The 72,089-nt window shown below is 33.8% G+C and overlaps 4 protein-coding genes and 3 non-coding genes across 8 annotated transcripts; 4 read left to right on the top strand and 3 right to left on the bottom strand.

Annotated features, from left to right (window-relative positions):
• Window positions 1-7,565: 7,565 nt before the first annotated feature.
• Window positions 7,566-7,638, bottom strand: TRNAF-GAA (transfer RNA phenylalanine (anticodon GAA)). The gene has a single exon. It is a non-coding gene; the product is annotated as a tRNA-Phe (tRNA).
• A 5,224-nt stretch (window positions 7,639-12,862) lies between these two features.
• TRNAG-GCC (transfer RNA glycine (anticodon GCC)) lies at window positions 12,863-12,933 on the bottom strand. Its single transcript has one exon. It is a non-coding gene; the product is annotated as a tRNA-Gly (tRNA).
• A 40-nt stretch (window positions 12,934-12,973) lies between these two features.
• Window positions 12,974-15,739, bottom strand: LOC132045168 (L-type lectin-domain containing receptor kinase VII.1). 2 transcript variants are annotated; one of them, XM_059435719.1, is made up of 2 exons: window positions 13,375-15,739; window positions 12,974-13,247 (listed from the first exon to the last, which is right to left on the bottom strand). In XM_059435719.1, exons 1-2 carry the CDS (start codon window positions 15,435-15,437, stop codon window positions 13,235-13,237), a joined length of 2,076 nt encoding a protein of 691 aa, XP_059291702.1. In that variant the 5' UTR covers window positions 15,438-15,739; the 3' UTR covers window positions 12,974-13,234. The 2 variants fall into 2 exon arrangements, with proteins under 2 accessions (XP_059291702.1, XP_059291694.1); XM_059435711.1 differs by having other exon boundaries at window positions 12,974-15,736.
• Window positions 15,740-32,082: 16,343 nt separating this feature from the next.
• On the top strand, window positions 32,083-38,983 carry LOC132045179 (probable hexosyltransferase MUCI70). Its single transcript, XM_059435726.1, has 9 exons — window positions 32,083-33,093; window positions 33,629-33,868; window positions 33,970-34,180; window positions 34,490-34,599; window positions 34,683-34,882; window positions 36,721-36,824; window positions 37,654-37,841; window positions 37,928-38,127; window positions 38,505-38,983. Exons 1-9 carry the CDS (start codon window positions 32,859-32,861, stop codon window positions 38,739-38,741), a joined length of 1,725 nt encoding a protein of 574 aa, XP_059291709.1. The 5' UTR covers window positions 32,083-32,858; the 3' UTR covers window positions 38,742-38,983.
• Window positions 38,984-40,236: 1,253 nt separating this feature from the next.
• On the top strand, window positions 40,237-44,971 carry LOC132045188 (large ribosomal subunit protein bL21m). The gene is made up of 5 exons (XM_059435733.1): window positions 40,237-40,746; window positions 40,976-41,056; window positions 43,085-43,186; window positions 44,402-44,476; window positions 44,560-44,971. Exons 1-5 carry the CDS (start codon window positions 40,333-40,335, stop codon window positions 44,668-44,670), a joined length of 783 nt encoding a protein of 260 aa, XP_059291716.1. The 5' UTR covers window positions 40,237-40,332; the 3' UTR covers window positions 44,671-44,971.
• Window positions 43,896-43,996, top strand: LOC132048453 (U6 spliceosomal RNA). The gene has a single exon (XR_009412989.1). It is a non-coding gene; the product is annotated as a U6 spliceosomal RNA (small nuclear RNA).
• A 17,262-nt stretch (window positions 44,972-62,233) lies between the features above and the next one.
• On the top strand, window positions 62,234-67,042 carry LOC132045198 (probable ubiquitin-conjugating enzyme E2 24). The gene is made up of 7 exons (XM_059435744.1): window positions 62,234-63,756; window positions 64,180-64,317; window positions 64,494-64,928; window positions 65,030-65,093; window positions 65,665-65,804; window positions 66,041-66,352; window positions 66,562-67,042. Exons 1-7 carry the CDS (start codon window positions 62,308-62,310, stop codon window positions 66,796-66,798), a joined length of 2,775 nt encoding a protein of 924 aa, XP_059291727.1. The 5' UTR covers window positions 62,234-62,307; the 3' UTR covers window positions 66,799-67,042.
• Window positions 67,043-72,089: the final 5,047 nt, after the last annotated feature.

Below are 72,089 nucleotides of genomic sequence, written 5' to 3' on the forward strand. Positions count from 1 at the left end.
ATATATTTTTTTAAGTAATTGTATTATCTTTTCACCTTCTGCTTTTGTGCTACCATAATTTCTTGTTCTTTTTTCATCTTTAATTTAGAGATACATACTCTAGAAAACTAATCCAAATTTATATTTAGTTAGTATCTTGAAGGTAAACTGAATCTCACACGGTATTTTGACAATTAGGCGTATAAAAGGTAAGTCTTTAATAATTGTTTACAGGTATGTCTTCTTCCCTTGTTGATTTTTTTTTTTTTTTTACTTTTTTTCTATTCATTCTGTCCTTTTCATTTTTTATATATTTTGAATAGCATGAAAATCTATATATCTATATAATTGCAGGATATAGGTCCGTTGACGTGGTGCTCTCACAGATCAGAATTGGTATTTATCTATTTTCCTTTATTTTGTTTTTTTGACCTTTTTCTCCCATTTTCCTATTAATTATCAATTGTTCCCTTCAAAATAAAGGTCGAACCATTGCGACTCTTCACCAAACGATACCCACCGTTGCCAGCAGCAATGGTTGTGGTTAACATCTTTTTGCATTGAAAATTCCAGTCACAGTTCCATATTAATTCACTTTTCCTAATAAGACCAACTTTCTCCTCCCCATCAAATCAAAAGGTGTGTCGGAAATTCGAAAATTACTTGACACTTAAGTACCGGAGGGAATCCCAAACCATCTTCACTACGTACGGATGCTTCATTGGTCATTCATTCGAAGCCAGAATAGCTCCTCCATCTACTTAAACATTTTTCACCGACAAGCATTAACGTTCTTACATATATATACAAAACGTTGATGTATATTTTATAGTTAGTTATGTTAATAGTGACAGAAACCGCAAAATTTGTAGCTATAGCGGGAAGCCGGAGATTGATATGAATAAGATGCCGAAGCATAGAGCAAAAGTACATAAAGGTTAGTTACAATATTATATAGAAGTCACAACATTCTAGATCCTTAATAAATTTTCACGTTCATCTCACTCTTTCTTACCCATGTCAGTGTATAACCCCGTTTCGTTATGTCAAATTGGTGTGAAAAATTATCTAGGTTATAAAAAAGAAAATCTTACGAAATTCAAAGTTTAAAAATTTCTTCAGGAATAATCCATTTTTCCCTTTGAGATTAATAATCTTTTCTAATAAACTAAAATATCTAATAATGTTATTTTTTAAATTTACGAAATTTGACGATATGATGTATGATGATTTTCTTAGTTTTGGAATATGAAACATTGTTATGGAGAATAATTGATGAATATTTGATTATCTTTTAGAAATATTTTAAAGTTTTCTTTGATTTTGGAGAAAAATGTTTCATCGATGTTACTTTATTCACTACAATTTTGCTGCGTCATTGTCAGAGTTTACTTACATTAATTAATTATCCATCATTTACCAAAATACCAAGCAACTTTTTAAAAACTCCTTCATTGATTAGGTACTAAGATTTGTGCATTTTTGTTGATTTGTTATCTTTTGGATGTTTAGAAATATCAACAAGCTTTTGTTAATTTTTGTTTGTAATTTGATTTATATGAAAAAAAATACTTTGAAATCTTTTGACAGTTGCTTTTGATTTTTTATTGTGTCATCGTGATCACTTTTTTTCTATTTCGGTTAAAGTTATGGTTTGATTTGCCTTTTTTTAGTTTTTGAAAATTTAAGTCTCGCAAAGTACATTTATGGTAATGTTTTAAACTTGTATGCTCACATTGTTTTATGGGGAAAAGCTTAAAGGTATTCTACTTTTTACACAACTTATTGTTTGGTTATTTTACGATTACAGCATTTGAAAAATATGGTTTCATAAATTAAATTTCTGAAATTCTTAAATTGATATCACTATGTTGTTGAGGAAATGTTGTGATGTCTTTTGTGATATTGTTCCTTCAAATTCTACCAACTGTATATGCCATCTGTTAAGATATTTAATTTTTTGTTGTTTACTAAACAAATTTATTTTTCTAGATACTTGAGGAAATGTTATGATGCCGTTTTGTAATATTCTATATACTATTAAGGATAATTTCGAAAATCTCCTTCCATGTTTTATTTCATAACACTAAACTTTCATGTGATTCATAATATTACGTCTACCGATCTTATTTTGATTTCTTTGTAATAATTTATTTATTTCTAACATTAAAATTTACAATATAACAACTTCACCTTTGCTATTACAGCACCTATAATTAGCTAAAAGAACCCTTTTTTTTTGTTGGCTTAGAGATCAACATGTATACTAGCTAACCCGTCAAATAATACAGTGCAAGAGACAAGGACGGGTCAAGGTTTTACATATCAGATTTTCTTCCTCCATACACCTATGCTTCAAAAGAGAATGATTCAATGATTAATGACAATAGAAGAGAAATCGCTCGGATTGTGCGCGAACATGGCCAAGAGCTTGACGATTAGTGAAGAACAAGAAGGCCTCTTTGACCTTAGAAGGTTAACTAAATTAAATACATCAAGATATTTTGGTTTACCTCTTCTATTACTATTTTACAAAGTGAAAATAAAATAGAAACTTGAGTTTAAATATAGACTTTTAGTATGAAAAATATATAAATGGTTTGTTCATGTTACTAATTATCCGTTCATGCGTTAATAAACTCATGATCTTCTAAAGATATTAGGTAAGGAGAGTTTAGTTGCTTCGTTTGCATAATCTTATTACAAGATTGATAGCTATATTTCTTAATAGCGTTTAAACAAGAAAGAAGATCGAGAATACTTATATTACATAACTTTTCTCTCCATGAAATAAGAGTCAGCTTCCCTTCCCAATAGGAAATTTTATATTTGAATTTGTTTTTTGTTTTTTTTGGCATATGTATTCTTTCCTTATACATTTAATTTTTCATCTTATTAATGTTTGTCTAAGATTAAATACTTCTACTTTTGCATTAAAACCTTTTTCTTATCTTTTTACATCAATTAAGTTACAAAATGAAACGTCTAACCGAGCGAAGCGCGGGCCAATTATATAATTAGGAATTAGTTATATATATCTACCTAAGAGAATGACAAATTCAGTACTGCACGGTTTGTTCTGTACTCTTTAACTATACTTCCAGAAAACAGCTTGATATATCTTTCTTATATTCCTAATTAACTAGTTATCTGTTATAATTAGGAATTAGTTATATATATCTACCTAAGAGAATGACAAAGTCAGTACTGCACGGTTTGTTCTGTACTCTTTAACTATACTTCCAGAAAATAGCTTGATATATCTTTCTTATATTTCTAACGCTAATAAATATTTAATCAGATTATGTAGATTACCGATGTTGTTGGTCACTAGTCACTACCAATGTTTCTAGTCCATTGTATTCTTGAGCAGCTTCACCAGTCATGTCCAAACTGCTACAGCCATTGTCTTATCATGAATATTATCTGCCACCCATGACCCATGTATTGCTTTGATCAAAAAGCAAAACCATATCTCCTATTGAATCATTCTTTATTATCACAGTTAACATGTGTCATTATAATTAAGAGCCATTTTTCAACAACCTAGGAGCCTAGTTGTTTGTGGGAATATGGGGACCTCATATTTTGTTTTTGGGTTCCGAACAAAAAAGATCATTTACTTTGTCATTTATTTTATCTTTAACAGTGATTATCGTACAATTATTTAAAAAGTTGCATGTTTGTACTAAAGCAAGATTCATGTAGATAAGGTGATCCACGTCGAGCTATGGGCAAATACTTACCTGCAACGGGTATTTACACCTAAATAAACAATTAACTTTAAGAATCAACAAATCAAAATGAAAATGCATATCACTTAATCATGATTAAGTATTAAAAAGTGTACGTGCAAGACATATGTTTACATTCATTGATTTTGTGTAAACACTGCATAGGCCTTCCGAAAGAAACGAGCAATATTTCCATGTAATGTCCAACTTTGCCTAGAAAAGAATCTTTGTTATCCTATTTTATTAAAGTTCATGCCACCATCTGCACTATCTGTTGATTTAAAATTAGATCAGTTAATTTTCAGCTGTACCAATTCAGGGGACGCGGCGTAATGACTGGTTTGGTTAAAGTTAAAGGAAATCCATAGATTCTTCATTTGTCTTGATGTACCCTTCTTGAAAGGGTATGTATATTTGGATATTTTATGGAAAAGTTTAACATATACGCTACAGCAAAAATTAGCCAAAAAACACAGTAATACACAATCCTATATTGATTATTGAATACTTTTTTTTGGTATAACCATTCAGGACTGAGTGACCAACTAAAACGGCCGATTCGTGCTGCATAGGGTTAAAAGCACTCTCTATTTTGGAGTTTCTCTATTTTGTGGGTCAAACTCAAGACCTCTCTCGCCGCTTGGGGTCAATTCCCTATGTGGAGTTTCTCCATTCCCAAGCTACGAACCCTAGACCTGAGTGGAGGAATTCTGTCCATTCCATCACACCCCTCGGTAGTCGTCTAGATGCTTAAATAAGAATATGGACATATAAATGAGTTCATGTAAAATGGCGGGATTCGTTTTTTCTGCATGGAAATGATACCATTAAATTGTGAAGCCACCGTTCACTATTTGTCCTTTAGCTCTCGTGCTGTTATCAATAATCTTGAGGTTTCGCTATAATTGTACTAGTATTCGAATATTGTGTTGAGAATTTTAGATATCAACTTCCATCTTCGTTATCTATTAAGATAAAGAACATAGAAAACTATCAAAAGCAAGAATTATTCGTCAGGCAATAGGTCCAAAATATGATAAAATAGTGAAAGAGGATGAGATGCTGTTATTCTTTAATCACGAGGGTTGACTTCTACCTCTAAGTGACAAAGATTATATATAGTCTACTCTAATGGGACTCTGTTAAGAATAAAAAAAATCTGGTTTTGCCACTCATATCAAGAGCCAAGATATGAAGGCCCCACAAACTTCTATTTTTGCTTGTAATTTTATTTAATTTGCCTATAAATAGGCAGCTCTACTTCTCTTCTAAATCATTCAGTTTGCCAATCAAAACACCTTTAATTGGCTCATATAATAAATGAATTTTTCAGGGGCCTTATTGTTGCCTCTCCCTCAAGGGTTTCTCTCCTACATGTTTATAGTATGAATTTAAGGTTAAAAAGTAGAAAGCATGCATGCTGAGAAAGAAGAACTGGCGGGGAGAGCCAACAAGTAAGTATCTTGTTTCACAACAAGAAGAGCTCTTCACAGGGCAGTCTTTTTTCACTCTCCCTCAAAGACTTCTGGCTTAAAATGCCTTACATTTTGGTTTGTGCTACTGCCAGAGGTCTTTTGAGTGAGAGTGGATAAATTCTGCCATGATATATTATTGCAAAATTCTGACTCAACAAAGAAACTGTTCTTCTTCAGGACTGATCTAGAGTGTTGTCTATGGATTCATGTGAACCTAGAGCTTTTCACCGGACCCTGTATATAAGTATTAAGAAATCTACTAAATATCTATAAATATTTGACTGTGGGATACACATCTTTTCTTTTTACCTTCTGATTAACTGATTCTATTTTTTTTCCTATGCAGTTAGGATGGATAAATTCTGCACCATTGGCTCAAAAGTGCCTCTACGGTCACTAGAGATAGACAAATGAGGATCTAATTTTTTACCCTGAATTGTGATATGAAGTCTTAATTGAGTCGAGCAGGAGCAGATAATTTTGTCTGCACTAACTGCCTTTGGCTTGAACTGCATGGATAGTTGTTATTTGAAGGCACCCATCATCATGAACGAGTAGTGGGTGCAGTGATCGGCTGACTTAAAATCGCCTTTTGGAGTCGATACGTAGCTAGTTTCATGTTATATTACTCAACTATTACTGAGAGGTTACAAAAATAGGTGCCATAATACAAAAAAGGTGTTATAAAAATATATTGGAAACTAAATGTTCTGCTGAATTTTGCAGTACTAAAAGCTATGTTAAATTCTTTTCTATATAGATTGTTTAATATAGTTTAAAATATATAATACAGTAGATGTTTATTTTAAGAAGTGAAAGGTGTATATTGATAACTTTAAATATGTGAGTTAAGAAAATGTCGAGCAAGTAGTCATGCTCCATTTTTTTTCCATTTTATTGATTAATTTTGCATACAAATAAAAAGTTTTATCCATGTTGTGTCGATTATATTTATAAAAATATCATTCAATTATTATGACAATATCATTGTCTGTTTATATTGGTGTCTCGGATTCTTCATCGGCCTTTATTTTGCATGCCAACCTAAATTATTCTTCCTCAATGTAAGCTTGTAATTTTCTTCTTTGAATTTAATGTTACACAACACAAACATATTGTAATATTATTTATTCTCATGTCTTTTTGTTGGTCAATTTCTTTAATGGTTATTAATAATTAACTTTGGAAACTAAAATATATCAATTTATGTAATATGACGGAGTTTTAGCTTTTCATGAAGCACTAAAACATTAAACCACACTAAAACATTAAACCAACATCTAACACAAAATTCTCGTGTTATGTTTTGTAATACAATTATAATTCTTACAATTCAACTAATACTCTTATATCAACTACACAGATAAACTACAATAGAAAAAGGTCAAATCAATTCAGTTGATTGTGTACAACTACAAACTATAACAGTGTTGATCGAAGTAGAATACCACTAAAGAAACTTTCCTTTCTCCCCGAGAATGAAGGATATTTTTGCAACTTCTGAATAGAAATTTTCATAAATCTTGTTTTGCAGTGGCAACAAATATCTATCTAATGTGCTCACTATTCATCAGTTTGAGCTTGTAATTTTGCCCTTCAAATTTCACCATCGCTTAATAGTCTAAAATTATCTCTATTATCATTCTAAATGTTTTATATTAATTAGCATGGAAAACATGTGCAATGCACGTGTCCAAATACTAGTTCTTTAATAAATAAATGATGCTTGTTAGTCTTTTTCATCTATAGAAATAAGAAGATTGAAAATAACCCAAATAACGAGACGTAGTATTGCATATTCACTCTTTAGAAACGCCGTGAGGGTGAATATCACTTAACATTTCTTTAAAAATACATGCTGAGCTTTACATCTTCACTTGTCATTAGTCTTCATGTTTTTGTCCTATGTCTCAAAATTATCATATTTTATTATTTTGCTATTTGAAAGTATTTTTTTTTATTAATGAAGGAGTGATGTTAATTTTAATTATAATACTGATAAAGTTTATTGATTATCTTCTTTTAGAGAGGTAAATTGCATAGTATGATAGTAATATATATTAAAAAATTGTGATTTTTAGTGTTTGAAAGTTAAGATGTTAGAGTTGATTTGCATCTCATAATAGTTTTTATATCATTGCATTATTTATTCTTGTAAAATTATGTTAAAGTTTATTTTCTATGAATTTCTTAATCATCTTTTTTATTTTTCTAAATTTATTAATGTTTTTTAATATAATTTGCTAGTACTACGACTCCAGTTCAATTTACATCTCTCTCTCTCTTTATTTATTAAATGGTACTAATTCGTATGGCAAAATATACATTCCAGTTAAAATGTGTGAGTTTGCAGACAGAAAATTTTAAAAAATAAAATTGCGGTGAACGTGGATCGAACACGTGACCTTCAGATCTTCAGTCTGACGCTCTCCCAACTGAGCTATCCCCGCAACATGTGTTACTGTTCCTAGAGAAATGTAATGACCAATGTTTATTCAGTTACATGAATATTTCAAACTGCTTTATATTCGAAGGTAACTCGTCAGAACTCATAACGAGGAAAGACAGCTCCAAAGCATCCAGACGATCACTTAGATTAATGGTCTGTCGCGCTTTAAATTCGTGGTAATTAGTAATACTTGGTGCTCCCAATTTATTATGAAAATTCCCGTTTATCATAAGGTATTTTTTTTTTTTTTTTAAAAACGTGTTTTCATTATGTATTATTCAAATTAAACGCAAGTACATCAGTAATGAGCGACGGAGGGAAAGTATTCCACTCCATCGAACCAGACATAGAAGCAGATGCTCTAGCAAGACAATGAGCAACCTGATTCGCTGATTTCTTAACAGACGACAAAGAGAAAAACGGTAACTCTTTGAGAAGAGTTTTACAATAAAAAACTAAAGCATCAAAATAAGAGTAGTTCGCCAAATCTCCTTCCAGAGCTTGCCTCACAAGTAGATTATCAGTTTCCACAATAAGCCTCGTTGTACTGAATCGCTCCTTTAACCACGTAAGAGCCTCACGCACTCCTATGATCTCGGCCAATAAAGGGCTAGCAACACGGCCGAGGAAAATTGTTTTTCAGCGATGAGTTGACCCAAGTGATCACGTAACACCATGCCTACCCCCGCCAAACCTGTATGGATATCATAAGAGGCATCTGTATTACATTTGATTGTAGAAAGTGGAGGCAATTCCCATTTAGTAGTCATAGTATTCACTGTAGCAGCAGCCGTCTCGTCTCTCAAATTGGAATTTCTCCATTCCTCCAGCTCCTTCTTCGCATGGTACAAAGTAGCAGTAGGCACACTTTGCTTATTATTCCAAAGATAGATTATTTCTCGCTTCCCACAAGCTCCACAAAATCATGACTGCTTCGTCCATTCTTGTTTTATCATTCCTCATTCACTGCTCCTCGAACCACTCCATAACGTTTCCTGTTAAACCATGCCAACCAATATTTGATTGAATAAAACATTGCTTTGCAAAATGACATTCTACCAAGCAATGTTTTACGGTCTCTGGTGCTCACAAACATCGAGGGCATATTGAACTAGCTACACATTTCTTCTTCGAAAGGCTCTCACATGCAGGTAAAATATTTCTCAATGCTCTCCAAATAAAGTTAAGCACTTAGGAGGTAATGAGAGGCTCCAAACAAACATCCAAAGTTGTTGGTGCTGCTGGTTCGGTGCAATATTTTGATTATAAAGGAGATGATATCCACTTTTCACAGAGTATAATCCTTTGCTATCCCATTTCCACATCCATGTATCTCCTCGGGGCCTAATAGTCAAGGGAATTTGTCTAACTGCCTCTATCTCGGAGGCATTAAAGAGGGTATGCAGCAAATCCCAGTTCCATTCTCGTACATCTTATTTCATCAGATCGGCTACCAAGAACTGTCGCTCCCAAGAAAACTAAAGCTTTCAACATAACTTGACTCATCTTTAGGCAGCCATGGGTCAATATAGACCCTTGTTGTCTTCCCATCACCAATACGTCAAAGACATCCTTGGTTAAGAATTTGTTTCCCTTCACACAAACTTCGCCATACAAAACTAGGATTGGAACCTAACCCCGCGTGGAGATTTAAAGTAGTACCGAACTTGAAAAACCTTACTCACGAGAGCCTCAGGTCTAGTCAAAAGATTCGATCCTGTTTTTGCGAGCATTGCGAGATTAAAGCGCTGAAGCTCTCGAAATCCTAGCCCCCCATCTTCCTTACGAGCACACACTTTCTGCGAAGATATCCACCTAATTCCACTTTTTTCCCCTGTTCCCGATTTCCACAAAAATCTATTCATGGCTCGTTCAATAGGTGTACATATGTTACTGGGAATCAAGAGCATATTCATCAAATAAGTTGGAATTGCTTGAACTACAGTTTTGAGCAAGACTTCTTGGCCCGCTCGGGAGAGAGTAGTACACTTCCAACTATTCATTTTTGAGGTTACTCTATCTTGAATATAAGCAAAGACTGATTTTTTGCTTCTTCCAACCACTGTTGGCAAGCCAAGATACTTTCCAGGAGTGTTCACCTCTTTAACATGAAGAATATCCGCAATCTCGTTTTTCACACCTTCATTGGTGTTGGGACTGAAATAAATATCAGACTTTTGGAAATTTACCCGTTGACCAGAGGCTTCCTGATAAATTTCCAAGCAAATCGTTTCATAGTTGTCGCCTCCTCCTTCGCTACTTTAAAAAAATATAAAGCGTCATCCGTAAAAAAATAGGTGTGAAATAGATGGCACTTTAGTACAAATTTTAACACCATGAATTTGGCCCTGAATAGACATTCTATTCAATAACGCTGACAAACCCTCTGCGACTATCAGAAATAAACAAGGCGACATGGGATCACCTTGCCTCAAACCTCTTGTTGGAACAATATTTCTGAATTGCTTACCACCATGACTAAATTGATAATTAACCTTGGTTACCATCTTCATAACTTTATTCACCCAACCCATACAAAATCCCATCTTCACCATCATTGCCTGTAGAAAACCCCATTCGATGCGGTTATAAGCTTTACTCATGTCCGTCTTAAGCGCCGCATAGTCAACTTTTCCTTGTGTTTTCCTCTTTAGATAATGCATAGCTTCAAAAGAAATCATTGCATTATCCATTATGTATCGTCCTGGAATGAATACGCTTTCAGCCTCAGAGATTATGAGATTCATACATTGTTTCATTCGGTTCGCCAAGACTTTGCAAGTGATTCTATCAACAACATTACAAAGAAAGATAGGCCGTAGATCTGAAACAAATTCAAGTTGTTTTTTTTTTTCGTATTAACACAATATTAGTTCTATCACTTCCTGGTGCCAGTGAATTTTCATTCAAGCATTCCATGATGGCCTTAGAAATATCGTCTCCAACAGTACTCCAAAAATATCTGAAGAAGGCTGGATTTAATCCATCCGGTCCGGGAGCTTTATCCGGATGCATGCTAAAGACTACCAGTTTGACATCCTTAGTTGTAAAAGGACGTTGTAAGTCCTCATTGATTTCATCAGACACTTTCTTCTCAACAATGTCAATAATGGTGCTAATCGGACCTTGTTGTGCCTTGAACAGATTGTTGTAGTAGTCCACAATAAGATCACTCAATCCATTCTCCTAGTTAAGCCAGCTTCCGGACTCATCTTTCAGTTGTGCAGATGCCATACGATGAAAATAGCGGGTATTTCTATCGCCATTCCGGAGCCAAAATTGTTTGGCTCTTTGTTTCCAGTAATTTTCCTGTTGTCTCAAAAGGATTTCATAAGCATCTTTGGCGCTATTATAGAGAGCAATATGACTCGGATCTTTACTGCCTTTGAATCTCTCCATCTGTGCCTTACATCGCCTCATCTTTGATTGGAACTGTTGCTTTTTGTTATGACCCCAGGATTGTAGAAAACTCCCACAATGTTCAATCTGAGAGGTAATATGTTGTCCTTTCCCCTGGTTCCAACCTTCCTCCACTGCTTCCTTAACATCACTTTCCCGAAGCCAAGAATTTTCAAAGCGAAACTTTACTGGTGAATACCGGATAATGCTTATGCCTAAAGAGATAAAAAGCGCCATATGGTCACTACAAGCAGTTTCCATATGGTATACCGTAGCTCTGTTAGATAGAGTTATATCTATTGTTAACTCTATAATTGCATTAGTAATATCTAATTGATGGATCCCAATTCAGCAACTCCGCCCTTATGTTAGTAATGGGCCATGGATAAGTTCAAATATTTTTTTGTGTGGATTGTCCTTCAAAGGCGCTGGTCTTTAATTTTTGTTCCTCAAATTGGTGGTCTTTAATTTTTGTTCTTCACCTAATACCCCGAGGTTCTGGGTTCGAACCCCAGCTCAATAAAAAAAAAAAAGGAATTTCGCAAGGCAGAAGTTTGGATTCGCATGCCTGAGGCCTAACTTTGGCCCGAATAGGCTTAACTTTGTTACGAAACTCTGCCTTGCGATTTTTTTTTTTAACTGAGCCTGGGTTCGAACCCCAAACCTCATGGTATTAGGCGAAGGGCAAAAATTAAAGACCAATGCCGTTGAAGGCCAATCGTGCAAATGACCCAGTTCAAATTAATATGTAGCAAGCCCATCAAGGAGAGCAACTCTTGTATAATCCAATTGCTAATGTTGACTGAGCCTAGGTTCGAACCCCAAACCTCATGGTATTAGGCGAAGGACAAAAATTAAAGACCACCAATTTGAGGGACGAAAATTAAAGACAAGTGCCATTGAAGGCCAATCGCGCAAATGACCCAGTTCAAATTAATATGTAAAGAAGCCCAACAAGGAGAGCACCTCTTGTATAATCCAATTGTTAATGTTGACTGAGCCTGGGTTCGAACCCCAAACCTCATGGTATTAGGCGAAAGACAAAAATTAAAAACCACCAATTTGAGGGACAAGGCCAATCATGTAAACGACCCAGTTCAAATTAATATGTAGCAAGCCCAAAAGGAGAGCACCTCTTGTATAATCCAATTGCTAATGTTGACCGAGTTCGGCCGAACCCCAAACCTCACGTATTAAAAGGCGCCAAAAATTAAAGACCACCAATTTGAGGCCAAAAATTAAAGACCAGTGCCATTGAAGGCCAATCGTGCAAATGACCCAGTTCAAATTAATATGTAGCAAGCCCAACAAGGAGAGCACCTCTTGTATAATCCAATTGCTAACGTAGATGAGAAATTATACTATATGAGCACAGAACTCTCTTTTAACTGGAGATCATTTTTCCTAGGCAGATTACTTAAATATGAACATAAATAATTTCATATGATATGAGCACAAATGCTTAGATAAACCTTTGCCACATGCAAGAGCAAGGTTCTAATTCACAATATCATAGTCATTAAGTAAAAAGCGAAAAAAACAAGAAGAAAAAAAGCACTATTCGTGCACCTTATGACTTCTTACATTCACAAGGTTTGTAATTTGTTTCATTTTTCTATTTGAACGGATCAACCTTATTGAGGCAACTTGAACATACTAGAGAAGTAATCAACATGTAACTGCGTAAGAATCGATCAACAATCAAAAGTTTTGGATTGTAATCCCTTAATAAAAAGTGTGCTTTATCTACACAAAGCCCATTTGGAGTTCAAATTTCAATGAAAACAAATGGAAATAAAAGAAAATTTACTTTGACAAAAACTGCTTGCACCAGCCGGGAATCGAACCCGGGTCTGTACCGTGGCAGGGTACTATTCTACCACTAGACCACTGGTGCTTCGTGTCCTTCACCTTCATCATATTCTCTAACACTAAAGTAACAATGAAATGAATGAAGAACCTTATTATAAAGTATAAACATCATATTATGAGTTTCATATATGTACATCAACATATCGTGTAAAATAAAAAAGATAAGTAACAAATTCTCTAGTAGAAACAAAAACAAAAGAGAGAACAAACTCTTCCACTACAACTAGTATCAAGGTATAAAAACAAATGAATACATGTAAATCTAATAATCCAATCCTTTTTCCTATCCCATCATATAAAATTGTTCATGAAGCAGCATTGCCAATTCACCCAATGTTTCTCTTCAAGTATAAGAAATGAAGGCAACATGGAGTTGAAGCAGCGTGATGAACAAAAACCAACCATATGTTAAACTCACCTACCTTCCAGTAGAGAATTTGTCCCGGAAATTGACATAGAAGATGACAAACCTTCTCTAATTTCATCAAATGTTGGGTGTGAATCATGGCTTAAATTCAAGGAAAAATTGGACAACATGGTATTAGATCTCAAACTCTCCAGAAGGTAAACATCCATATCCTCAGCTTCATATTCATCAACATCACCATTCCTGTCAAAGAATTTCACCACTTGTCTCATGGTTGGCCTAGCTTTGGGGTCTCGGCTCGCGCATATCATGCCTAAGTGCAATACCCTTAAGGCGTCCTCTTCATTAAAATCTTGATTAGTCCTTAATCGACTGTCAAAGGCGTTGGTCAATTCGCCTCGTCTCATTAGTTCCCACAGCCAATCCACTAAAGGTGGCTTGCCTTCTTCCTCCTCTATAGGCCTCCTTCCACAAATCACCTCCAAAACCAAAACTCCATATCCAAACACATCGGTTTGCATTGAGGCACGGCCAGTCCTGACAAACTCTGGCGCCAAGTATCCCACCGTGCCAACAACTCGAGTCGTGTTAGCCACTTGACCATGATCATGCATTCTGGCTAGACCAAAATCACCTAGCCTTGCATTCATATCCTTGTCGAGTAAAACATTGCTAGCCTTAATGTCCCTATGCAACACTTTTGCTTCCCACCCCTCATGCAAGTACATGACCCCTGATGCCACATCTTTCAAAATCCTAATTCTGTCTTCAAAACTCAACATGTTTCTCTCATCACATTCAAACAGCCTTTTGTCCAAACTCCCATTTTCCATATAATCATAAACCAAAATCAGGCTGCCTCTTTCTTTCTTGCACCAGCCTCTTAATGACACCAAATTTCTGTGCTTTAGCCTACCAAGACTTGAAATCTCAGCCAAGAATTGCCTTGCCCCTTCACCGTTTTCGTGAGAAATGCGCTTTACTGCAACCTCTGAACCCCCAGCCAAAACCCCTTTATAAACCTTTCCATTGCCTCCAATACCAATCACATTTTCATCAGCAAAACCCTTTGTTGCAGCATCAATTTCTTGATAAGTAATCCTATGTGGCCAATATTCCAATTCCCAATCTTCCATATCCTCTCTTTCCCTTTTCATTCTCCTATTTCTCTTAATCAGAAATAATAAAACTACTACAGTGACCCCTACAAGAAACAAGAGTGACACTGTCATACCTGCAATGAATCCCTTCGATCGATAAACTGGATCCTCAGGAAGCTCAAATGATGGCAGACCATATGTGATCAAAGAATCACTTATCGAAAAATTCGAGTTACTAAAACTCCAAGATAAAATCTTGTGACTTTGAGCAAGATCTCCAGTGGATGCAGTGAACCCCACATACATCTCTTCCTCAAAAACTTGAGAAAGATTCAGTGGAAAATCCAACAAAGATTGCTTAGGCCTTTCCATACCAACTGGTGCCATAGTCACATTAATTCTGAAATCTGCATAGTCAATCCAAACTTGGTAATTTCTTCCATTATTCAACTTTAAAGTCTCAAAAGACTCTTCATTTAAGTTACCATCATTACTATTCTTATTTTTCTCATCAGGCCAATATCCTGCTTCATGAGAAAACACTGACGCAAGAGAATTGACATCAATTCCAACATGGTTATCATTTATATCATTGAATTCTTGATTCTTGAAAACATCAAACTCAACTCCAAAGATATGGTTATTGGGATTCCCATTATTCGTGAAATTCAAGAAACCTAAATTCTGTGAAGAAGTAGTACCATCAATACCTGTGTGTGGAACAAACAAGAAAACTATGCCATGTCCTGGTAGCCTGTCCCTATAAGGAGCCATAGCAAAAATGAAAGATGTTGAAAAGGGAAGAACTTGGGATGAATTTGGTTCTTTTGTGACAATCTTTGAAGGGTACAGAGCTCTACCAATTGAGAAAGTTGAGTCATTTGAAAGAGTAAGTATCCTAGATTCAATTGTAGCATTCCCAAAAAGTGACACATCTGATTGTTTAAAGCCATTGAAGACAAATTCAGTTGCTGCATCTGATTGAATACTGCAAAATATAGTTACCAACAGGTAAGAAAGAAGAAAAATAAGATGTTGGTTCATAATAAGATGTTGGTTCATTCAATCAATGAAGCACAGCCAACTCTCATGGAGAAAGAATTATGGGAAGCAGAGAAAAAGGGTAATATCATTTTAGTCACCAGGTAGATTTGACAAAAAATACTTGGTCAAAACTTTTTTTATCAGGAAACTGGGAAGTACTATTACAAGAAGAGCAATCAAATCTTAACGATCTGTGTCTAAAAGTCAAGGAACTAGGAAGGTTTCTTACGTATGAATAATTAATGAAAATAAAATATATATGCCGCTAATGTGAAGACAAAGAGGAAAAGATACAAGAAAGTGAGGAGGTGGAGAAAGAAATCTGGCGGCTGCCAGCTTAAAGAATAGTCAAAAGACAGAAAATTTGACTCCTAGCTCCTTTAATTTTGCTACTTTTGATAAGTATGAATTAATAACTTAAAGTAGATAATAAATCACATGTTATAGCAGGTTAAATGTATTTATGTTGTACAGTCAGACCTCTTTATAACGACACCCGCATATAACAACACCTCTTTATAACAATCAGTTTTTTCGGAATCAATTTTTTATTTTATATTTTACTTTTCTATAATAACATTTCACTTATAATAGCAACATCCTATAAAATTACCCCTCATATAACAGCTATCTTCTTTTTTTTGGTAATATAAAAATTCACCATCTTTAAAAAATAGAATATTTATGATTACTAATAATAAGTGTAGAGATTTTGACAAAATAATTGATGATTTAATACACTATTACAACAAAAATATATGTTATATATATATATATATATACTGATTTTCCTCCGTTATATAAAGTGTGATTAAGCTTAAAATTTGGTAATTAAAAATGAAAATTATATTTTATTTATCTTTTTGGCCTATAACAGCGAAATATTACTTAATTAACGTTGTTATAAAGATATATATAATCATTCTCTATAACAGCTGAAATTTTTTGAATCCAATGATGCTGTTATAGAGAGGTTTGACTGTACAAAGATTTTGCATGATTAACTTAACAGTATAACTTAAATCCTAAATATAAGATGGTATTAAACGGTGTATGCATTACGTCTACATATTGGAAAGGAGAGAGGAAGATGCGTAGGATACATTACATTATCCTATAAATTGGTTACATCTTGAAGTTCAACGATGGACTTATTTAATTTCTATGTCGGCGTCATAATTGCATATTCGTGATTATAAAATCTGACTAATAAGAAAGAAAGAGCTAATAATTTAAGGGCTGATAGCTTGTTGGGGTTAAGATTCTATAAAGTTAAAAGTTAAAAGCGTTCATTTTGGAGAGTATTTGGTAAAACTTTTATTAAGTTTCAGTTGTACCAAAAACTGAAAAAAGTAGTACTACTAGTAAATTTCTTTTATAAAAGTATTTTAGGGATCTGGGTCCAAGCACGAATTACTTCTCTAATACAAAAGTAATTTTCAAATCGATTAGTCCAATATAAATTGCAAATCTTCCAAAGTATTTTTTTGAAAACACTTCTAAGGAAAATATTTTTTAAAAATAAGAAAATTTTGAAATTTGGCCAATCGTATTATAAACATGGGAAAAGGTGCAAATATATCCCTCAAATTTACGATTTAGAGCAGATATACCCCCGTTATAAAAGTGGTGTAAATATACCCCACGCCCTTACAAAATGGTGCAAATATATCCTTTTTGCTGATGTAATTTAAAAAAAAATTAATTTATTTTTTAATTAAAAAATACCACGTGGCTTTAAAAAAAATCTACCCATTTTTTTTAGTAGGCATATTTTTCTAAAGCCATATGATAATTTTTTTGGGTCTGGTCTAGTTCGTTTAAAAAAATGGGTAGACATTTTTTTTTAAAGCCATGAGGATATTTTTTTAAACGAACCACACCAAACCCACCAAAAAAATTACCATGTGGTGTTAGAAAAATATGTCTGCTAAAAAAAATGAGTAGACTTTTTGTTAAAGCCATATGACATTTTTTAATTAAAAAATAAGCTAAATGATTTTTTTTTTAAAAAAACCCCGTTAACGAAAAGAAAGATATTTGCACTATTTGTGTAAGGACAGGAGTATATTTTCACTATTTTATAACGGCAAGGGTATATATACATCACTTTTTAACGGGAATATATACGTTTTAAATCGCAAAGTTGAGGGGTATAATTGTACCCTTGCCCCATAAACATTAATGTCAACTGTATTGTAATTATTGCAACTATATACGCTTCTTTAGAAATTATTTATTCCATATTTGACAATTCGGGTATGTAGATGAATGATAAGTTGAAAAAAAAAAATTGCCAAAGACAAAATGGATTGTCAGCCGAGAAATGGATGAAGAAAAGAAAATGCATGGGACAGTTAAGTTGGTATATATTTAGAGCAAATATCTGACATTTGTGAAAATACACGTCATTGCTTATTCGTACATAATAGTACAATCAAATGTAGTATTAATAACTAAATAGGCCAATAAGATAAGCTTTGGAGATAGTCGATATTTTACAATAAATTTTAAGCTCTAAGGTCAAACAAATATTTGAAAAAAGAAAAAAAAAAACTTAAGATACCTCATCAATCAGGATAATTGTCATTGAAATTTAATAGCATTTGGCAATATTTGAAAGTATTATCAAACCTCAAGTATGAAAAGTAAATGGAAAATAATCAAATATATTTGCTTGCTTAGTCAAAGAGGTGAGAAAGCTTTTTTAAGTGATCATAACTTGGTACTTTTGTTCAGTTTCAACGTTCATTAAATGTTGTATAATTTTATAACAGTTGACATTTGAAAAATCCCTCCATATTGACAACTAAAGATATTTTTGATATTTGTGTAGAAGGAATTTGCTTACTTTTAATTTCATCCTCATTTTGTCAGTGGATTCACGATATAAAATTAGTCATATCTTAGCCATTCTCTAATTTTATGTGGGATATAAATATATAATATAAAATGAGAATACGTATAGTAATAAGGTAAGGATTAGATTATTTGAACCAAAATTATCATTTTGAAGTAAGTAATTCATATATATATATATATATATATATATATATATATATATAAATCTTAATTACAGCATAAAGAATTTCTGTAATGAAATTTTGTATAAATAGAATGCGAATCAAGTTACCCGTAAGTTAGTTCGAAAGCTAGCAAAAGGGGATTTTGCATTCACTGGTGTGTCTATACATATATAATCAATAAAACAGGATCTTGTGATTTGACTAATAATGACTTTTTATTTCTATATATTATGGTGAGCCCTACGCCGCGCAAATTGAGGTATAATCGGACTCCAATGCGGATACCGTACCGGATCATTTGCATGATTGTCCTTCAAAGGCAATGGTCTTTAATTTTTGCCCCTCAAATTGTTGGTCTTTAATTTTTGTCTTTCACCTAATACCCCAAGGTTCTGGGTTCGAACCTCGGTTCAATAAAAAAAAAAAAAAACAGAGGTTTGTAGCAAAATTAGGCCTGTTCATGCTTAAGGCAAATTTCTGCCTGAATAGGCCTAATTTTGCCCGAATAGGCCTAATGTTGACTATCCTTTGCCCTAATAGGCTTAATTTTGTTACAAATTTCTGCCTTATATTTTTTTTAAATATTTAACTGAGTTGAGGTTTGAATTCAAAACTCATAAATTTTTAGGCGAAAACGAAAACTTAAAGATTTTTAATTTAAAGGGTAAAAATTAAAGACAATGCCTTTGAAGGTCATTCCGCACAAAAAAAAAAAAAAAAATGTACCGTACACTGGGTGAGCAACTACATAAAAAGGTCCAATTAACTGTAATAGGGCTGTCCACCAACCCCACTTTGCTAATTTTTTATTTTCTTAGGACCATATTATTTCTGGGACTTTCTTTTTTTTACCGAAAAAAAGAATGGTGCACGTTTTTTTTTTTTTTTTTTTTTTTTTTTTTTTAATCCTTGGCGCTTGGTTGGGTTTTTAACTTTTTACAATCAGACATAAAAAGCCCTTTTGATCTTTTTACCAAACAATTATGACTCTTTACCAAAAATGAAATTCTGTTCCACTAGAGAGAACAATTCTCTCTCTTTTTTTTGGTTCGGTCGAAGAGTATTTATATAATCCACAAACGGAAAAGGGTTGCAAATGTCCCTAACATGGAGAAAATGGTTTACAAATATCATCCCTCTATCTTTCGATCTAAAAATATCATCAACCTTTATTTTTTACTCATGGATGCCTCTCAACTAACGGCCAAAATCTGGGTCAAATTTGGCTCTTTAAGATAGTCATGTTGCCCATTATGATTTGCCACATTTTTAATTCAGAACTAAATTAAAATCGAGTCATTTTTAAATCTACCCCGCTCCTGATCCGTTTCTCTTTACCCTTAAAGCCCCGATCCTTCCTCCTTATTAAACCAAATAGACTTCCCGCACCAGATAATAAGAGCAAAACTGAGTGATCATTATTGTCCAGTTGGTGATCGAATGAGTGCCTGCAACTGATTTTGATATTTGACTTAATTTCAGATTTATTTACCATCTTTATCTGTTAATTTTCTTTAAGCTTGTATAAATTCTCTGAATACTTCAAGCATTTATATAAAATGAGCAGCAAGTAGATTCTAATTCATTGTTCCTATTATTTTTGTGATCCATGTCAAAAATGCTATACAACAGTCTTGAACACTTCTTATATGGAGTTGAGCGTTTAGACTAACATGTAATGAGCGGGGGTTTTAGGAAAAGTTTTATTTTGGGTGAGGCATGCCAAGTCATACTTGTGTGAGGGCACTTTTTTTTGACAAGTGTTTTGTGGGCCCCCTGAAGGATAAATTCCCGGTGACTTTCTTCTGTTCCGTTCTTTTCTTTTTCTCCATGATATTTTGTCTCCCCTTCTATAAGTCTTGTTTTTCATTTATCAAAAATCAAATAGAGGTAAATGGAGTAATGTTAATCCAGTTTTTTTAAGTGTTTTCTTGTACTATTTCTAAAAAACGGGTAAGTTTTATAAATGGTTATATAATCACAATTTTTTTTATGGATTACAAAGACCAAAAAATGAGTTGATATTAAAAATAAAAAAATAGTTAAAATATAGAATTATCACGCATAATTTTTTCGGACTTTTGTATAGAAAGGTGAATTTGTTTGCTAAAAAATATAGTTATGTGAATAAAAAAATCATTAATCATTCATGAAATTTATTCCTTAAAAGATTGACCCTATAAAGGTTGCATATTTTCGATTTATGTTTTTTTGGTTGATTCTATTTTAAAAAAGAATTTTAACAATAAGTTCAAATTTGACAATTTTTTTTTTTTTTTAAAAAGAAGAAGATTGAAGCTAGACAATGACAATAAAGGTTTTAGAGTATTTACAGGTGTGCTTTCCGTCATATAAGTATTTTGGTGAAACTATTAGAGATTAGAAGAAGAATTTACTGAGCAATTTTTTCCTTTTCATATTTGTTAGTTTTCTCGTTGCTTTGGTGTCTATCCGATGATTACTGCAAATATAAATTTCGGGAGTTTCTTATTCAAGATTTATCTTTTGAGTTCAACTTTTGAGAAAATGAGAACTTAAAATTTTTTTTTCCAGGTATTTTTTTAATTGATTTGGTCGTAGGGTACAATCATTAATTGCAAAAGAAAGAGCCAACCAAAATCGTAACAACCCAAATGAGTATATGAATAACAAGGGTAGAGAAATAAATAATAATGGTATTGATCCATCTTTTTGATAGGACTATCAAAAATAGCTATATAAGTGAAAGAGAGAGAGAGCTATAAATTAAAGAAGAGATGTTGCAAAAAAATGGATAACCAATAGTGAACGCAAATAGAAAAGAAAGGACCGGTTGGAAAGTGGGGTCTTATTCACCTAAAAGAAGACCATGGTCTTTGATTGCTTGGAAAGTGGGCCTACATCAATCCACTTGTCAATCAAACAAATGTCTCACACAAATATGACTTGGCATGCCTCACACATAGTAAAACTTTTCGGGTTTTAGGGTTAATGTGAATGAAGGATAGGGGTTTATGATTATAAGAAACAGATGAAAGCGGGGGCGGGTTTACAATATGAGTTGATATTAATTTAATTTTGAATAAAAAAGTGGTAAATCATTAATAGGCCACATGACTATTTTAAAGAGTCAAATTTGACCCAGATTTAGTCCGTTAGTTTGAGGAGTATCAATGAGCCAAGAACAAATTAAAGGTTGAACGTATTTTAAACTAAAATGTTGATGAAGGGTATTTATGAATAATCCTTTTTCTTCTTTTTTCGACTTTTTCTCTCATTTTAAAATTAATATCCTATATATTAAAACAACCCAAAAGTCACTCTCATTCTTCTCTCATTTATGTTCTTTTTTACGGTTCAATGTACACTACTTTTCTCTCTGAATCATTCATTTATTACATATACCCACTACTCTTTCAATAATTGTCATTTGGTAAAGAACATTTAAACCTAATCCTCAAAGTATATATTTGTTGAAGGTCTTTGACAATTGCTTTCAGGATTAGACCCCAAGACCATAATTTCCAGGTGCATTTGATTCTTTCACGAGGTATCATCCCTTCTCCCATAGTGTCTTGCTGTAATTGCTACTAATGTGTGTTTTAGATATTCTAAGGTATGACTAATATATTTTATGGGCCTATATTTTTACATCAAAGATGCCATCATTTCTTAAAATTTACAATTTTAATCTGTGTTTTTGCAGAAAAATTGCGATAAATTAAAATATAACAATATCGTTATCCTCGGCTAAGTAAACAATACTTCTTCTTTTTCCTTCTATATAACATCTCTTAGAGATTAAAAAAATGCTATTTATCATTATTTTCTTTTACATTTTCCTATTTTTTTTTCTTTTTATATTATTTCAAGAAGCCCAAAAGTCATCCTTTTAAGTAAGTATCTAATTACATTCATGTTCCACAATAAATTTGTGAAATGCTTAACTATGGATCATTTTTTTTTTTTTGAACATTAACGATATTTATATATATGTATTATATAACACCCCTATAGGTGTTACAAAAGGTTACAACATTGTTCAGTGTTATAGTGTTATGTAAGACACTTTGGTTGCCAAGACTACATTTATTTAGCTTCCATAACTGCATCATAGTACCACATACATTTATTTCTAACTGCATCATAATAAAAGTAGGTGGGGTAACATTATCCTAAAAGTAGTACTAGACTTAGTTATAGCTCCTTTGCCAAAAGATGAGCAGCCACGTTGCATTCTCTGAAGCTATGCCTGACCAGAACTTTCTGCAGCTTGTGCATCAGCCATCTGCAAGAAGAAAGAAGGGTTTTATCATGAAAAAAGTCTTTTTGTAAAGCCTGAATCGCTTCAACACTGTCCATCTCAATTTCCAGTAGTTTCAACTGCAACTTAGTGACAATGTGCAGTCCATTTAATAAAGCCAATAGTTCTGCTTATAATGGAGAAAGGGCATAATTAACATGAAGCTGAAATTAGTCTTTTGATATTTTTCCTGATTTTCACAATAAAGGCTTGATCAAGGAATTTAATTTGTTTGTTTGATTTTAGGGAGTCAAGACTATTAGTTCAACTGGATTGCTAACTCAGTCAAAAGTATAATCTTCTCTTTAGACCAAATTATCCTTTGCAAAATTATAAGTAACATAGACAAATGAATTTCAATGGTAAATGGTTTAGATGTTTTAGTTAATTCGATGACTTCAAAATTCGCACTCTTAAAATAAAAATGATGTTCTCGACTTTCAAATTGTCATGGTCAGCGAATCACACTCACGCTTTTCTTTTATTGTTCTTTCATTTCTCGCTCATGTTAATATTGTTACTAATGTTTTATGCTCAAATTAGGTTTCCCTTGTAGCTTCATTGTTTGTAGTGGCGGAGCTACACATCGGGGTGTCCCGTGTGTGAACCGACACCCTTCATCAAAAAATCACATCGCGTAAATACATAAAAGAATTACTTTTACGTATATATACTATGTATGGAACCCTTAATTTTGCCGTATGTTTCTTTTTATATTTTACACCCCTTGCGCCCAGAAAAGTCACATTCCATTGATTGTTTGTGGCAAAAGTGAAGAAGGGAAGAAGGAGATTATGTCAGTAACAGAATGCAAAAATGAGTAACTACATACTCCATTAGTTTTATTTACATTTTTTCATTTGCTAAATTGGATAGTTAAATTATGACCATGTTGTAGGTGATGCCAACTTTTGTGAATTCTTACATGTTATTTTATAGCTCAAACAATCTTCTAGAAGGTATATATATGCTACTAAAAAGTTTTCAGTTTAGATATACTAATGTCTAAATCAACATTAGAACTTATCTTTTTCTAACTTTTCCCTTTTCCCTTATATTTATTTAAATAATTAAGCTAAATGATGATTTTTAATCTTTTGGCTATGTGCCTTTATTATCCACTTTATATCATAGTAAATTCTGCACACACTATAATGTCTTTAGTCTCACTCTTTTGATTTTCCCTTTTATTTTAAAACGGTTACTCAATTAATAATCGAATTAATTCTTTTAATGTGGGTCCACAATTTCTGTCATAAGTATAAGGAATAGGAGCAGTGGCGTACGCAGGATTTTAAAGTTAAAGAGAAAACATATGAACAAATTGGAGAAAAGAATGAATAATTTTTGCACCCCAAGAGTTATAATCCAGTTCCAGATTGCATTTAAGTAACTTAATGTATAAGCCTTATTTTAAAATGAATGTAGGTTGACTGATTTTGTATCATCCTTCCTATCCTTCCTTACAATGAGAAGTGTTGGGCTGTTGGGCTGTAGGCTCACACACACACATTTATATTCTGATTGAACAAATAAGATAGAAAAATTGACACATAATACTTGTGTTACTATAACTCATCCAAACTTAAGGTATGCTCCCCGGCTCCTTATTTTTCAAAAGTAAATTAACGAGAATGAATTTCTATTAAGAAATCATTTAGACACATGGCTCATAATAAATATGAGCATAACAATTAAGGGCAACAAATGGATATCAAAATGAAAAAACAATTCTGATAGTTTGCACATCCTAATAATACAGGAGGGGGTGGTGGTTGGGGGGGGGGGTGAATTGGGTATATATATATATATATATATATATATATATATATATATCAGATTTTTGCCTATGTGAAGGACAATCAGAACAGTAACAACATAAAACTTTGACGTGGAAAACACCCGGCTCACAAGGTTTAAAAAAATCACGACCTACACCTCTGCAGGATTTAACCCGAACTTTCTAAAATTGTGAGCTCCAACCGAATTAAGATTACAAACACTTGCAACCTAAGAGACTACCCTTAATCCCTTACCCCTACAATTACCTGACTATAGCTACACTCATATTACAGAACAATTGCAACCTAGGAACTAACTCTAATCCCTCTTAGTTACCCCTAACTTAAGCTAATTTTTCTTTAGAAAAATACCTAAACAATGCTTCTATGAAAGCTGGAAATATGTACAACTCAATAACAATCCTAATACAATAAAATAGGATTGAAGACACTATGAAATATAGAAATGAAACAAGCTCTTTAATTTGGTCCAACGTATCATCCACACACTCGACTGGTTTGACAAAAAATTTAAGAATGATCTTCGTTGTATGCTTTGATTTCTACTATTGCTTTCAACATAGGTGTGTGGATCTCTTCAACAAAGGACTTGTATATTTATAATAACAAGTGAAAGCAAGTTAGTTAAACACAAACATTTTTAGGATAAGTATATGTCTGAGTTAGAGGCAAACTCCTTGCTTCACAACTGGAATTATGTAGTATTTAGGAGTTCTATTTCGTGCAAAGATTATCTAAGATATTCCTAAAGACTCCCATATTCCTCTGATCCTTTATTCTTATTTGAGACTCCTCTATTTACAGAGTTTTACTAGCAGTCAAACTCTTGAATGGAACATGAAACTGCAGTACCTAATTCATTTAGTTTAACATCTGTAATTTCTGTTGGAAATCTACGGAAAATACTCGATTACGAACACTTTAGCGAATTCTTTAAAGCTTGAGACATGTCAATTAAGACACTGTCCATAAGGATATTTCATCCTGTGTGGGTGTATCCCTCAGGATTCAACAAGCTGTTCTAGTACAAAACTAGGAGCCATAATCTAACAAAGATTTATTTAGTTATAAAACCCACCACATTATAATATGGTAGAAAGATTTGTATTGATCTCATTCTCTTGCAAAAGAAAGAAGACGTGTTGAATTATATATTGTCAGAAACCATCTAATGACATGAATTAATCATCACACGTTCACGGGAAATTGATGACCATAAAAAGAAGAATAAAGGCCATAAAAAGTAGGCAATAAAGAAGAGTAATAGAAGGAAAGCAATGGCCAATGAATATGATTCATTAGTGTTGACAAAGTAACGTTAGAAGGCATATGTCTGTTACAAATGCCAATTGCAGCCATTAGAAATTAATATACCAAGGACCTATTAATATTGTATTAAGAGAATGGGTCTAAACAAGAATAAAACTATATTTTTTTTTTTGAGATATTAAAAATTATTTTTTCAACAATCCCCCACATATCTCAAAAAGAATAATAAGAAATAAAATGAAGTAAGAAGTTTCTGTTGGGTATTCACATATGAGTACAATGCGTCAAATCTGGTGTCTCGTAGACTATGAAACAGACCTAGATAAAAGAAGAATAAACTTACCGAACAATTGGTGAGGTTTAGAACTTCTATGAATCAAAAATTCTTTTGTAAGTCCAGGGTTTTATTTAATCACATTATATTTGCACAATCTTTGTCGTTATCGCGGTTTTGCGCTAAGAGGCCATGTGCGTGCTCTTGAAATCCGTCACGATTTCATAGAAGCGGTACCATACATATAGGTCCGATCATCAAGTGTGTTCGTGAAATACACCACCTATAAAGGATATGAATTGGATTAAGAGTTTGTAACTCGCCACACCACTATTCAAACACACTCATATAGTCCTTGAATCATGGGAGTGGTCTAAAATGGTCCACTGAGAGCAAAAACTTATCAAATTTGGTCTCCGTCTATTTTTTTATACAATAAAGGATCATAAACCTTCATGATTAAGAGTTTGTGACACCATCGGTTTTTAATTTTTTTTTTAACAAACTTTGCCTATCGGGTCGGTTTTAAGTCGATTTTAACCGACGCGAGTCCCGCGGTATATTCAAACACCATAAAAAGAAGAGAGAAATATAATGGTTTAACGATTAATCTCATGATGGTTTATACTTGTTTGTATAAAAAAATGACCAAATTGATAAGTTTTTGAATATGAAAATCCTAATGTATAGTTCGGGGATCATTTTAGACCAATCACATAGGGGACTATTTATGGCGTTTTCTCTTCAAACACCATCATTGTTTTAATAGTGCATACTTGATCGACTTAAAAATCTCATTACTCATATGATGTTTCATTCTCTATAGTTGGGTTACCATCATGGAATCTGATCAAGTTCTTAAAGATTCTCCCCTCGATTTTCTTATAGTCTCAGAATTGATCATAACCTTTACATAAATAATTTTATTTTATCTCACAAATTTGCTTTTTCACGTTATGTATCAAATGAATGTGTCTATGTTTGCCAATAATTTTTTTTATTTTTCACTACAGTTATTACTGCTTGTCAACCTCAATTAATGTATACACAAAAGATGTTGATTTTATTCCAATTGGAATACTCATTAAGAGGTCTCTTAACCACTCAGCCTCATTACCAACCAACTCCAAAAATTCACTATGTCTAGTACCATAATTGTGATACCTCTCGGATATTCTTTTTCTTTTAAAAAATGAATAGCATAACATTAGCAAGACACCCCCACAATTTCAAATATTTCAATCTAAATAAATAACTTTTCCACAATTCACAAGAATTTTTTTACCTCCAATTGTTTCTCCTCCTAGTACCACCATAATTATTTAGTCATACTATCTCTTACTTATAAATAAACAAAATAATATAAAACGTACAGAGAGAAAGCACCCAACAAACTTCTCTAATTTTCTCACTCTCTTAGTTTTAAACACGATCAGTTACAATTGAAACATCACATGCATATCATCCTTTATTTAAATCAGGATATTCACTCTGCTTCTAAATTTCATGACATAAGAGACACGAAAATATTGGATCAATCTTCAAGTTAAAGATTAGCTTATTAATACGATGTGATATAAGAACTCCAGATTTATTACTATTGTCAAAGAAATAATATATTAAAAAATAATTAACATAGTAAAAGTTAAAACACATACTAAGAGATAAATAGACACAAGAGATGAAAGTTTTCCCTATTTGTTTCATATGTTTTCAAGTCTAGCATGCCTTAAAAAAAAATCAAGTCCTAGCATTTTCGCTCATCACTCGAGAAATATTGAGTACAGATAAATCATGATTACAATATCCTTTGCCAACAAAAATATAGTTTTTGGTTAACACAACCTTATCAAACTCAAAAGAAACTTTCACCCCCACTTTTTCTAATAATCTCATAGAAATTAAAGTGGTTCAATATTAGAAACATGTACCACCTCAATTAGTGCCAATGTTTTTTCAAATATGTGTTTAAGAAGAATTTTCCAATTACAAGAACCTAAGTAGTTCTTGAATCATCAAGATAAATAAACCATTCTTCTTCTTCAATTTGGGTGTAGAACACAAAATTATGTTAGCACAAATATCTTAGTAGCACCAAAGTCTAACACCCAATATCTCCCATTACACACAAGATTCGCTTGAAAGATGACCACAATAAAAATTCATCCTCTTAGTCAAATTTATTTTACTTAGCGGGATTATCCTTTCTCGGAATCTTCTTTCACATTGAGGGGTATGTTGGCTTAATTTGCTCCACACAAAACAATATTTTTTTTCATTAAAAATAATAACAAAGGTAGCATGGCGACATACCTGTTTTATTGTAATTTTCCAGTAAGCATGACAAAGTTGATGAAGCGGACAAACGAACCTAGTTTGAAGAAGTGGCTGCCGCCGAGAGGCGAGTAACGAAAGATCACATATGATATGTGTTATGGTCCGTCATCTCTAACACTTGAATCCTCTGCCTCTCTTTTTACCAAAATATTCCATTACACTCAATGCAGAAACCTCTCCAAAGACCAATTTACTCTACTATGACTTCTCCTTCTTCCTGATTTACTTTGTGAATCATGATAGTAACCATCATGGAGTTTAATTCTTTGCACGAATTAGTACTTTCAATATGAAAATCCCTTGATCTCTCGAGTACTGAATTCTGGTTGTTCTCCATCAAAGAAACTAAAACATCTCCTAAATATTATTTCTGGGAGAGGTATATATAAAAGAGTACTAACGATTTTGTAAGTAGTATTTTTCGTAAGAACAAAGTACGAAATATCCTCAAGATTGTTGGAAATCTTATGGAAAATACTCGATCACGAACATTGTACCGAATTCTTTAAAGCTTGAGGCATGTCAATTAAGACATTGTCCTTAAGGATATTTCACTTGGTGTGGGTGTATCCCCCAGGATTCAACAAGCTCTTCTAGTACAAAACTAGAAGTCAAAATCTAACAAAGATTTATTTTGTTATAAAACCCAAAGACACTATAATATGGTAGAAAAATTTATATTGATCTCATTCTCTTGCAAAAGAAAGAAGACGTGTAGAATTATATATTGTCAGAAACCATCTAATGACATGAATTAATCATCAAACGTTCACTGGAAATTGATGACTGATGGATATAAATTATTCATGTAATTTTGTATATAAAAAATTAGATTTATAAGTAAAACATGAATAATATTATCATATTCCCGCATATCTTCTAACAAATCTTGCAGGAAAAAGAATACAAGAGAAATAAAGAGAAGGAACAAATTGCCAAGGAAAAGAAGAGAACCACTTATGCATCTACAACTCCGTAGACATATCCGTGAAAATTTACAGTCACATCTATGGCATCTGCAGACGCGTCCGTCACCACAGTCGCATTTATGGCATCCACAGACGCGTCCGTCACCACGCGCATCTATGGCATCCACACGCGCGTCCGTCACCACAAGCCGCATCTATGGCATCCACATGTCTATGGAGAAAAAGTCAGGCATCCATTTCTATAAGTAGCAAGCTATTCTGAAGACAAAGGGCATCCAATTTTTAGCAAGATACAAGAATTAGTCTTGGTCTGTTTCTCTTGTTTTTGTCTTTGTCGGATAACATTATCTATTTTTATTTTTTCTTACTCCATAATGGAGTAATTTCTTTCTGTTGAGATAGTTGAGGAAGCTTGATATATTCATAATACTATCTCAGTTTTTATATGTTCTTGGCTTGAAACTTTTTATTTATATTTCAAAACTTTGTCCGGAATGATTATTTCAATTCATTATTATCACGTCTACATATTTTATCTCTAAGTTATTCTTATATTAATTTTGTAATTCTCGCGAGCAAAATTAATATATAATACCCAATGAGTAAAATAGCGAGTGAGAGTAATTTTTAGTATTATTATTCCAAATCTTTATCTTATTTCTTCCAGTCCTAATTCTCATGGAGGGAATGACTCAAATAAGTTTATTGATTTAAATGGTCTTTAATTTATTTCTTTCAGTCCTAATTCTCACGGAGGGATTGACTCAAATAACTATATTGATTTAAAGGCTAATCGCAAGAGGTCTTTATTCCCGTAGCACAATTCAAGTAAGAAAATATTTCAATTTAATCGTCACTAGTTTTAAAGCAATTAATTGACATAACCTCACGGAGTGTTAATTAACTATTTATTTCTTAGTGTGAAAATATAATTGTATTAGAAATAAGCAATTATTCCTTAGAGAAATGCATGTAGAAACTGAGATTTTATCGCAAAAATATATCAAGTGAATTCAGCAGTTCCCAACTCTTTTTATATATAACTTTTCCGGAAGTGATTTGTTTTTAATTTAAGTAATTTTAATTTCAAAAACTCATCTTTCATCAATTTAATTCTCTCAAATAGTAACAAAGATAATACAAATCTGTAGCATAGGTGGTTCCAATCTCCGTGGGACGATATCTTAAATTTTACTATAATTTGATAGAGTACGAGCAGAAAAATCTATACACATTAGCCTCGTCAGCGACCATAAAAAGAAGAATAAAGGCCATAAAGAGTAGGCAATAAAGTAGAGTAATAGAAGGAAAGTAATGGCCAATGAATATGATTCATTATTTTTGACAAAGTGATGTTAGAAGGCATATGGCTGTTACAATTGCAGCCATTAGAAATTAATATACCAAGGACCTAGTAATATTGTATTAAGAGAATGGGTCTAAACAAGAATAGAACTATTTTTTTTTGAGATCTCAAAAATTATTTTATCAACAATTTCATGTTATTCCATGTTATTCATTTGATTCAGCCCAATTTTTTTGGTCCAAATCATTTGTCAATCATCAAAACGTCCTAAGTCATATTTGATACTTCAAAATTAGATTCCTTAACACATAAATGCACAATGCTACATAATGCCAATATTAATTCATTTATCGACACAGTAGTTAAGGGTGTTCAAAATTCCGCTTTTTGACAATGTACTGAAAACAACCAGGTACTTTTATTTTTGCATGGCTTTGACTTATACCAACAATATTACAATAGTTCATATGAAATGATGTCCTAATAGAATGCTGATACTTGTTTAGCACTCTAAAACTAAAATTTGTTTTTCTAGTAATATATAATCATATAATGATTGATAAACTTAATCGGGATACTATTTTTTTAAGGATTTAACTTTTTACACTGATAGTATAAATCTGTTTTAATTATCAGGTGGACTACGCAGAATAAGGAGTAACATTTACTAGTTTGAAACCTAAATTAAGCACTTAGTTATAAAAAATAAATTAGAATAATTACGTAACGTTACATTCTTTCTGGTCCAAGGAAGCAAGGCTTATTTAAAGGTTTGCAAGTAGTCAAATCTGTGTTGCTTTCTTACCTCTTCTATGATTTACAGTATAGTTCTCATAAGTTTTAGGCTTAACATATAAAGGAACTCTTAAATTTGTCAGAAGATTTCATTTACCCACTCTAATTAATTAAGCCAGGTACCAATTGAACACCTCAACTTCTAATAAAGTGTTTTAATTAGATACTTTCGGTTCAAATGTTGAATTTTTTTTTGTATTTTCATTCATCTGTTAGATAGTTAAGTTAATCACAAAAAATATGTCATCAATTTTGATTATACGCATCAACCTTTATTTGTTAAAAATACTGATATATACATACACAGAGAGTATGGTAACATTATGCACGTTCTTTTGCTTTGTTATTTAAGGATAATTTTGACTGCTTGTCTATAATAACATTACTTGACAATGCAATTATCACATTTACATAACATTGCCGAATACAACACATACTACTACTAATAAGTATGCCAGAAAGAAGAATACAACAATACAACTTATATTTCTTATAAAAAAGATGAAAAAAATATAATATAAAAAATATTTAACTGCTACAACAATTCTGTACTGATCAATTTAATATTCACATTATACAAAAGATGTGCATTTTTACTGTCCCCTAATGGAACTCCAACTAATTACGTTGGTGATATAGCCCGCCGCCTCGCATCACGCGCACATGGAACAACCTACCTTCAATCATCATCTCTTTTGTTTTTTCGAAACATATTATTATTATTTTTTGTTTTATTTCCTATATTATTAATTTCTCATAATTTATTTCTTGAATATAGGAAATTTCGCAGGTATATCCTCCATAAAAATGGAAAATAATCTACTAAATTAATTAGACTCGTGAAGAGTGATCTTAGATTTGATAGTACCACAAAACCCTAGAAGATAGTGCTAGTATTATTTTCCCCCCACCCAACAAATCTTAAATTTAGTGACATTTATTTCTCCATCTTTTTTTTTCCAATCTTCTAAATTAATCATTATACACAGAAATTTGTATTATTCAAGAAATTGTATTTTTCATTCCAATTTTTCTTGGAAGTATTAATTTTTTTTTTTTTTTTTTTTGTGTGCTTGTACTTGTTTTAGCTTTGGGATTTGTTATTTGTGTGTGTGAAAAGAAGTTAAGTCTTCATATTCAGTTGCTGTGAAAAAAACCAAACTCTCTTTGTTGCATTATCACATTTTAGGACAGTGCTGCAGTGATTTTGGCTAAGTGGGGTGTCATTATTGGATCGAAATACTGGAAAAGGACAATTGATTTTGATTCTTGAGATCATTTGGTGAAGAGGGTCTAGTTTTTCTTGGTGATTTTATGCCAAAAAAAAAAGGATAATTTTAGTGTAAAGATCCAAACTTTATTAACAATTGGATGTGGATCAGTGATGAGAGGTGAAGTTGAAAGGTTGAGAGGAGAACAATGACTACAGGGTCATTGGGTCTTCGTTCTTCAGGGAGTTATGGATCATTACAACAACACCAATTACAGAACAGTGGCTCTGCTTTCCAGACAAGAAAGCCCCCAAAAATGTTTAAGGAGAAAGAGGGATTGTTTCTTTGGATCTGCAAATTTGCACCTAGAAAAAAGGTTGGGATGTTGCTACTTTGTGCTGTGTCTGCTGCAGTGTTTTTGTGGGTCTTGTATGTTGCCAAAGGTTTGATCTTTAATCTTGCCCATTGCCTAGCATATATCTGAAATTAGTCACATTGTTGCATATTGGAGCACTAATATTCTAGTTTAGATAGATGTTACAAGATTCTGTCTTGAATTTAATGCTGAGTTGCAGTTGTTCATGCACCTTTGGAAATTTTAATGTGGCACATTTTGGTTATAATTAATTAATATGACATTGAAAATCTCATTTACTGGTAATGCCAATATATTACTGTGGGATTTTCAGAATGATTATGTCTTGATACGGTTGATGCCTAGTGTTTATCAATTCAAAGCCCGGAAGGCTTTGGATTTGGTGGAATTTTGCTTGGGTTCTTCATATGTCTTGATTAGGAAATTTCCTGATTATGTCTAGTTTACACTCTTACATTGTCCAATCTTGTTCTTCTGTCTCATGGCTAAGGAAATGGTCTTCGATCTGACAGTTCCATATCCATATATGGGAACTAGCACATACATCCCTTTGTCTTTATTTTTGCCTTTCATGACCTGCGCAATTTTCAACTTGGTATCAGGTGAAGATACACAGGAACTTACCACCTCCATGAATAGTCAGGTGTTTCCTCCAGAGACCGGACAGATTAGGCATATCGATTCGATAGAGCAAAATAATCTTGGACAAATTGCATCAATTGAATCTCCCCCGCCTCCACCTCCTGCATATTTTAAAGGGTACACTCTTCCTCCTGGGAATCCATGTGAAGGCTTCACACTGCCACCTCCCCCAGCAGATAAGAAGAGGACTGGACCAAGGCGTAATTTGTTCACGATATTCTACTCTTAAATATTTTTGTATTGGTTGGGATGGAGAAAATATAAGCTTTAAGTTCTTAACCGATTATTTTCATTCTTTCAGCATGTCCAGTATGCTATCTTCCTGTCGAACAAGCTATTGCATTAATGCCAGATGCACCGTCCTTTTCTCCCGGAGTTAGCAGTTTGACTTACATTCATGAAGAAAATTTGAGTAAATCCGAGTTTGGAGGTTCAGAATTTGGTGGGTATCCTTCCCTGAAGCAGAGGAATGATTCATATGATATAAGAGAGTCCATGAGTGTGCACTGCGGGTATGCCTTTTTCCACTTTGACAATTTATTCCACTTTGACAATTTATGTAGACAAGAGAGTCCATGACTGGGGTTATCTTTAAATATTTTTCCTTTTGTTTCTACTTTGGCAATTCTATGAACACAAGAGAGTGACTGCAGCTATGATTTTTTATCTGTTTGAAAATATTATAAAGCTTTCAGTTACAGGTTTTTTATTTTTAAATAATCCTTGCTATTTGTAACTTCACATTTTAGATATTAATGATGATGTTTTACATTATTGCCAAATTACTGAGTTTTTGTGTTTTGCGCTATTCTACTGCACAGATTTGTCAGGGGAGCCAGGCCTGGGTATCAGACAGGTTTTGACATTGATGACTCTAACCTTCTTGCGATGGAATCTTGTCGAGGTGTTGTTGTGGCATCGGCAATATTTGGTATTGATCTTTCAATTATTGTAAAGTCACATTGAGTCGCTGAACCTGCTGACTGTTGTTGTAACAAGTCCATTTGTGACCAGGTGCTTTTGATTTGATTCGTCAACCACAGAATATAAGTGAATATGCTAAAGGGAATGTCTGCTTCTACATGTTTGTGGATGAGGAAACCGAAAATTTTCTGAGAAATTCAAGTGAACTGGATAGTAGCATGAGAATTGGTTTATGGAGAATCGTCGTTGTTCATAACCTACCTTATGATGATCCAAGACGAAATGGAAAGGTAACTAATGCCTAGTTGTACATTGCCTATGTTGAATAATATTGGACTTTGCAGACATTATCAATAGAAACAATGGCTATTTATGATGGTTCTTGCTACTTTTCATGCTGTATGTGAGAGAGCATTGATGCATTGGAAAAAAATATTGGGAAATTGATGCAAGAGTAGTACATGAATGACTTTTTGATAATGTAGTACATGAATGACTTAAAGGGATACTTGGTGATTTCTGCATTTTCTTTTTTAACTAATTCTACTTTTTAGATATAAGAATAGCAATTCTCAGAGTTATGTAGTCGTTTATGAAGCCTTATTGCCCAATCAATATAAGTAACCTGTTAGTCTGTTCATTTCTACTGAATGTTTGAAGAAAATGAATCAGTTGAGAGTGAGCTTTATGGAAATGTCTTAGATTGATCAAAATTGCAAATGACGAAAGACAGTCAGTGGAGAACTGCAGCTATGGTTTAGCTATTGGAACTGCATATTCATAATTGATGAGAAAGCCTTTGATTTTTTTAATAACAATGAAAAAATTTACATGATAAGTGAACTTTTTTTTTTTTTTTTTTCCTTTTTCTATTTATAGTTTGGATCCTTTCCCAAACTTTGAGTCTGTATTGGGACTTGAATATTTTACTTATATAGCCAACCCCAACTAGCTTGGGATTGAGGTATAGTAGTAGTTGTGTATCTTGAAGTCTACAAATGTAACAAGCCATTATCTCTATGCTAAGAGTGAACTCTTGAAAGAAGCTGCTGGATGTTTTTTTTTTTATTACGATAGTGTCCGGGCCAGCTTGTGCATCTCGAATATTCCACCGGGTACTGCTACCTACCACCAGTATAGTGGATTCTCTTTTTGAAAAAAAAAATAAAAAAAATCAGAAGGCTGAGAGCTAGCATAAGATGCATTGAAAAATGCTCCTAGTTTTGGTGGAATTTTTCTTTTCTGATGCACTACCATCTTACGATATCTTCCTCCGGAGTTAGTTACATCTTTGAGACACGAGTAGGCTTTTGGCTTTAGCTGTCACTTTACATGGATGGTCTTTTTCCAGACAAAGAGACTAGAAATACTTCGTTGATGGTTTCCTTAGCGATTTGAGTTCATGGAGTGGTCTCCTTTCATTATTTTAACTAGCAGCTGTTAACAGTAAGTTTCGTTTCCTGGATTTTTCTAACTCAAAATGTAGAGAAAGAAAAGCCTTTAGCTAATCAATAAACTATGCCTTAATCCCAAAATTAGCTGGGTTGGCTATATAAATTCCTTATATCCACTCCGACCTAAAGAGAAGTCTGTATTATTACTTTTTTCTTCATTGCTGGTGGCATTAGAAATATTATCATATCTTATGAAAGTAGCAGGAACAGGATATTCCCAAAACCGGAGTTGCTGTTGAGATTTATTCACATTTCATGATGTCCACAAGTTTTGTTATAGTAAATCTTCTTTTGATAGGAAACTTCTCTCCCCTATTACATATGTTTAGTTTTTTTTTTTTTTTTTTTTTTTGATTAGGCCCTATTAGATATGTTTAGCGACTTCATGTAGGAAGCTTTGTCCTTTTCTAACTGGATTAGAGTGACACCCATATGCAGTTTTTCTCTTTTATGTTTTGCATTCCTTGCTGTTATCATGTTTCTATTTCTATTAGCCATCTGGTCCACTTGGCATTTGTGTGTATGCTCCTGAGTCCTGTCAGTATTAACTGAATGATTTGAGAAAGCTGCTTTCCAATTGATAGCCAAATTGTCGCATGGTTAGGCGAGTGCTTCTTCTATTAAGGAGTGTTGTAAACAGATTTTGTATAAGTGAGAATTTGTTGCCGTTGCAGGTCCCAAAGCTTTTGCTGCACAGGCTTTTCCCAAATGCTCGTTATTCTCTATGGGTTGACGCAAAACTTGAGCTTCTTGTGGATCCATATCAAATACTTGAAAGGTATATCTAAAGCTCAACCCACATTTCATATGTACATAAGCAAATCTCATGCTTAGCTACCGTATGGTCTCCTATGGGTTTAATTTCATGTCCTAACTAAAGCACCAGGTTTCTCCTTGAGAGTTATAGCATTAAGGGCCACCCAGGTGGTTTTCTAAGAGGTACAAGTTATGCTTCCTGCGAATTTGATACTGGACATGGATTTGCATAATGTTCCCCAACCTAAGTTAACTATAGTAAGCTTACAGACATTTTGGTCTGGGGCGGCTGCTGCTCTCATTCATAGTATCTTGCACATCCTTAATCAACTCGTCAATTTTTTTTTTTTTTTGATAAGGTAAGTAATACTCGTCAGGATAGGAGACAATAGTTGTTCGCAAAGTATACGTCATGGGAGATGTGTGTTGCCCTAAATTCAGTCACCTCTTCGAATTGTTAGTCTGAGCCTGTCCATGTCAAAATGGTCCTTACTGTCCATGTCACCTCAGGATTTTGCCATGATAGCCTAAAACATTTTGCAACTCTCCAACAAGGCTTTTTATATGTTTGACACCTTACAGAGATAAAAAAGTCATACTGCTTATTGGTGCATGACTTAAGTGTAAAACTAAGCACGTGGAAGGGCCCATTAGCATTTGTTATCAGAGGAAAGTATCTTGCTTTGAAGATAAATGGTTATAGAACCATGCGATTATTGAATCCTAGCTTTCTGATTCAGATATCCGTTTGTGTTCTGCCCAACTTGCTTAATTGAAGTTTTCTCATTTCTATGTCAGATTCTTTTTTTTTTTTTTTTTTTTTTTGAGAAGGTAACATATTTCTATGTCAGATTCTTGTGGAGAAAAAATGCAAGCTTTGCAATATCAAGACACTACAGGCGCTTTGATGTGTTTGTAGAAGCAGAGGCTAATAAGGCTGCTTCTAAGTTTGACAATGCTTCCATCGATTTCCAGGTTGACTTCTATAAAAAGGAAGGTCTAACTCCATATACCAGAGCTAAACTTCCTATCACGAGTGGTTAGCGTGTGATGCTTATGGCCTCATCTTTCTTTACTTGTAATGAATAATTCCTCTCCGCTGAGCATGCTATTATATGTTTGCAGATGTTCCTGAGGGGTGTGTAATCGTAAAAGAGCATATTCCGATCTCCAATCTCTTTACTTGTCTTTGGTTTAATGAAGTGGACCGCTTTACTCCAAGAGACCAAATTAGCTTTGCTATCGTGAGAGACAAGATCAGGGAAAAGACAAATTGGACTTTGAATATGTTCTTAGACTGTGAACGGCGAAACTTTGTGGTTCAGGTGATCTTTATATCTTTACCCTTTGGATTGAGTTGATTTGATAGAATCTGAAAACAAAAGACCTGCTTCCATTCCTGTACTTGGTCACTTGAGAAATTCATGAAAACGGTCATAAAAGGTTAATGTGGGTGCCTGGTTAGTATTACTGCTATGCGCATCTGGATTGTGCTGTGTGGTATTAGTGGGAGCAAATGCAATATGCAGTTGCTATTTGCTGGTCCACATCTCTGTTAAAGTTTGCTGTTGTCAAGCTGGCCTTTAGTTCTTCAAATCCCCTTCTTTGCTCTTTCTTTCTGAAATGGTCACTTATATGATAGTTTGACTAACCGATCAAGTATGATAGTTTAACTATCTGCCATATTTTCTGCTATCTGCAGGGTTACCATAGAGAAGTTCTTGAGCACTGGCCTCCCCCACCTCCTCCTAGTGCTGTTGCGGTTGTTCATCCTCTGCCGCCTGTAATTGATGAAACTCTGAGGATCCTGCCCAATGTTTCAGCATCAAGTATCCTTACTAGTCCAGTCAAAAAGATACCCACAAAGCGTGGGAGAGAGAGGAAATCCAGACGTCATAGAAAAGTTATTCCGGGTAGTAAAGATCTCAACTTCAGATAATTTTTTGTTTAGGAAAATTCTTGTTCTTTCCTTCCCTTAATTCAGGATATGGATTGTGGGGTTAGGAACTGTGCAAGATGAGTTTTATAGATGATGTTTACAAGAAAGGCGGTATCAAAATTTTCCATCAATTCTTTTAGGAGGTGACCAATTTATTATTTTTTGTTGTATATAATTAAGTCTTAAAACATTATGAAATCACAGCCCATCATATACTGGACATAAATCGCAAGCTTCATGTACTTTCTGCCCATCACACTACTGGTCTGAGGAAAGAAGAAATTCACTTTTACGGTGAGGTCGGCGTACATCTTACTCTCCCCAGGCTTCACTTGTGTAACGACACTGGGTATGTTGTTGTTTAACTGAGATGAGGTCGTGGTTTAGTTCATTGCAAGTGATGTTTGCACCAAGCAATTCAATGCGAGACATTTGCCGTGCATAAAAGCTTTAATTACTTAACCATGGTTATGTGATCTATATTCTCAATTTAATTTGTGGTTAAATTGCTTGGTTGGGTGTAAATATCGAGGGCGGATAAGTATTTTCCAAAATCCCATTGTTGGTGATCATATGAAGGTAACAGTTAGGAGCTTCACATGGCAATGCTGTTAGATCGCTAGGCATTTTCTTCATTCTACTAGTACCAAAGGCAGTATTTGCTAAATACACTTGATGTGGAGTGGGCGGCCGTTCATGTGAAATTTGAGACAAGAATTTCCTGTATACTCATGAGGAATCAGTAAAGTATAACATGATAAATGAGAAACTTAATTTATATTAAGAATTTTTGCTTCATAGAAGTTGAAAAACTTCACCAATTATTTTGTAAATCAAATTTTAAGGTATAGTTCATAGTCCGGAAAACACTACATTTAATGCATTATACTCTTATTTTCTCATTATATGGGAAATTGTTGGAAAGAAAGTGAATAATGTCTCAAAAAGGGTTGCACTTGCATGCCCAAAAATGCTGCAAGTTTGTGCGTGAGATATATGCACACGATTATCATTAAAATATAATCTTAACACGCCACAAGTTTCAACAGACTATTATAATAACATGAAAAGATACAGACTACTAGTGCCGAAGGCCGAAAAATTATACCTTATAGACAAATCAATTATTAGGTATTACAGATATGTACTATTGCATATTGAACATCCTTAACAATTAACATATATTAAATATTATTTCTTTAAAATTCAAACACCCTTGATAAAATTTCTGACTCCGTCACCGCAGACTAAAAAGGGTAAATTGATTAATTCTACATCAAGTTAAAGCTAAACATAGCCATTAATTAAATGCTAACACAGAATAGTTAAATTTTTCATGGCAAAATGGTACATAAGTCAGTATAAAGAGTGAAAATTACAAGGTCCTCCATAAGGTAGATTTAGAAGGGACAACAATAAACTCAAATAAATTATGAGGTAAATTTAGCAGTGTAAAATGATGAACCAGTAAATGTGAGTCATGTTACGGAGCTGTAGGTGAGTGAATCAGAAGGAAGTGAGACAGAAACCCCAGCTCACTCTTAAACCCTAGATTTTCACATCACTCAAAAACCTCAAAGCTGAGCCAACAATGGCGAATCGGCGATACCTTCAAACCCTAACCCGCCATTTATCATACCTTCTCTCTCCAAACCTCCATTCCCTCAATTCCATTTCCCCTCAAACAACCCTAACCCCAGCCCTTCTCAATTCCATCAACACATTAACTTCCTCTCCCAAATGCCCCCAAATTAACACTAAAATCTCATCTTTCCACCGCCATTTCTGCTCGAAACCACCGAACATTAGCGATGGTGATGATGACGAGGATGAAACTGATTTTGATGATGAGGATGACGTGGAGTCAAATAGTGAGCCCAGTAGAGAGTATACTCAAGAGGAGAAAGAACAAGAGGCAGCTGAAATTGGGTATAAGGTGATGGGCCCACTTCAGAGATCCGACCGCGTTTTCAAACCATATGAACCCGTTTTTGCTATTATTCAGGTTTCTTATTTTAATGCTTTACTCCAATGTTCAATGATGGTTCTCTACATTTTTCTGACTAATTATGTATTCTTGAATGACATTGGTCTCACATTAGCCTGTTTAAATGGCATGGTCAAGTACAAATGTTGTGAAAATGGATATTGAGGATGGTATACTTGTTGTGATTAAATGAAGTAGCTTTACTTTTGTCCGTATGAGGATTGAACAAGTTCTCTTTGTGATGTAGATTGGTTCCCACCAGTTTAAAGTGAGCAATGGTGATTCCATTTTTACAGAGAAATTGAAGTTCTGTGAAGTCAATGACAAGGTCAGTATGGTTTTTACTTTCTGAATGTTGTGTACAAAGTTGATATCTTTTTGTAATAAACGCTGCTGAGGCAGATGTAGGATTTTAAGTCAGTCCATGATTGGTTGCGTAGTACAACTGTAAATATAGTTATTCTTACAAAGAGTTGGTTTAACTGTATATATAGTTCAAGTGGAGGATCCCTCTTCATCATACTACATCCATCCCTAACTGCTAAACATTTGAAAACAAAAACCAGAGGATCAGTTGCGGGTTGAGTCTGTCAGAGGTCCAGCTAAATTTTGATCCTGTTCATCTAAGCTCTCTTATTTGTTCAAGTAAGGGAAGATGCATATGTGAACTATAAGTAATAATTATAGCTTTATGGGCCTCATCCTGGGGATATCTTAGATGATTCAGAATTGATGTAGTATAAAATGGTTATTTTCTCCTGTGTGGTGTGCGAGCTATTGCACAGAAGGTGGGTTTACCTTGTGCGCACCTCAAGGGTAGCGGCTGCGGGTTCCCATGTCATCAAAAAAGAAAAAAAAGAAGAAGTTGTTTTCTTACAGACCCTTTGGCAAGAGTGATAAACAGTATGACCTCTTAACGTCCATAACAGTAGAGTACAATATGCATGACTTCCTTGATTCTACTCTTGAGCAAATGTGCTAGATCTCGGTCACTATTTTTTTTTTTTTTTTTGGGTATCTTAGTCTGCTACCTTTAGTCTTTTGCTCTTCTACAAAGAGTATTTACTAAAGGAAAGGCTCTTGTTCAATTTTGAAGGGAAATTCGATGGAAAAGTATATCTAACAACATCAATGAAGTGGTGATATCTGCAGGAAAAAAATTAAGATATTTATTTTTAAATGTTCAGAATTTCATAATTCTATTTTTAACATATCTGATGCTTGAAAAAAAGGAGTAACGTCACATTCCAATTTGTTTGTTCGATAATTAATATATTCCCCGTAATTTGTCTAGAATTTTTCTTATTAAAGAAATCTTTTCCATAAAACAATGCGACTTTCTTCCTTATACAAAAAAAGAAGAAAAAACTGTGCATTTCTTTGGTTATATAAAAAAATGCAACTAAGAAAAAGATCTTGGAAACCTAGCAAATTATTCACTATCGTTGACTAATTCTTTAAATCTTTAGCTTTCTTTTAAAGGTAAAATATAAATGCATGTTAGAGTTTTCCATATGGCTTTATTATACTGATTACAAAGTCTTGTAACCTTTCCTGCAATTCCGAAGATTCATGTTCTATTCTGTGCCAAGCCAGAAGTTCAGTATACCAATATCAGCTAATTAGATTCTTTAAAAGAAGACTCTACACGATGGGAGGGTTCATGTGACTATTTGTTATGATGGAGAAGAATTAAGAAGTTTTTATTATCAAAAGAGGGTAATGTGCATTTTGTTCTAAAGTACAGAAAGAAAAGGGAGACTTGCATTCTATTGTTGAAAATGAACATCTTTTGAGACTAATTCTTGGTTTCTCTTTGAAACTAATTCTTCTGATATCATTCTATAGTAAAGCCAACTTTTTTGGTTTTCCAATTCTATTAGAAATAAACTGCTTACATATTCATGCTTCACAAACAAATCTTATGACTCAGTATTAACAAAAAGAAGTCAAAAACTACCTTGTCACAAATAAGTATAGTATGATATAAGTTTTCTTGAGAGTATACTGGTTCTAGTTCAAGCTGAAGCAAAGGTATAAGCTCCACAATGTAGGATCATATTGCCTATGCTACGTTGACCCTGGTGAAGCTTGCTCTGTACTTTTCCTTATTTAATTCTTTAGTTTATTCCTGCCTTCTACTTGTGAGAAAATGCTCGTACATTGGAATCTCTATTGATTGAATACATCTTGTCCAAAAAAAAAAACTCTGTTGGTAAATATGGTTTCAGTACTACGTAAGTACTGTTTTGCTACATTTGAAATGTAAAAGATACAGTTACCAGTTTCAAAAAAAAAAAAAAAAGACAACTGTTGTTTGAATACATAATTAATCCTGTCATTGTTCTGTGTGCAGTTGATTCTAAACAAGGTTATGCTGTTGGGCTCAAAGACTCAGACAATCATTGGCAGGCCTATATTGCCTGATGCAGCTGTTCATGCTGTCGTTGAGGAGCATGTAAGATAGTTGTGTCATGACTCTTACCTATTTTCAGCTTGTTTGCATATTGATTTGTGTTTATAATATCATTCTCATCTGCCTAAGTCTTGGTGGACACACTTACCCGGTAACAGGTACCCAATAGAATAGTCGAATTGCACGCAAGCAGGCCTGGATACCGTTGTCATTTTTAAAAAAGTATATTGTCATTCTCATGAACTTTGAGAAGTTGGATATAGAAATCCTCAAAACCACTCTTTAATGCTTTAAATTTTGGATAGAAGAAATTCTTATTTTAATGAATTCTCAAAAGATTACTTTAGTATTAGGTGGAGGTTCATGGAGAGGAATGATTCTATTTTCTCCAACTTATTCGAATCTATTTTTCATTTCTGTTGCAAAGGTATCTAGTGAAGGAGGATAGACTAGACACAGGACCTTGAAATGAGTACTTTTCTGGTAACGAGTGCACTTCATCTTTACTGGTTGCAAGATTGACTTCAGTGTCGAATCTATACTGCTCTACCATCTAAGTTTATGAACAGCAAGAACATGCAAAAGTTGCAGTAGGTCTTCAGTAGTTGGATTGTTGCTATGTTAAAGGAACTAATAATAGAGGCAATTGTTTTTTTTTTGAACATGAAATAACTATATGACCTGCAATTCAACTGAAGAACCACGGTCTAGATCTTAAACTTATAGCTCAGTTAGTTCTAGTTTCGTTATTGCCCCTTCAGGAACATCCAAAATAGTTGTGACGATCCAGAGAAGATTAGCATGAGCCTATGAATGGATGACACTACAAATCAAGAAATGGTCCAAATCACAGTTTTAGTACCTGTGATTGGGAGGAAAGACCTCTGCCAATCCATCAGCTTTCTGTCCCTTGGAGTATTAAAAAAATTAAGCAAGCAGCAAAAAATTTCACCTGGAGTCCTTGACTAAGCAATCTTGCATATTTTCCTTGCTTTATTTTGTTTTTGATTTGTTGACAGGTATTGATACGCTTCGGGTACATTGCATGAGTTGCACTAACTTCCGCCATTTATGGTTAACTGCGATGGTTTTTGTAATATTCAATACATCCGAAGTGGTTTCTGTGATTAACAAAGATCTTCAGGCTCTGAGCTTGGATGTTTGGATAACTTAGTTCCGTTTATTTATATGTATATGTACAACTTTATCTCAATTCAGATAGATTAAGAAGATTCATCTGTCTTTATCTTGGTCCAGGCATTAGATGCCAAAGTACTGATATTCAAGAAGAAGAGACGAAAGAACTATCGACGAACACGAGGGCATCGGCAGGTTATTCATCTATTCATCGATAAGAAGGTTAAAGAAATATGTTTATTACTTTAACTTGTCATCCTTTTTATCTTGATTTTTAGGAATTAACAAAGTTGAGGATTACGGATATACAAGGGGTTGAAAAACCTGAAGTGGTACCAATTCTCAAGACAGAGAAGAAGGGTGCAAAGAAGGTCGCAGTAGCAGCTTAAAGATGGTTAGAAGATCAAAGAAAGATGCTTGAGTAGGGGATTTTTGGCATATACAGCTGACACAGCTCAGCGTTTTTATTCTCATTTTCTCTTATAAAATTTGATGTTAGAACTCAGATGCCACATGTGGTCAGATGGTAATCAGGCGTGAGATGGAAGGGAACGAATCTGTTGTAGGCTTAACATAGTCAAAATCTTGAGGATGTGTATTTGGCTATGAGAGCCCATACCTCATAAGGAAAATAATCTTTTCTTGCATAGGAGTATTTCCTACTCTTAATGCAGTGTTGACTTCCTTTCATCTCTTTGCGGGTTTGACCTTTCCCTATGCAGTAGTCAGTCTATGGCGAAATACAATCAACTTTGACTGGATCTTTGTTTTCTGCATTGCCTTGTATAATACATTAGCATCATTTAGCTACAAAATTACTTAAATACATGTCCAATATTAGGTTCGGGTCCTGGATATCGGCTAGATTCTGCTTCTTGGACAAAGTTGTTGAAACGCTATTATAAAGTACCTGTGTGGGTGAGGAAGAAAGAATGAAAATTGTTATAGTATAGATTTATTTGATTGCAACTTGTAAAGATTTTACCACTGCAGCTTAATGAATATGGTAACTGAAATCAGGATAGGTCTATAGTGGAATTAACAGTTAAATTGCCAGAGGTGTGACCTGATCGACCTAAATTTACTAGCAAGAACTCGAAGTATGTTACAGAGATATATTTTAGATTTGCAGTTTTTGTTGGTTAAACAAAAATTTATTAATTGCAAAACCTTCCTCACCCTCACCCTCACCCTCACCCTTGAGAGAAAATTTTCCACATAAGAGTTGCATTACAGACATAAAGTATCGAGTATATTGCTTTAATCCTTCAGGTTCCAGACTATATTTGTCAAACAGATGTCGCATAATCTAATTTCTGATTGAACAACTTGGATAAACACAAATTAAAACAGTAGTCACCACACACTGTCCCACTTCTTGATAGCAAAACACAGGTATGAGTTGACTCCAAAACAAAACTTGAGATTAGGATGAATTCCCTTTCTCTTCACTTTCTGTCACCACCATGTTATAGTAGTTCATTTTCATTTTTCTTTTACCCCACTTATACGCTTTGCCCTACCATATTTTCAAAAGCATCTAATTTTATGCCATGCGATTTTTCATTTTTTTTGTTTGGATAATGGTGGTATTCAAGCTAGTTTGTCCACGTCTCGATTATTATATCGGGCACCTGCTACTTTCAATTAGCTCGGGTATCAAGGAACATTGTCCATCAAAACTTACACAGACGGAAAGAAAATCACCTTGCATTTTTTTGTAACTACTAAGATGCATGATACGATAAAAAAAATTGTGCGAACTCGCTAAAGAACATCCTTCTAATCTTTGTTATCATAAGGGGGAATTTTGACCCTGTTCGTCGAAGCTCTCTTATTTGTTCAAGTAAGGGAAGATGCATATGTGAACTATAAGTAATAATTATAGCTTTATGGGCCTCATCCTGGGGATATCTTAGATGAATCAGAATTGATGTAGTATAAAATGGTTATTTTCTCTTGTGTGGTGTGCGAGCTATTGCACAGAAGGTGGGTTTACTTGTGCGCATGGGTACTCGAGGGTAGCCGAACATGGTTCATGTCAAAAAAAAAAAAAAAAAAAAAGAAGTTGTTTTCTTACAGACCCTTTGGCAAGAGTGATAAACAGTATGACCTCTTAACGTCCATAACAGTAGAGTACAACATGCATGACTTCCTTGATTCTACTCTTGAGCAAATGTGCTAGATCTCGGTCACTATTTTTTTTTTTTGGTATCTGAGTCTGCTACCTTTAGTCTTTTGCTCTTCTACAAAGAGTATTTACTAAAGGAAAGACTCTTGTTCAATTTTGAAGGGAAATTCGATGGAAAAGTATATCTAACAACATCAATGAAGTGGTGATATCTGCAGGAAAAAAATTAAGATATTTATTTTTAAATGTTCAGAATTTCATAATTCTATTTTTAAAATATCTGATGCTTGTAAAAAAGGAGCAACGGCACATTCCAATTTGCTTGTTCGATAATTAATATATTCCCCGTAATTTGTCTAGAATTTTTCTTATTAAAGAAATCTTTTCCTGCAGTGGAATTAACTTGAAAATTGTTATAGTATAGATTTATTTGATTGCAACTTGAAAAGCTTTTACCACTGCAGCTTAATGAATATGGTAACTGAAATCAGAATAGGTCTATAGTGGAATTAACAGTTAAATTGCCAGAGGTGTGACCTGATCGAGCTAAATTTACTAGCAAGAACTCGAAGTATGTTACAGAGATATATTTTAGATTTGCAGTTTTTGTTGGTTAAACAAAAATTTATTAATTGCAAAACCTTCCTCTAGTTGCATTGCAGACATAAAGTATCGAGTATATTGCTTTAATCATTCAAGTTCCAGACTATATTTGTCAAACAGATGTCGCATAATCTAATTTCTGATTGAACAACTTGGATAGACACAAATTAAAACAGTAGTCACCACACACTGTCCCACTTCTTGATAGCAAAACACAGGTTTGAGTTGACTCCAAAACAAAACTTGAGATTAGGATGAACTCCCTTTCTCTTCACTTTTGTCACCACCGTGTTATAGTTCATTTTCATTTTTCTTTTACCCCACTTATTCGCTTTGCCCTACCATTTTTTCAAAAGCATCTAATTTTAGGCCTTGCGATTTTTCATTTTTTTTGTTTGGATAATGGTGGTATTCAAGCTAGTTTGTCCACGTCTCGATTATTATATCGGGCACTTGCTACTTTCAATTAGCTCAGGTATCAAGGAACATTGTCCATCAAAACTTACACAGACGGAAAGAAAATCACCTTGCATTTTTTTGTAACTACTAAGATGCATGATACGATAAGATTTTTTGTGCGAACTTGCTAAAGAACATCCTTCTAATCTTTGTTATCATATTCCTCTTTAGAAACTCAAGCTCATCTATAACATCTCTCTACACCTCTCTCTTTGCTCATGTTGAGTTGTGTTTCTTTTAGAGCTGATGATTAAGCTTTGGTATATAGCTCCCCCCTTAAAAAACAAAAGTAGTTGAAAGTGGACATTCCTTTATTTATTTGTTTTTTAACCCTTTTTTTCCTTTAAAAAAAACAGAAACAAGTGGATATCACTAGAATTAATTGAGCACCTATTAACCCAAGTATTATTGATGAACAAATTAAAGCTGGGAAGAGGAATAAGAGGACCTCTCTCAGTGCCCCAACTTGTATTTAAATTTTAAAAAGAAGAAGCTAATAATGGAATCATTTGTGTCATATAAAATAGTCCCTCCCACTCACGACGACCCTGTTAGCCTACCACCCCACTCACAAAACTTTCATTTTCATTAACATGTGGAGTGCTTCTACTTTTCCCCCTGGTTTTATTATTATCTCACAATAAAGAGTAGAAGTGTACATGTATTTTACAGAATATAGAACAATGAATATCTTAGTTGGCATGTACAATGTATGACAATAATATGGTTGGGGAGTGCTTCCCTTTTAATGGAGCTTATATGGTACAAATCTGAATTAGTCGGATCAGCGAGTGTCGAACAAGATGGTTATAAGAAAAAGTTAATAACTTAGTGCATCAAATTTAGAATAATACTTACTCTGTGGCCATGAATTTCACCCCTTTTTATCCAATATCTCTATGGGGTAAAAAGGAGTCAGAAAAACTCTTGTTCATTAACAATGAATACGTAATGAAAACTTTATTTTTGTATTCTCAAATTTTCACAACCACTAGATAAAAAGATAGAACTCAACTCCTTTAATCCATATCAAACATGCATAGGTAAATTAAAGTGTTCTGATGCTTTAAACATAAAAATACCCTATGACGTTATAGTTATTTTTGTCCTTAAAAGTAAATGTAACACTTTTCAAAATTATGCATAGCTATTCTAAAGGGCCGAGAGACGTAAAAAATCTAGAAAGTATCCAACTTGTCTTGTAACTTTTTTCTTCTAAAATTGTAAAGGATATTAATTTTCTATATAGTTGGATAGATCTGTCCGGACTCCGGAGTATAAAATTTAGTCTTGTCCTCTCAGAATAAGATTGACTTGCATGTCTAGATTCGATGAATAATTTACAGTTATTATAGCTAATCATAAAGGGATCGAGGATTCCTTCATCCAATAATGGCTAACAAAAATTTCCAATTAATTCAATTGGTTCTGCAAAACTTAGGGCTCGTTTGGTACGAGGGATAAAGGATAAATAATCCCGGAATTAAATTTGAGATGAGTTTATCCCACGTTTGGTTCGGATAAAATCGTGATATAACTAATCCCGGCATTAGTTATCCCGGAATTGTCGTGTTTTTTATCCCTGTGGGAGCTGGGTGGAATAAATAATCCCGGATAACTAATCCCAGAATAAATAATCCTGGGATAACTTGTTTACAACCAAATGACCCCTGATGTTTTAAAATCGAACTCTACACTCAAAGCACATACATTTAGATTTTGAATTTTCCCCTGATGTTATATAGTAGTATATCTTTATGATGAGAGTTTGCAAAGGACGTGTTATAGACTTATAGCACAAATATAAACATACAGCAACAAATCAATGAACGACATTTAATTTTTTTTATTGCCCAAAAGACCAAAACTAAACGAAACACAATGAAAATAACAAGCATGCATAATTTCTAAGTGGGGGATATTCCCCCCTTCCCCCGCCGCCCCCTTCACTAATTCATTGCTTTAATTTGTAGCAATAACATTTTATATTAATTTGTTCCACTTTATTTTTATGTATTCCTTCCTTGAGGTTTCCAACTCGAGTCCTAACAAGATTTGTATTTTATTATGATATATATATTTGTGAGTGTCCTTTTGAGTTGTGACTTCACTGTATTTAGTTCTATTAGTACTGTTCATTGAAGTGACTGAAGATTGTAGAAGAACTGAAGAAGCAAAAATCTTGATAAATTGACCAGCTTAATTACAAATATATAGAGCACATAGCATGAGCACTTTGTGCCTTTTCTTTCTGAAATAGTAAGAATGAACTTTTTAAATTCTACAACATGACTTCCCACTATAGCTAGGATCAAATTGTTCTTGTTCCACCATATTTGTCCTCCTATTTAATCTCAAGGTCCAAATGGTATTAATTAGCAGTGTTTAATTAATGGTCACAAACTAATCCTAGATTTAGGTATATATATATATATATATATTCTCATTTCTCGAACTAAGTTAGTCTTTTTAGGTCTTTTCTTCTTGCCAATTAGTAGAGGAAGTAAGATTCCTACTCCACGGCCTTTATTTTCCTCTTTTCATTTCTGGCGTATTCTTTCACTAAATAAAAGAAAATGTAAAGGTTGATAATAAACTAGTTAATTTATGCTTTTCTAGGTCTATTATTAATTGATGTAAAGTTGCCTATTTATGCTAACCATTATTCTCTGTTGTGTGGATACATTATGCACTTAAGTAACTTTAATTTAGGTTGGAAAAAGGTGTTCAAAGGCAAGTAGTATACGCTTATTTGGGTGTTATTGAAGGTAGTTTGTTTCACAAGATCTACTTTTGGGGTTTGACATGCCAATGATTGTAGAAAATATCTTTCCTGCTACGTCTTTAATTTGAACCAAGTCAATCTTCCATGCAAGTGTCTCATCTTCTACTTCATATTATAACTGATTCGACTAATCCAAATATATGCAGAATATAGTGGATGTGTTTCACTTGGATTCTTTTATGTGCATTACTAGTGTATAGATTTTTTACATCATGTTAAGTTCACTTACAATAATAGATCTTTTCGTAACAACTTGATCCTATGATAATTTTAAAACAAAAAATAATCTGCTACAACCGATTAATTAACGTAATAATATAATAAAATTTTACACGATTAGTGTATATAATTCAAATCTTTTTTATTTGAACGGCATCTTTTCTGAAATCCAAAAAAGTGTTTGATTAGTTCAAAGCGCACACACCGCCTAATAAAAAAGTGCAATAGTCGAGTGCTCGATTGGAATTTGAAGACAAAATGTTCTTGTAATGACTAATGAATAATAAGTGATGAGGCCATAAGTCGAACTATATACCAAGGAATAAGGTTATAAAGACTCCCCCTTTACAAATTCATTACCTAAATTAAATTAAGCATCATATTCCGAGAATTATATATGATGCATTTTCTCCACTCTTGTGTACTCTTTTGACATTTCCTATTCAACAACCAAGGCGACGAAATAATAGTACGTATTCGCATCCCACATTGGTGGTTGTGGAGATTTGCCTTCTTATATAATCGGGGACAATTTGCACCTTTGAGTTGAATTATGTTCAATGTTCATCTTCTTATTATGGTATCAAAGCTAGACTCTTGCTAATTATATTTTTTATTTTCCCCATGTTGGGACTCATATTATGTTCTCCACCCTCCAATTGCTAGGCTTGAGCTTCCAGAGAGTGTTACTATCCACATCAGTGGGGAATAATATGACTATTTATCTTCTCATCTCATAAGGGAATTTTAGAGTTGAGCTAGAGCTAAATTCATTTTCTTATAAACATGAAAATTATTTTAAATCTATCTATCTTTTTATTTAGGCTTTTTGGTTGGTTGAAGAATTTGAACATATAATCTAAAAAAACTCTAGAATAATGGATGGAGTAAATCAGATTCCACACTTTCTTGAAACCACTTGCACTATTGATGTGCGAGATGTTGTAATTTTATAATTGCACAACGGATTGATACGTTGCACTCCATCTAACAAAAAATAAGGTGTTTAATTATGCCTGCAATTCAGATTCCTGTCTTCTTGAAAATGACTGTCAATTCCTCTAAGATCTAATTCGTGATTGGTGGTCCCTGCGCATGAGAACTAAGTACAAACCTAAAAAATACACATACATCAAAAAAATGTGGATTAATTCAAGGGGAAAAAACACAATCATATAAAGTGCTGGACCTTTGAAACCCACCAAAAATCCAATAAAATAAAATAAAAAATAAGTAAGTAAAGAGTTATGAAAAGATAGAGATGACTTGGCTAGAGTTACTGAAGAGGAAAGACATCCAAAGTTAGGATAATGTCATTTTCACTCCCCAAAAACATTCCACTTTGTTGAGATGTCTTTCCAACAAAGATTAGTGCATAATACTGTTAGCTTTGGACCTAATTCCAAGATTGCACCTTCAAAAAGAATAACCTAATATCTTACTTCAACATAATATTTAAACAATGCAAAACCCTAAATCAAAGTCAAACAACTTCCTTATCATTTCGTATTAGGAAAGAGTCGAGCAAGCAAACAATAGTGAATAAATGACTTGTAAAAGTTAAAGAATTCGTTGGCCTTTATGGATTCATCGTATAGATATATATATATCTTGAATCTATCCATAGAATATTCCTATAGATATATAGTGTGTGTACTGTATGTCTGAAATTTCTCTCGCATATTCAATAAACCAAAGATTCTAATTTGCATGTGCTCACACATTGCAATATAGTTACATACTCAAGTTATACTTTCCTCTTTAATTTTGATCTTCACATGGCCACAAGATGAGTTACTCCTACAATTTTTCCTTTAACTTGTGATCTTCACATAACCACGAGATACTTTACTGGTGCAATTCTTCTTTTTCTTTTTAAAAAAATCAACTTTACTATGAACTTTGTACGTTACACTTAACCATGAAATAATTGCACAAATAGGACATCATAAGGGGTGCCTTGAACTCTTGGCATCGGTTACTAAAAAATTTAAAATGTCTTATTGCCTATCAAACATAAGTTCTAGTTATAGTGTGCGCATAAGTTAAATGGTGTTGCCTATGAGGTAGGAGATCAGGACATTTCAACAAATTACAAATAGTGAAGATATATAGTGTAATGTGTTGCCTATGATGCATAACTTGTTGTATCCCGAATTACTACTTCATATGCAAAGCTGTTTATGCCCATTAACTTATATATTGGATGAACAACAAAGGTTATTTTTTAAGTGAGGCCAAGAGTTCAAAACCACTTGTTATAATATGTGAAGTTTGTGGTAGGTGAATGATGCGTTTAAGGCAGTTTAAAAGAATTAAGTCCATTCTTTTTATATAATTGAAGGTTAAAATTGAATAAGACGCTATTGCTCGCAACTGGTTCTTGAATGTCGGTCTAACATACTTAACCTAAAAGTAAGCTATATCGTGACTTGTGAGATTTAGAAGCGCAATTCTAAGAATTGGAGCAACCTAGTCTTATTGATTAGTATGAGTCAAATAAGAGAGTGTAGATCATGAATTGTCCCTTTTGCATGATAGATCAGAAGGAATAAACTTATTAAGCTAGACAAAGGAGGCATGCTTGTAATATTATGAAATTTGTTTCTTTACGAATTAAACAAAAGTTCTTTAAAAGAATATTCTTGGAAGATTCTTCTGACATCGACATATGTAGTTGTTAGAAGCTTGAGGGAAAAAACCTAGGATGTTTTTTAGTTCCTACATATGGTATATAAAGACAACTCTTGTTCTGGTTGATCATGTAATGGAAAATGTTGTAATCCAACACTAAGTCATAAGTAGCTCTCATCACCAAATTTCTTCAAGTGTGATTAAGTTAACCAAATTATGACTAGGCAAAAAGGCAAAAGAAAAGATGCATGATTGCTTTTAGTTTTTACAATATTGTCTCTTGGTAGTGTTGAACGGAGAGTTGATTTTCCATAATTTAATGAAATCTTTTTGACCGTGCGAAGCGCGGACAAGTATACTAGTTAGTTGATAAGACCAGATAAACTAGATGAAAAATGATCATTTATCTAAGCTTATAATACGTACTTTCAATGAAGGATAGATGAAGGTTGAAATATGAATAGAAACGAATTTAGACTCTTAATTTTATGGATTAGGAAATTTTTTGAACCCACAGTTCATTTGACTTTTTTATTTGAACATATTATTTGTACCTATCTATTGTGCTTATAACACATACATATATATGTATGAGTCAGAATTATTGAATTCAGTTAAATCCCCTCGTTATACTATAAATTCGCGCATGTTCATGTATCTACGAGCGGAGGCATGATTGACTGAGAGTTGAATGATCTAAAAGATATTTCGAACTCATTTGTAGTATATTGGAAGTTTTCATTGTATTAGAGGAATTTAGCAATCAATATATATGCACATAATAAATACGTAATTATTTATACATAATATTGACTCTGCATGAACTTGTCATTAGGTACTCAAAAGAGACACTTGAAGAGAATGACCATTTGTTACTAGGTATAAAACGACAGTCTATAAAATTTGGTATGTTACAAGTTACCATATATGTTTTGGATACAAATTACGATATGCTTATGTATGTATATTTAACTAATTGATTTTGTTTTGCACGAGTTATGAGAGAAGTAACACACATGAAAATTATAGTGTCTCCATTCTAACTCTTGTCCGATTTGCTTCTTTTTTTTTTTTTTTTTTTTATTTAAAAGCAAACCACTAAGTAATAACTTAGTGGGGATATTTTATTCATATAATAAATCTGTCCAAACAAAACCAAATTGAGCAAAACCACATTGACGAGTCTAGAAGACTCTTTACACCTCAATTGTATCTACCCACTCCCAAACAATCTGATTCTTTAGAGAAGTAAGACTTTTTTGCACCTTTAGCATTTTGGAGTTAGAATTTGAAACTAACAAAAATAAAAAGATGTAATAACTTAAGTTTTTAAATTCTACTGCTCCACAGCCTCCACTTAGTGTGACTATGTGACCTCTCTGAAGTTCATATTCAAAGTATCATTTAACTATTTTCTTTATTTTTCTCTAATTTTTGTTAAAGAAACACTCGAGGAAAATCAAGATATTGATAAAATTGTGATAGTACTTGAATATGCAATTAAGCTCTGTTTGATGCGTCAATTTTTTTGCCAATACACACACTTTGAACAGTATAGATGAAATTTAATTAACATCACTATAACATGTCATCACATCCATTATTAAAATCCCACATTTCCATTGACTCGTGTCCTCCAGGAAAAGTTGTTGACCGTTGTCCACCCAACACCCTTTTTTGCTTGCTGAGTTAACACATATTGATGATATTCTAGGAGAATATTCAAGAAGAAAAGGCTAGTATTAGCTATTATTAACGCAAAAAAAAATTCTTGAAAACGAAAGAAACAAAAATAAAGCATTTTTCTCTGTTGGACTTGGATCTCACTAGCTAGTATTACATTTAATTTTAATTCAATACCAAAAGAACTATGACGACTCACAAGTTTATCCACTGGTGATTATAACAAATTGCCATATGGAAGAAAGAGTTTAAATAGTAGTATACACTATTAGTGTTAATAAATTTTACACCGATAGTATATATTACTTAAACTCTTGAAAATTTCTCATCACGTGACATTTGGATTTGATTTTGGCTTTGGCTTATAAGTTTCTGAAAAATGAAATTGAGGAATTGTGTGTCAAGATTATCTTTTGAGAAATTACGTATTAATTTTAATGTTGTGAAAACTTAACAATAATTTTTTTTTTTGTCTCGTAAAAACATTTTATTTTTTATGAAGAAATTCAAAATTAAGAATAGTTATTCTCAATTTCTATAGCTTTTCCAAAGACTTTCTAAACGGAGAGATTTTCCTTGCCATTTGTCACACCTTGCTTTAGAAAACCTAATTTTGTTAGATTTATTGGAATATTCGGAAATAAACTTTAGATTATTACTTAACCTATGCTGGAATACTCGGAAATATTGAGTGTGCTAATTTAATGGCGACTTTTCGACTATTTTTGTAGTCTCTGTGGAGAATTATATTATTGTAGACTTTATTAATCACGAAAACCCTTTCTTGTAGTGCCATTTGTCAAACCTTTTGCATATGAAGACAGATTTCCCACTCTGTTCCCAAAACAATCCACTTTGATGTCCATTTAAATTGTTTCTTTTATAAGATGGTACAAGATCTTAGTGGATGTGGAGTATAATAAGTTGAAGAATGATAATTATAGAAAACAAACAGACATTAAAAGTCGGTCCTTTTCACTACACTCATTTTCAATGACAGAGTCAAGGATGAAAATCATGGATATAGAGAAACCAGATATAGGTGGGACAATTTTCATGTTATTTGGATAAAATCTCATAACCAAATTATACGACTAGTGCATTTTCTCTAACTATGTCCAAAATAAATCAAATCTTCTTAATAACTTCATCAATTTTTCTTCTCTACTCTTGAGTTTTTTTTATATTCTCAAAATTGACAATAAATGAAAACACTGAACAAATTAAAAGATAATGTAATTTTAAGAAATGAACCAAAAAAAAAAAAAGGTATATACTCCTAAGATTGTTTCCATTTCATCTATATCATTGCTTTATAAAAAGCATCTTAATTTATAGATTAATTCAAATAATTATTCTTTTTATGAGAAAGAAATATAAATTATAAATATATATACATATGATTAGAGATATTTTTATGAATCGAATTAATCAATAAAGTGACATAGTAACCTATTATAAATGTTTATTTATTTTAGATCAAGTATAACTTTTTTTTTAAAAATTTTTTCATCTTGAAAAAAATAAATAAAAACTATTAAATTATTATTAGGTACATTGAAAGGATAAATTTAATTAGCAACAAAAGTTATAAGAACAAAATTGGTCGATATTTATAAAATACTAGAATTTCCTCACATGAGAACATTATAAAGTTGTCCACGTCTTAAAAGAAATCTAAGCATTTCAATATATATTTTGATTTCCATATACTTTGATAAAATCAAAATTATGTAGTGGTAATTCGCACATTTAAATTATATTCATAGTCACACATATATAAAATAGGAAATAATAAAATGGAATCATCACAACTATAGAAAACTTAAATAAAATATATTAAATATTTGACCAATATCTTTTTCAAAAGAACAAATTATATTTCAAAAATTAAGACCAAATCTTTTGATAAATTAATTAATAATTAACTAATATCTGCACGATAAAAGAATTTTCTTTTCAACATTCTATTTTGAAAATCATAATAAGAAGGAAAAGAAAATAATTAAAGGATCAATCAATTTAACGTCTAATCTTTCAAGATAATGCATCAGATATAGTTAGTAGATACTGTTGAAATTGTAAGAAGTATTATGCTTTTGTTCTCACATATATCTTAAATGTCCTAACATTCAAAATTTTAGTAAATGATGAAAAGATCGCTGAACAGAAGAATGACAACTCCAGTGCGAAGTAGAAAATATACCGATATTAGTTTATTATCTATCACAAAAATCTTAATTTGAAGCACAAAATATTGATAGTAACGAAATGAACTCACGATCACAAGGGAGGTTATGGAATCATTCATTCTATTTTCTTAAAAATATGTGCAGACGACTGCAACAAATAAGTTTATTGACACCACCAATCGGTATCAGAAGTTGATAACTTATTCAAATTTGTGAAAAATAGGCCAAAGTCAAACGCCATTTTCAGAAACCTCAGTTCACCACAAAACTTATTAAAAATCACAATAAAATTTCACAGAGAAACAAAGAAAAAGCATTTCTAATATAAAATACTAATGAACACACACACACACATGGAGGAATGGGAGAAATTGTAAGACAAATGAGGTACCTTTTTCATGTGCTAAATTCCTTCAAAGAGAGTCTGATTTTGTGAGAAAAAAAACTGTTTCAGAGGAAAGGGAAAGGTGTAATTAAGATAATAAAGAGGTGTGATTAAGAGAATAAAGAGGTATTGTTAAGAAATTTATGAGGGTGACGGTTGGATTTTCATAATAGATAACACATTAGTAATTTAAAAATAGAGAAAAAAAAATTCAAAAAAAAGGAGAAAAAAAATAAATGGTTTTTAAAATAGAGAGTACAACTATTCATATGATTAGAGATTGAATCGAACATCAATATGCTTAATAGACATGTTAATTTGATCAGTATAACTTTTTTTTTTTTTTTCTTTTAAAAAAAAAATATACTTGGACGTGTTATAAGATCGATATTTTAGATTTATGAGAACACTTTAAATAAATACCAGTACACGCACACTCACATATAATAGGAAATAATGGAATCATCACATATAGAAATTAAATAAAATATATTAAAACACCACTATCTTTTTCAAAAGAACAAAAGTGATAAATTAATTAATAATTAATAGAACTCAAGTTGGATCAATGTGGCAATTGAGGGTTAGTTTTGGAAATTTGTAATGCTTACTGTTAGCTTGTATACGGCAGAAAATAGTCAAATACATACAAAAGGGGAGTGTGTATGGTTTTATTAATACCCGTGTACCTATTTGGCTATGAAAAATAGTACAACAAACACTACTTAAAAATCTCCATTTAACGTTCAAGAACTCACTTATTTCACAGAGACACAGCGCGCACACACACATAGTGGAAGAGAAATAAGAGAGTTGAGTGGGAAAAAAAAGGAGTTGGTTATTTTGCAACTTTCTTGCTGCCATGTTTGAATATGAGTGGATTATGGGAATTTAGGGAGGTGATTTGCCTCTCTGAATTCCCTTAATTGTTCTTTTTCTTGTGGGGGTGTGTTGGTTGAGGTGATCATTGTTTGTTCAGAAGGAAAAAGTAAGAACTTTTTACTCTGGAAAGTGAAGGAAACTGCTAGAAAGTGAAGAACTTGAAGAGAAAAAGATTGGTTGAAGTGGGCTTACTGTGTTTGTCAAAGGCTCTCTTCTGGGGTTGCTTCATTTTGGTTCACATGAGCATAAGAGGGTAAAAGATGGTAACTTTTTCAACTTCTACTTATAATCTTGTTTCATTTTTTTCTCCTAATACTGTCTTACTACTTTTTTTCTTTTTGCTTTTTAGCCTTTAGTTGTTTGAATTATCTAGTATCTGTATTTGTTCACCTTGATGAAACTGCTTCTGAGTCTTCTCTTTGTGGGAAGTATGTGTATGATTTGCAGTGAAAAAATAAAGGGATGAAATTCTCCTTCTTGTTTGTGTTCTTTATGTGAAGGTGTGTTTTGTGCTTGAATTTTATTGAACTTCTTAAGCATGTTTGCAGCTTCATTCAATTCAAAAGGATAATTTTTGGAGTTTTGATTCAAAGATGAAAAAGTTTGTCTAACAAGTTGTTTTTGTTGAAATGTTAGGACAAACAAAAATGAGTAGAACACCAAATGAAATTCTAAGATGCAAAATGCTTTATTCACTGTGCCTAGTTCTATATGACCATCAGAAAAGGAAAATTGATAGTGAAAGAGAAAATGGGAAAATATTGTTTCAAGATTTGGCAATTTTTTAGTCACTGCCTCAAGATTGATCAAGAATAATAATAACAATCAAGAATAATAATAACACATTTAGTCAAGGTGCACACGATCGCTATCAAAAAGAAGAAAGACATAATGTAATTACACATATCTCTTATTAGTTATTCTGTGTTTCTGTATTTGTTGGGAGATTCTTTTTTCCTGATAAGTTATTGGGAGAAACTTTTTTACTAGTTTCCTACTTCTCTCTTCCTCTTTAGATGGCTGATGATTCTAGTTTGTGCTTAGGGAAATGCAAGGATAAGATTAGGTTTGAGTTTTGATATGCTTTGGGATAAAACTGGAAAAGGAGTCACATGATAGAGGTTGACTGCAGCCTTTAACTTGGTTTCTGAACACACTGGCTCACATGGAATTACATCTAGAATATTGTCTATATAGTCAAGAGAGGATAAATAAGAAAAATAATAGTGGATATTGTCAAAAAGAAAAACAATAGAGGGTCTTCAGGTTGAGGTCTTCAAGGATATGTGTAATACAACTATACAAGCTATTGTCAAACCAGTGAAAATCTCTGTTGGAACTAGATGCACCATCTACTCTCTATCTAGGAGCAAATGTTGTTTATTAGCGTGTAGCTCGGCCTACTTCTGAAGTGAGAACGGGAATCAGAAGATAATAGATTTTTAGACACTTCTCATTTTTTAATACATGTGAAAGCTTAACACCTGATCCCAAGGAAGCAAAATCATCGATAATAAGAAACTTAAGGGTAAGGGTGCGGTATGAGGTTAATAACAGTTAGGCTAATACATTGAATTAAATTGTGAAAAAAGCAAAGTTAAAGCTTAACAGGGAACTTATTGCTCTCACTTAGAGTAGATACTCAATGTCAAAGAGGTTGACTCTGGACACAAACACAGATAGTACAGTGACTGATGATTGAAAAAACCCTTGGAGTCTTATTCCACTATTAAGATCTTAGGTCTTAAGAGATTCAATTTATAACGAAAAAACTCCAATATCTTCTATGAGAATATAGTGAATGTCATCACTTTCTAAGAAGTCTTTTTATTTTCCAGGGTATAAACATTCGGTATGAGTCTCCTCTTTTGGGAAGTGTCAAACAAAGTGTTCACACAGAAAGAAAAATGAATGTTTTATAAATAGATTTCAAATGAAAGCCTAGTATAGAGATATATGTCATTGATGTAATAATTCGAAGACTTGAACTTCTCAACGAATTTCAACTTGGAACTCATCACTTTGAGGCCTTTTATTGATGGGAATAATAATAGGTCTATTCTTGTTAATTGCTGTGGAACATCTTTTAATCATTGTGAGTATAAACATGAGATGATCATTTTCCCAATACCATGGCATTTCTGTCCTGCTCATTAAAGTGGTTGACTTTACTAGTGTTGTTAGCCGGAGAACTATGATCCTTATATGGTCTTCAATTCATTTCAAGGTGTTGAAGGTTCATGGATTTGGGTTTTAAAATTAGCTAAAGATAATTATTTTGTGGTTGGACAAAAGCATGCTTAAGCAATTAACTATAGAGCTTTAATTGATTTTATTGTAGGTTTAAACAACAGCTTAAATGAAAATCTGTACATACAAGTTCGGCCATCACTCGATTAATCTTTGAATATCAAGTTTCACTTAGAAATTGGTCTTTTGTCTAACTATCCACATGCTGCCAATTAACAACACTGATTGACCACGGAAAATTAATTATTTTGGAAATTCTTTTTGGGAGAATCGGAAGTCATAATCTAAAGAACTTCCAGAAAGTGACCATGTTGTGAGGAATTGCTGATTCATTATCCTGTAGGTCGTCTCAAGAACTTGTCATCTTAGAATTTCTTGCCGTGTCTCTATTGCAATGTAGACTATGTATCTGTTGGCCAGAAGAAACTGGAGAACTGGTCTTCTTGCTACTTACATATCAATTGTGTTGAAATTAATATCTATTCTTCTCTCAGGTTTCACGAATATATTGAAACAGCTAAGTTTGATCTGACTCAGAAGAAAGTTGGTTCCATGGTCAAGCTACTACATATCTTGCATGAATTTCCTGATGTTGTTCAGTGTGTCAGATCAACTTACATTTTCTAAGCAGCTTCCTCTGAGCATTACTTAAGAAAGGATATCTTTTTGCACTTTGAACACTTGATCTGACACATCTGTCTATTTCTGGTTGTTTCAACTATTGAAGACATCTCTTTGGGCAGGAAGTAGACCTGATAGTGTAGCTGATTCCACTTAAGGGTCAAATCTTCTTTGGAAAAATTCCCTTGGCCTTTGAGAGGAGCAAATTCTTTTAAAGCAAGAGCATATATTTATATTTGTCTCTCCATTGGCTCTGCTGGGCAAATCTCCTTTGGCAAATCGTAAAGTTCCGTGGTTTGGTGGTTCTTTGCCGTGGTTATAATCTAGGTGTCATCTTCCTTTGTTGGCAAAAGGTTGTTCCATATATCTGGCAAGTTGGACTTCCTCTTCAACCTGTGAGGAAGAGCTGAAGCGGCACTTCTACGACAACCACAATTGATTGGAACTCTCTTCTCGGCACAACCCTTCTATTGAACTTCCGTTCAATTCTGTGGGCAAATCTCCTTTGGCATTTCGGAGTTGGTAGACTCCAACAACACAATTTGTCTTTAGGGCAAATCTCCTTTGGCATTCATCTCCTTTTGGAGATACTATCTTGGTCTCTGTTTAAAAGACAGATTGACCTAGATCTAATTATCTTTAGAATTTTACATCAGTCGTCGTAGGAAGTAGGAAGATTGGCACTCGTCATCAGCAGGGATCCATATAATTTTGTAAGTTTGGATCAAGCAGCAAGGATTTGCAAGTGACTTTGTGGTATGTCTTTACTCATCATTTATGTTTCCGTGTATTTTATGTTTAGTTATATCATCTAAAAGACTAAAACCAATAGGGATTGGGCGGCTTAGTTAATTTAGTTAAGCTGATCATGGTTTCCATTTGTTCCTATTCAAGTCATCCCATCAATTGTACTCAGTTCTGGATAAGAATAGTGCAGTGCAGTACAGTAGATGAGCTACTGAATAAATATAATGCATCATAATTTAGTTAAGTGTGTGTTAATCCTTCAAATCAAAGTTTCACTCAGTTGTTTGTATCTCTACAATTTAATTGAGCTACTTCAGCACCAAGAATCATTGATTGCAACTTTTATTCCAATACTATGTTTATTTAACCCTCATTTCTTGACTTATAAATTGTTATTTCTCAGATTGCAGAATATATTTCCCTAGTTTCCACATTATGGATACATCTCTAAGTGACTTCGATAGTTTCAGCGAGAGCAGCAGTTATGATGATCAGGATTATGTTGAGTATCTGTATGGTGGGCATGCCTGTTCTATTCTTTCAAGTCTTGAGGAAAGCATCGGTAAAATCGATGATTTCCTCTCCTTTGAGAGAGTGTTCATGTATGGGGACATTGTATGCTCAGAAAAAGACCCATCTGGACAGATGGGAAAAGTGGTCAACGTCGAGATGACTGTTGACCTGGAAAATATTTATGGAAGCAAAATACGAGATGTTAACTCAAAAGATCTTCTGAAAATACGTTCCATTTCAGTTGGGGATTATGTAGTGATGGGCCCATGGCTTGGGAAAGTGGAAAAGATTGTCGATAAAATTACAGTTCTCTTTGATGATGGTGCAAAGTCTGATTTCTCAGCAGAAGGTTCAGAAAGACTCACACCTATTTCCCCTGATTTAGTTGAAGACCCACAATATCCTTTCTACCCGGGACAAAGGGTTCAAGTTCAGTCTGTATCTGCCTCCAGGTCAACCAACTGGTTATGCGGTATGAAAAGTGGCAAAAGAGAGCAAGGTACCATTTACGCTGTGGAGGCCGGAGTCGTGCATGTAGATTGGATTGGCTGTGGCAGTCTTGGTTGTGAAAAGATGCCCAGCCCTCCAAATTTGCAGGACTCAGAAAAGTTGACCTTGTTGTCTTGCTTCTCCCATGCAAAGTGGCAGCTTGGAGATTGCTGTGTACTTCCAGTTGCTGACTCTTTGCGACAAAGTATTCAAAGCTCACCTTCCTGTGGAACAATGGAAGAGGATAGGCAGCTAAACAAGGCATCTCAGAAAAGTAATAAGAGCTTAACTGTTCCGCAAGTTGCTGTAATTTCAAGGACAAGGACAAAAGTTGATGTTTTATGGCAGGATGGAAGCGTGGCTATTGGATTGGACTCAGATTCTGTTTTTCCTGTCAATATTGTGGACGCTCATGAGTTTTGGCCAGAGCAGTTTGTGCTTGAGAAGGGAATGGGTGATGAATCGTCTGTTCCCAGTCCAAAAAGGTGGGGTGTGGTGAGATGTGTTGACGCAAAGGAGCGAACTGTGAAGGTAAAATGGACAACATTTTCCTTGAATGAACCAAATAACTATAGGGTAGAGCAAAGTGAAGAAATTGTGAGTGCATATGAATTGATGGACCATCCAGACTACTCATACTGTTTGGGTGATGCGGTTTGCAAGTTTTGTGAGGATCAGCTTTTCAGTCTTGATGGAAAGAGTTTAAGTACACATATGTTTTCTGAGACTGGCATGGACTGCAACTCTGATCTTAAGAATGTTGATACTGGAAAAGATAATTTGGATATCCCTAGTTATGATCACTTATCTTGCATTGGTATTATTGTTGGCTTCAAAGATGGCGATATTGAAGTAAAATGGGCTACTGGTTTTACAAGCATGGTAAGGGTGCTCTTCTTTCTATTCTTTTATTTTTGGGGGGTTAAACCCTGTTTCTGTCTCTTTGTTTCCCGTAGCTAAAAGTGAGTATGACATTTAACTTGATTGGAAATTCAAAAGGATACTTACTGTTTATTGACATTAGCACTCATGTTTTGCTGATTTCCTACAATCATTTCATTACTATTCCTTTTCACATTGTTTATCAAATTTGACTTTTTTTGGTTTAAAGTTGATAAGAGGAAAGAGCTTGAAATTTGCAACCAAAAGGGTTTAGTTTTTTGAAGGAATATTGTTCATGTGATAAGTATTGAAAGTAACAAATAATGTACCAAGGGGTAAAATGCTTTGAGAAACCTCTTCCTAATTTTTTATTTATGTCTTGAGCTGGCTCAAATCTTGTCTTTATTCATATATACTCATCAGGTTGCACCCTTTGAGATCTACCGGATAGATAAATGTGAGGCTGCTGTTTCCATCACTGCACCCCATGCTGAAAATGCTGAGCCATCAGGTGTGGAGATGAATTCAAATGAAAGTCAACTTTCAAAGGATGAGGAAAAGGTCAGTCTAATTGCCTCACCGTGTGTTGTGCCTTAGGTGTGATTGCAAGATCATTTGGCATCCACATTAAAGGCAGCTTAATATTGCATGGATTTTCATTAGTTATTTGTATCCTTACTTCATAATCTTCAACTTCTCGTGTGAAAGTTTGACAGAATTAAATTTTTGAAATTCAGGACTTGTTGAAGTTTGGTGGCAACAGTGAAAGTTGCAATGAGAGCTTGTGGGACTCTGGTTCCTGTTTGCTTTCTCGAACTGCTGTTGGCTTTTTCTCTAGTATCACCTCAAGTCTTTTTGGCTCCTTGAGCACATCACTGTTTGGTACATACCAAACTATATCAGAAGAAGGGCAGAAATCAAGGATTGTTGATGAGGAGGAAGTCATAGAAGTTAGCAATGTGAATGCAGGAATTCCTGCATTTGAGGTAGGAGACTTGAAGGCTTCACCTGAAATGGAGCTAAAGCAAGGACAGGAAACAACTGAGGGCCAAAAAGATGATGCTTTGCCGTCTTCCAGCAAGCTGCCTGAACATTTTCAACAGTTTGATGTGGTCACTGGTTTCTCAGACCACCATTTTGCAGATGGTGCTGGAAAGGCCCAGTTATCCCAGGTACAATATATTTTTGTAGTTTTTTCCCAAGTGAACATGTCTGCTTAGTGTTCTTTTTACTGTTCTCATTTCTGTTCTTTAATCTTTCTATTACTTCGCAGGTGAGAAGAGGTTGGCTGAAGAAGGTCCAGCAAGAGTGGAGCATTTTGAAACATGATCTTCCTGGTGAGGATTTCAACCTATTTTTCTGTTCAAGTATGTCGAATGATGATATAGTTTACCCTGTCTACCTATGTTTTTGGCAAGTATAAGTCATGCTTGTTGAGCTAAAAGATGGTTGAATGGGGAATAGAATATCATAACATTGACACTGGTGAAGCTACTCAAATGTACTAAAACGAGGGAAAATTTTGAAGAGCAATAAGCCAGTCGTTCAATGAGAATTTACAAAATGTGCAACTAGAATTTTAATACCTGAAATATTGTTCTTCTGTAGCTTATGGAATATGAGAAATATCAGTTGTTCTGTAGTTCATGTACTAAAGGCAAATGTTAATTCCTTTGATAGGGCAGTCCCCAAGTTTTGTGTTTTGTCTGTAGCTTTTGGGGGAGAGGGGCTGAGATATAGAACCTAAGTTTACCATAACTCGACTGTGCTATATCTTTTTCTTTTCTGGGATAAAGCTGCACAATATCTGATTGTATCAACAAGAAGCCTCTTTATCATTGAATATATGGTTTATAGTGCATGTCTTTGGCTATTTATCCACACTGACTTTATCAAAACTTTAAACAGAGTCTATCTATGTACGCGTCTATGAGGACAGAACTGATTTGATTCGAGCAGCCATTATTGGTGCACCTGGGACTCCGTATCATGATGGACTGTTCTTCTTTGATATTTACCTACCTCCGGACTATCCTCATGAGCCACCTGTAAGTAAATCTCTATAGCTTGTATGATAATCTGTAACATGATGCACAAGTTGTTGCTTATTTCCACAATATGCTGAATCCATATTATATGTATTATAAGATCTTACACAGTTAGGTGTCCAGTTATCTAACTCCGCCATCCAATTGTGAAATCCATCTGTTTTGTGATTTATAAGATCGAGCATACACCTTCTAGATAAAGCTTAATGAGATTTTGCAAAAATGAAATTGTGCAGATGGTCTACTATCACTCTGGCGGGCTTCGTGTCAATCCCAACTTGTATGAGTCAGGAAAGGTCTGTCTTAGTCTCTTAAATACATGGACGGGCTCTGGAAATGAAGTGTGGAACCCCAAAAGTTCCACGATTCTACAAGTTCTCCTCTCTCTTCAAGCTCTTGTGCTCAATGAAAAGCCTTATTTCAATGAGGCTGGATATGATGCGCAGATTGGAAAAGCTGATGGTGAAAAGAACTCAGTTAGCTACAACGAGAATGCTTTCCTTGTCACCTGCAAGTCCATGTTATACCTACTCCACAAGCCACCCAAGGTAAATGATTTACATTCCAATTTTCGTCATGGCATGTTTAAATTTCAGATAAAAAGCACGTACAGAAGAGGCATATTTGTTAAGAACTGGAATTTGGACTCTGGCAACATAAATCTCTAATTACCACCAAGAATTTTTATATTCTAACAATAGAGGCACTTCCCTTTTAATCTGAAAGTTTCTGAATTGCTTGGTCAATTATGCTGCAGCATTTTGAGGCACTCATGGGAGAGCACTTCGGTAAAAGATGGAAACACATTTTGTTGGCTTGTAAGGCGTACATGGATGGTGCACCCGTTGGTTCTGCGTTTCAACCCAAAAATGAAGACGAAGAACCAATAAAAGGAAGCTCTACAGGGTTCAAGATTATGCTTGGCAAGCTTTACCCTAAACTCGTGGTGGCATTTTCTGACAAAGGCATCGATTGCACTCAGTTGTCCGATTAAGAGCAGCTATGAACCTATGTAATAAAAACCTTACCAATATGTTTACAATTTCAGTATTTGGACTGGCCCTGATGTGGTTTTGCTATGTTAATTTAAAGCGTGCAGATGTGTGTTGTGGGCTTGTTTGGGGAGGGGGAGGGGTTTGTGAGTAATGAGTATTTGAACCATATTTGTGTATATATGCATTGTAACTGTAATATATTGTAGCTTGAATAAATGGTTGAACCTTGTGACTGTATGTTTACTATGTTATCCAGTTGTCTTGGAACTTCTGGTCTCAACATGTTTTGTTTACCACTTGTGTCCAAATTGCATAAAGGTGTACACTATAGCAAAGTACGCCAACTTTCCAATGGCTGGTTCAACTTTGTGTTGTAAGGAAAGGTTATATCAATTCTCCATCAATAGGTAGATTTTTTCTTCTAAAAATCACTTTTTTCTACAGGTGGATTCATTTTATGTTCTTACTCCTTGTCACAAGAGTGATACTCCTAAGCATTGGTCTCACTGCTCTCTTTTCTCTTTTTTTTTCCACTTGTAAGTAAATGGTTATATTTAAATACTTCTCCATCTTGTTAAATTAAAATACGTGTTGGCAATAGTGACATACATCAACTTAGATATCTTCGCTAATCTCGCCAATGAATAGCTGAGATCATTCTTCAAAACACAGATATACTATTTTTTTTTAAAAGAAAAGAAAATGTTAACAAATGTTGCATATGTTTATCTGACAAAGATATTTCACTTGAAAAAAATAAGAGGTAAATTAAGGTTAGGAGGGTTTCCCATGAATCAAATCAAAGAAACCGTTGGTATTAAAGTAAAAATAAATGGAACTGTAAAGAACGTTTATTGCATGCTAATTGACTTCAGAATTTGGTGAAAAGCTTTCAAATATGTTATGTTATCATTGAAATGCAAATAAAGCAAGTTAATCTTCATCTCTTTTAATTTTTCAACTATATTGAACCTTCTTATTTCCATTTCCACTAGTATAAAATCACAACTAGAAATTAACCATAATAAATACTCGTCAATTGAGGTGAGGAATCACAAAATATTTTTTCCCTAAAAACTGTTTATAATTTACCTCATCTATTAACAGACTATGCTTCAATAACAATTGGTTTGGATCACTAATACAAATCCGTTATCTATCTATTATGTCTTGTCCAGGTCTACTTCATTCAAATATTAAATTACTTATCTTTTTGAATAAATTATGAATTGAAGTTCTCTGGATCTCACACTTCTCTCTAAAAAAAAAAACGTATAGGTGTCTTGTAATAATACAAAAGACTTATGACAAAATAACATGCCTAATATAAGCTCGATGAGTCCGCGACTTAAGTAGCACAAAAAATAAAAAGTTGTACCAAACTAGTGCAAAAAAAAAAAAAATTCCATTAGTAGTATTCACGCACGAATTTCGTGCGTGAAAGGACCAAAGTGCAAAATTTCACTTTTGGCGCTTTTTTTTAGGCGCGCCTGCACGAAATTCGTGCGTGAAAGGAGCTGAACTGTTTTTTTTTTTTTTTGCGTTACCTTTCCAAACACGTTTTTTTCCATACTTTGGGCAAAGATTAGTCATATTTCAAAATTCTAAAATATCAATATTTTATATAAAACTTAATATCTTTTTTTGCGTACAATAATGTCGGCCGTTACATCAAGTCCACCTAAACGTTTGGATCGTCGTTTTAGGGGTTCTAAAGTGCCCCGAAGCAAGTTTTGAAACTTGTAATATTTATAGGGTTTTGATTTAAGTGTTTTAATAATAATTCATCCAATACGAGAGGTTTATACTAATTAAAAAATAATTCATTCCATTTAATTACAATACTAATTCAAAGCAATACAATAATAAATTACAATTACAATAACAATACAATCTTCAAGTTCTAGAGGCTCTATTACTTCGAGACGTGCTTGTACTACCACGGCCTTGTTGCCCACACGAACGCTTGTCATGGCCATATTGCTTACATATAGAGCACTTGCGAGAGTAAGTTCTTTCACTAACATCCATTTGATTGGGTCTACGACTCCGTGAGTTAATGCCCAATTTTCTAATGTAATCCTTGTTAGCAACCATCGAAAACGGCTCGTTTGGCCAATAAGCTTCATTACCAAGTGGGTGGAATTGGCCGGAATATGCTCTAAGGTAACTTTGGACCTTGTATTCCCCCGCCACATAATTTGTTACCGTTTTTCTCATTCTCTCGAAGCACTTGACGAAGATGAGAACACGGCGTGGTACGTTTGCCACTTACCACAAGTGCATATTCTTGTTGCCTCATAAACGGTATGCACGTTTCCACCCTTACCGTTATAATAACCCGTCCTAACTTCATACACATGTTGAATTGGGTCATACTCGGTCATTTGGTGACGGTGACATTTTTGTCTATAATGCTCCATAGTTTTGAAGGGCTTTGGCATCCATGTCCCGCCGTCGGCTAATATCGCTCGTCTTAACAACAAATCGCTCCACCACTTGCTTGAAAGTCATTCTCACCATTGCGGTGACGGGTAGTCCTCGAGCGATTTCGCAATCCATTGAAAGACTGCGAAATTTGTTTGTTGTGAGCATGCCCCATCTTTTCCTCCATCGAACATTTAGCGTCCATTTTTCAACATCGAGCTTCATCAACCAAACGTATCGGGTTCACTCACCTTTGATCGATCCATTTTTGACCCATTTTCGTTGTTGATGCTCCATCGCGACCCCCCCCACATCAATTTATTTAGAGTGCCGTTGTGAAACGTTGATTGCAAATTCGCCTTCGTGCCTTAAACAATATCGATGGTAAACAAAGGGAGGTCGCCACCCCGGTAAATTATCCATATTGTGCAATATGCCTTTATGACGATCGGACGACGCATATGCCGATACGATCCTTAATAACATGAGTTTTCAAATGGGTCAAAAAGATCCCCTGTGTCGTTGCTCTCGTTAGCGGCAATTGCGAAAGCAAGAGGAAATATTGACCCATTGGCATCCATTCTATTGCAATTAGGAGCTTGATGTCGTAGGCACCATATACATGCGTACCATCTATGGATATCCTTTGGTCGGCGAAAGAGCAAAACCATCAATGCATGGTTTGAATGTCCAAAATACGAAGTTGAAGATTTTACCCTCTATAAGTCGCCACTCTGCAACGGTGCCGGATTAAAATGTTGTAGAGCTATACCTTGGCGGCGATCGAAAAGAAGTATGCCAATTTCCAAAGACCATCTCAAAAGCGCGTCTACGCCGAGAAATCCTTTTTGTTGCTTATAGTTTTACTATATACGGCTTGAACGTTTCGAATACAATCTTTAATGGGGAACACCTACAAATTTAAACAAACAACTTTTAGTAATAATCTTTCAATTGATATAAGACATATAATGTACTAGGTAGGATAAGTTACCTTGGCGTTTCGGCAATGTCTTTAAGTAACACTTGAGCAATCATGTTTGTATCTAAATTATAATGATCTGCTCGATTTTCTTCCATATCACAAGTGTGTCTTTCGCGAAATTTTGTGATAGCCCACATACCATCGAAACAATTCCCCGAAGCAACCACTCACGGCCTTCTGATACCGTCGTCTACAAATTAGCCTCCATATCTTTGAGGTTGGTGATCAACCTTAAACTCTCTCATGTCCTTAAAACAATAAATTTTGACAAATTTACCGTTGCAAAGCTTTTTTGGATGCGAACAACATTCCCTTTGCAAGGTAGCATCGATCTTTGTTGAGATCCTTAGGTTCATCCGGGTTTTAAGCGACTATCATAATCTTCTCTTGTGAAGACAAATGCATCATCACGACCACGCGGCTATCAAGATAAGGGATATTGTTAGAATGCCACCGAATTGGGCTTTCGAAGTTGGGTTTTCAACCATCGGTGGTGGTACGTCTTGGTGCATTGGTTGTTGTTGGTTTTGGCTTTGAGGAATATTGTTGGTCATACCAACTTGAACATCATCATCGTCTTCATCATCGGTTACCTCTGCATTATTAGGTATTTCATCGTCATCACTTGATGATGACTCATAATAATTAGGAAAATCTTCATTATTAAGTGCATTCATCCTCCTACATGAAAAGTAACATATTTTAAATACCAACATCATACATATATATAGATAATTTAATATCAAGGTGATGAACTTACTTTTGTTCATAAGCATTGGTGTGGAGAATGATCAACTCCACCGAACCGAGAGGATTGACCAACATCCATATTTGGTACCATAGTTTTGAGAATAGTTCCTATAAAGATTTGAAAAAGCGGTTATTACCAATTCATACAACAAACACATGCTACTACATATAATAATAATATAACAAAACCATATTTACCAATTTTCATTGTGAGCTTGATTAAATTGTTATGGTAACACTTATGAGGACTTGTTCCCGAGGTATCTTTTCAACATACATCTCAAGAACATTAATGAATACTAAATCACGATATTCTTCCGGCGATCCCAAATAATCACTCAAAGATTCATCATCGTTGATATTGTGCATGCCATAACGCACTACACCGTTTGATATTGTTTGTGGATATCTCGCTTATTGAGATTCCAAACTCGGTGGGTGTAGTTTTCATTCTTTCGTGCAAGTAACCGACTAGTGTTTCATAACTTAAAGTTGTTGGAAATTTAACATGGGCTTTTGGTTTGACACTATAACGAATGGAGTAATTGTCCTCGACGATATCTCCATCCCAAAATAGTGAAACCTTAACACGCGAAGCATTTTGAGACATTTTTTGAATGAAGTTTGATTTTTTTTTATGACTTGTAAGACTTAGGCCTATGCAATTGATGAGTTTTTCACTCGTCAAGCCTTGAAGTTAAATAAATTTCTGAAATTGTCATGGGTTGTCAACTCAATGCTTATAGTGCGCATTAAAATGGTGCGCAATACAAAACGCGCAAATAATGCAGCAACGTATTGTCAAATCAAGCCTTTATGTGTCATAGATTCCTGAAATTGTCATGCGTGGTGTGTTGTCAAATCAATACTTATAGTGAGCATTAAATTGGTGCGCAATACAAAACGGTCAAAAAATACAGCAACGTATTGTCAAATCAATCCTTTATGTGTCATAGATTCCTGAAATTGTCATGCGTGGTGTGTTGTCAAATCAATACTTATAGTGAGCATTAAATTGGTGCGCAATATAAAATCTGTGCGTGAAAGTGGACTCTTCAGCCTAAACCCTAAAATCTGTGCGTGAAAGTGGGGAAAATTTTTTTTACACTTTTACGCACAGAATTTGTG

This window comes from Lycium ferocissimum, chromosome 2, assembly GCF_029784015.1.
Source record: "Lycium ferocissimum isolate CSIRO_LF1 chromosome 2, AGI_CSIRO_Lferr_CH_V1, whole genome shotgun sequence".
In the NCBI taxonomy this organism is placed as follows: Eukaryota; Viridiplantae; Streptophyta; class Magnoliopsida; order Solanales; family Solanaceae; genus Lycium; species Lycium ferocissimum.

Coding starts and splice junctions, on each gene's coding strand:
- LOC132045188 (XM_059435733.1), top strand. CDS start 40,333: ATGGCGAATCGGCGATACCTTCAAACCCTAACCCGCCATTTATCATAC. Junction 41,057..43,084: donor TCTGTGAAGTCAATGACAAG/GTCAGTATGGTT, acceptor TTCTGTGTGCAG/TTGATTCTAAACAAGGTTAT. Junction 44,477..44,559: donor GAACACGAGGGCATCGGCAG/GTTATTCATCTA, acceptor CTTGATTTTTAG/GAATTAACAAAGTTGAGGAT.
- LOC132045168 (XM_059435711.1), bottom strand. CDS start 15,437: ATGAACCAACATCTTATTATGAACCAACATCTTATTTTTCTTCTTTCT.
- LOC132045198 (XM_059435744.1), top strand. CDS start 62,308: ATGGATACATCTCTAAGTGACTTCGATAGTTTCAGCGAGAGCAGCAGT. Junction 64,929..65,029: donor GAAAGGCCCAGTTATCCCAG/GTACAATATATT, acceptor ATTACTTCGCAG/GTGAGAAGAGGTTGGCTGAA. Junction 65,805..66,040: donor ACTATCCTCATGAGCCACCT/GTAAGTAAATCT, acceptor GAAATTGTGCAG/ATGGTCTACTATCACTCTGG.
- LOC132045179 (XM_059435726.1), top strand. CDS start 32,859: ATGACTACAGGGTCATTGGGTCTTCGTTCTTCAGGGAGTTATGGATCA. Junction 34,883..36,720: donor ATCCAAGACGAAATGGAAAG/GTAACTAATGCC, acceptor TTGCCGTTGCAG/GTCCCAAAGCTTTTGCTGCA. Junction 37,842..37,927: donor TAAACTTCCTATCACGAGTG/GTTAGCGTGTGA, acceptor ATATGTTTGCAG/ATGTTCCTGAGGGGTGTGTA.